Consider the following 72,089-nt stretch of genomic DNA (forward strand, 5'->3'; position numbering starts at 1 on the left):
ATCAACAAAACTATGCCATAGAGTCCCACTTGGAATGAAGAGAATTCGCTTACAGACTGCAGCTCCAATTGTGAAAAACTGCCCAGAGTATATCTTGAAAACCATGCCTCATACAAGTGAGTCCCGCTTCGAACGAAGACAATTTACTTAGAAACTGCATCTCCATTCGCGAAAATTTTCCCTGGCTATATGTAGAGAATTATGCCTGATACAAGGGAGTCCGCCTTTGAACGTAACCCATGAAACGAAGAGATTTCGCTTAGAAAGTATACCTCCATTTCCGACGATTTCACACTCTATATCTTGAAAACTACGCTTCAAGCAAGTGAGTCCTGCTTGGAAAGAAGAGAATTCGCTTTAAAAGTGCGGCTCCAATAGCAAAAATTTCCCCTGACTATATCTTGAAATCTATGCTTCCTGCAAGTGAGTCCCGCTTGGAACGAAGAGAATTCGCTTAGAGACTGCAGCTCCAATTGTGAAAAAATGCCCTTAATATATCTTGAAAACCATACTTTATACAAGTGAGTCCGACTTCGAACGAAGACTATTTGCTTAGAAACTGCATCTCCATTCGCGAAAATTTTCCCTGGGTATATATAGTGAACTATGCCTGATACAAGTGAGTCCGCGTTGGAACGTAGTGTATTCGCTTAGAAACAACAGCTCCATATCCGAAAAGTTTCACACTCTATATCTTAAAAACTATGCCTCTTGCAAGTGAGTCCCACTTGGAAGGAAGAGAATTCGCTTAAAAAGTGCACTTCCAATCGCGAAAATTTCCCCTGCACATATCTTGTAATCTTACATTTCCTACAAGTGAATCCCGCTAGAAAGGAAGAGAATTCGCTTAGAATATGCAGCTCCATTCCTGAAAACCTGCACTGACCTAAATCTTGAAAACTACTCCTGCTCCAATAGAGTCGCGCTTGGAACCAAGAAAATTCACTTAAACAGTGCAGTCTCCATCGCGAAAATTTGCCCTGCGTATTTCTTGACATCTATGCTTCCTACAAGTGACTCCCGCTTGGAACGAAGAGAATGCCCTTAGAAATTGCAGCTCCATAAGGGAAATCTTTCCCTGCCTATATTATGAAATATACGCCTGCTAGAAGGGGTTCCCACTTGGAACGAAGAGAATTCGCTTAGAAATTATACCTCCATCCGGGAAAAATTTCCCTGCCTGTACCAAGAAAACTACGCTTGTTATAAAAGAGTCCCTCTTGGAAAGAAGAGAATTCTCTTAGAAAATGCAGCCATAATTGCGAAAATCTTCCCTGCCTATATAAAGAAAACTATGCCTGCTATAATAGAGTCCCGCTTGGAACAAAGAGAATTCGCTTAGAGACTGCAGCTCCAATTGTGAAAAAATGCCCTGAATATATCTTGAAAACCATACTTTATACAAGTGAGTCCGACTTCGAACGAAGACAATTTGCTTAGAAACTGCATCTCCATTCGCGAAAATTTTCCCTGGGTATATATAGTGAACTATGCCTGATACAAGTGAGTCCGCCTTGGAACGTAGTGTATTCGCTTAGAAACAACAGCTCCATATCCGAAAAGTTTCACACTCTATATCTTAAAAACTACGCTTCATGCAAGTGAGTCCCCCTTGGAAGGAAGAGAATTCCCTTAAAAAGTGCAGTTCCAATCGCGAAAATTTCCGCTGCCTGTATTTTGAAATCTACGCTTCGTACAAGTGAGTCCCGCTTGGAACGAAGAGAATTCGCTTAGAAATCGCAGCTCCGTAAAGGAAAACTTTCCCTGGCTATATCATGAAAAATACGCCACTACAAGTGTTTCCCACTCAGAACGAAGAGAATTCGCTTAGAAACTATAGCTCCGTTCGTGAAAAATTTCGATGCCTGTATCAAAACTCCTACACCTGTTACAGTCGAGTCCGTCTTGGAAGGAAGAGAATTCTCTTAGAAACTGCAGCTACAATTGCGGAAAATCTTACCTACCCATATCAACAAAACTATGCCATAGAGTCCCACTTGGAATGAAGAGAATTCGCTTACAGACTGCAGCTCCAATTGTGAAAAACTGCCCAGAGTATATCTTGAAAACCATGCCTCATACAAGTGAGTCCCGCTTCGAACGAAGACAATTTACTTAGAAACTGCATCTCCATTCGCGAAAATTTTCCCTGGCTATACATAGAGAACTATGCCTGATACAAGGGAGTCCGCCTTTGAACGTAACCCATGAAACGAAGAGATTTCGCTTAGAAAGTATACCTCCATTTCCGACGATTTGACACTCTATATCTTGAAAACTACGCTTCAAGCAAGTGAGTCCTGCTTGGAAAGAAGAGAATTCGCTTTAAAAGTGCGGCTCCAACAGCAAAAATTTCCCCTGACTATATCTTGAAATCTATGCTTCCTGCAAGTGAGTCCCGCTTGGAACGAGGAGAATTCGCTTAGAGACTGCAGCTCCAACTGTGAAAAACTGCCCAGAGTGTATCTTGAAAAACCATGCCTCATACAAGTGAGGCCCGCTTCCAACGAAGACAATTTGCATAGAAACTGCATGTCCATTCGCGAAACTTTTCCCTGGGTATATATAGTGAACTATGCCTGATACAAGTGAGTCCGCCTTGGAACGTAGTGAATTCGCTTAGAAACAACAGCTCCATATCCAAAAAGTTTCCCCTTCTATATCTTAAAAACTATGCCTCTTGCAAGTGAGTCCCACTTGGAAGGAAGAGAATTCGCTTAAAAAGTGCACTTCCAATCGCGAAAATTTCCCCTGCCCATATCTTGTAATCTTACATTTCCTACAAGTGAATCCCGCTAGAAAGGAAGAGAATTCGCTTAGAATATGCAGCTCCATTCCTGAAAACCTGCACTGACCTAAATCTTGAAAACTACTCCTGCTACAATAGAGTCGCGCTTGGAACCAAGAAAACTCACTTAAACAGTGCAGTCTCCATCGCGAAAATTTGCCCTGCGTATTTCTTGACATCTATGCTTCCTACAAGTGACTCCCGCTTGGAACGAAGAGAATTCCCTTAGAAATTGCAGCTCCATAAGGGAAATCTTTCCCTGCCTATATTATGAAATATACGCCTGCTAGAAGGGGTTCCCACTTGGAACGAAGAGAATTCGCTCAGAAATTATACCTCCATCCGTGAAAAATTTCCCTGCCTGTACCAAGAAAACTACGCCTGTTACAAAAGAGTCCCTCTTGGAAAGAAGAGAATTCTCTTAGAAAATGCAGCCATAATTGCGAAAATCTTCCCTGCCTATATAAAGAAAACTATGCCTGCTATAATAGAGTCCCGCTTGGAACAAAGAGAATTCGCTTAGAGACTGCAGCTCCAATTGTGAAAAAATGCCCTGAATATATCTTGAAAACCATACTTAATACAAGTGAGTCCGACTTCGAACGAAGACAATTTGCTTAGAAACTGCATCTCCATTCGCGAAAATTTTCCCTGGGTATATATAGTGAACTATGCCTGATACAAGTGAGTCCGCCTTGGAACGTAGTGTACTCGCTTAGAAACAACAGCTCCATATCCGAAAAGTTTCACACTCTATATCTTAAAAACTACGCTTCATGCAAGTGCGTCCCCCTTGGAAGGAAGAGAATTCCCTTAAAAAGTGCAGTTCCAATCGCGAAAATTTCCGCTGCCTGTATTTTGAAATCTACGCTTCGTACAAGTGAGTCCCGCTTGGAACGAAGAGAATTCGCTTAGAAATCGCAGCTCCGTAAAGGAAAACTTTCCCTGGCTATAGCATGAAAAATACGCCACTACAAGTGTTTCCCATCAGAACGAAGAGAATTCGCTTAGAAACTATAGCTCCGTTCATCAAAAATTTCGATGCCTGTATCAAAACTCCTACACCTGTTACAGTCGAGTCCGTCTTGGAAGGAAGAGAATTCTCTTAGAAACTGCAGCTACAATTGCGGAAAATCTTCCCTACCCATATCAACAAAACTATGCCATAGAGTCCCACTTGGAATGAAGAGAATTCGCTTACAGACTGCAGCTCCAATTGTGAAAAACTGCCCAGAGTATATCTTGAAAACCATGCCTCATACAAGTGAGTCCCGCTTCGAACGAAGACAATTTACTTAGAAACTGCATCTCCATTCGCGAAAATTTTCCCTGGCTATATATAGAGAACTATGCCTGATACAAGTGAGTCCGCCTTTGAACGTAACCCATGAAACGAAGAGATTTCGCTTAGAAAGTATACCTCCATTTACGACGATTTCACACTCTATATCTTGAAAACTACGCTTCAAGCAAGTGAGTCCTGCTTGGAAAGAAGAGAATTCGCTTTAAAAGTGCGGCTCCAACAGCAAAAATTTCCCCTGACTATATCTTGAAATCTATGCTTCCTGCAAGTGTGTCCCGCTTGGAACGAAGAGAATTCGCTCAGAGACTGCAGCTCCAACTGTGAAAAACTGCCCAGAGTGTATCTTGAAAAACCATGCCTCATACAAGTGAGGCCCGCTTCCAACGAAGACAATTTGCTTAGAAACTGCATCTCCATTCGCGAAACTTTTCCCTGGGTATATATAGTGAACTATGCCTGATACAAGTGAGTCCGCCTTGGAACGTAGTGTATTCGCTTAGAAACAACAGCTCCATATCCAAAAAGTTTCCCCTTCTATATCTTAAAAACTATGCCTCTTGCAAGTGAGTCCCACTTGGAAGGAAGAGAATTCGCTTAAAAAGTGCACTTCCAATCGCGAAAATTTCCCCTGCCCATATCTTGTAATCTTACATTTCCTACAAGTGAATCCCGCTAGAAAGGAAGAGAATTCGCTTAGAATATGCAGCTCCATTCCTGAAAACCTGCACTGACCTAAATCTTGAAAACTACTCCTGCTCCAATAGAGTCGCGCTTGGAACCAAGAAAACTCATCTTAAACAGTGCAGTCTCCATCGCGAAAATTTGCCCTGCGTATTTCTTGACATCTATGCTTCCTACAAGTGACTCCCGCTTGGAACGAAGAGAATTCCCTTAGAAATTGCAGCTCCATAAGGGAAATCTTTCCCTGCCTATATTATGAAATATACGCCTGCTAGAAGGGGTTCCCACTTGGAACGAAGAGAATTCGCTCAGAAATTATACCTCCATCCGTGAAAAATTTCCCTGCCCATATCTTGTAATCTTACATTTCCTACAAGTGAATCCCGCTAGAAAGGAAGAGAATTCGCTTAGAATATGCAGCTCCATTCCTGAAAACCTGCACTGACCTAAATCTTGAAAACTACTCCTGCTACAATAGAGTACCAAGAAAACTACGCCTGTTACAAAAGAGTCCCTCTTGGAAAGAAGAGAATTCTCTTAGAAAATGCAGCCATAATTGCGAAAATCTTCCCTGCCTATATAAAGAAAACTATGCCTGCTATAATAGAGTCCCGCTTGGAACAAAGAGAATTCGCTTAGAGACTGCAGCTCCAATTGTGAAAAAATGCCCTGAATATATCTTGAAAACCATACTTTATACAAGTGAGTCCGACTTCGAACGAAGACAATTTGCTTAGAAACTGCATCTCCATTCGCGAAAATTTTCCCTGGGTACATATAGTGAACTATGCCTGATACAAGTGAGTCCGCCTTGGAACGTAGTGAATTCGCTTAGAAACAACAGCTCCATATCCGAAAAGTTTCACACTCTATATCTTAAAAACTACGCTTCATGCAAGTGAGTCCCCCTTGGAAGGAAGAGAATTCCCTTAAAAAGTGCAGTTCCAATCGCGAAAATTTCCGCTGCCTGTATTTTGAAATCTACGCTTCGTACAAGTGAGTCCCGCTTGGAACGAAGAGAATTCGCTTAGAAATCGCAGCTCCGTAAAGGAAAACTTTCCCTGGCTATAGCATGAAAAATACGCCACTACAAGTGTTTCCCACTCAGAACGAAGAGAATTCGCTTAGAAACTATAGCTCCGTTCGTGAAAAATTTCGATGCCTGTATCAAAACTCCTACACCTGTTACAGTCGAGTCCGTCTTGGAAGGAAGAGAATTCTCTTAGAAACTGCAGCTACAATTGCGGAAAATCTTACCTACCCATATCAACAAAACTATGCCATAGAGTCCCACTTGGAATGAAGAGAATTCGCTTACAGACTGCAGCTCCAATTGTGAAAAACTGCCCAGAGTATATCTTGAAAACCATGCCTCATACAAGTGAGTCCCGCTTCGAACGAAGACAATTTACTTAGAAACTGCATCTCCATTCGCGAAAATTTTCCCTGGCTATATATAGAGAACTATGCCTGATACAAGTGAGTCCGCTTTGGAACGTAGTGAATTCGCTTAGAAACAACAGCTCCATATCCGAAAAGTTTCCCACTCTATATCTTAAAAACTACGCCTCTTGCAAGTGAGTCCCACTTGGAAGGAAGAGAATTCGCTTAAAAAGTGCACTTCCAATCGCGAAAATTTCCCCTGCCCATATCTTGTAATCTTACATTTCCTACAAGTGAATCCCGCTAGAAAGGAAGAGAATTCGCTTAGAATATGCAGCTCCATTCCTGAAAACCTGCACTGACCTAAATCTTGAAAACTACTCCTGCTCCAATAGAGTCGCGCTTGGAACCAAGAAAACTCACTTAAACAGTGCAGTCTCCATCGCGAAAATTTGCCCTGCGTATTTCTTGACATCTATGCTTCCTACAAGTGACTCCCGCTTGGAACGAAGAGAATTCCCTTAGAAATTGCAGCTCCATAAGGGAAATCTTTCCCTGCCTATATTATGAAATATACGCCTGCTAGAAGGGGTTCCCACTTGGAACGAAGAGAATTCGCTTAGAAATTATACCTCCATCCGGGAAAAATTTCCCTGCCTGTACCGAGAAAACTACGCCTGTTACAAAAGAGTCCCTCTTGGAAAGAAGAGAATTCTCTTAGAAAATGCAGCCATAATTGCGAAAATCTTCCCTGCCTATATAAAGAAAACTATGCCTGCTATATAGAGTCCCGCTTGGAACAAAAAGAATTCGCTTAGAGACTGCAGCTCCAATTGTGAAAAAATGCCCTGAATATATCTTGAAAACCATACTTTATACAAGTGAGTGCGACTTCGAACGAAGACAATTTGCTTAGAAACTGCATCTCCATTCGCGAAAATTTTCCCTGGGTATATATAGTGAACTATGCCTGATACAAGTGAGTCCGCCTTGGAACGTAGTGTATTCGCTTAGAAACAACAGCTCCATATCCGAAAAGTTTCACACTCTATATCTTAAAAACTACGCTTCATGCAAGTGAGTCCCCCTTGGAAGGAAGAGAATTCCCTTAAAAAGTGCAGTTCCAATCGCGAAAATTTCCGCTGCCTGTATTTTGAAATCTACACTTCGTACAAGTGAGTCCCGCTTGGAACGAAGAGAATTCGCTTAGAAATCGCAGCTCCGTAAAGGAAAACTTTCCCTGGCTATAGCATGAAAAATACGCCACTACAAGTGTTTCCCACTCAGAACGAAGAGAATTCGCTTAGAAACTATAGCTCCGTTCGTGAAAAATTTCGATGCCTGTATCAAAACTCCTTCACCTGTTACAGTCGAGTCCGTCTTGGAAGGAAGAGAATTCTCTTAGAAACTGCAGCTACAATTGCGGAAAATCTTACGTACCCATATCAACAAAACTATGCCATAGAGTCCCACTTGGAATGAAGAGAATTCGCTTACAGACTGCAGCTCCAATTGTGAAAAACTGCCCAGAGTATATCTTGAAAACCATGCCTCATACAAGTGAGTCCCGCTTCGAACGAAGACAATTTACTTAGAAACTGCATCTCCATTCGCGAAAATTTTCCCTGGCTATATATAGAGAACTATGCCTGATACAAGGGAGTCCGCCTTTGAACGTAACCCCTGAAACGAAGAGATTTCGCTTAGAAAGTATACCTCCATTTCCGACGATTTCACACTCTATATCTTGAAAACTACGCTTCAAGCAAGTGAGTCCTGCTTGGAAGGAAGAGAATTCGCTTTAAAAGTGTGGCTCCAACAGCAAAAATTTCCCCTGACTATATCTTGAAATCTATGCTTCCTGCAAGTGGGTCCCGCTTGGAACGAAGAGAATTCGCTTAGAGACTGCAGCTCCAACTGTGAAAAACTGCCCAGAGTGTATCTTGAAAAACCATGCCTCATACAAGTGAGGCCCGCTTCCAACAAAGACAATTTGCTTAGAAACTGCATCTCCATTCGCGAAACTTTTCCCTGGGTATATATAGTGAACTATGCCTGATACAAGTGAGTCCGCCTTGGAACGTAGTGAATTCGCTTAGAAACAACAGCTCCATATCCAAAAAGTTTCCCCTTCTATATCTTAAAAACTATGCCTCTTGCAAGTGAGTCCCACTTGGAAGGAAGAGAATTCGCTTAAAAAGTGCACTTCCAATCGCGAAAATTTCCCTTTCCCATATCTTGTAATCTTACATTTCCTACAAGTGAATCCCGCTAGAAAGGAAGAGAATTCGCTTAGAATATGCAGCTCCATTCCTGAAAACCTGCACTGACCTAAATCTTGAAAACTACTCCTGCTCCAATAGAGTCGCGCTTGGAACCAAGAAAACTCACTTAAACAGTGCAGTCTCCATCGCGAAAATTTGCCCTGCGTATTTCTTGACATCTATGCTTCCTACAAGTGACTCCCGCTTGGAACGAAGAGAATGCCCTTAGAAATTGCAGCTCCATAAGGGAAATCTTTCCCTGCCTATATTATGAAATATACGCCTGCTAGAAGGGGTTCCCACTTGGAACGAAGAGAATTCGCTTAGAAATTATACCTCCATCCGTGAAAAATTTCCCTGCCTGTACCAAGAAAACTACACCTGTTACAAAAGAGTCCCTCTTGGAAAGAAGAGAATTCTCTTAGAAAATGCAGCCATAATTGCGAAAATCTTCCCTGCCTATATAAAGAAAACTATGCCTGCTATAATAGAGTCCCGCTTGGAACAAAAAGAATTCGCTTAGAGACTGCAGCTCCAATTGTGAAAAAATGGCCTGAATATATCTTGAAAACCATACTTTATACAAGTGAGTCCGACTTCGAACGAAGACAATTTGCTTAGAAACTGCATCTCCATTCGCGAAAATTTTCCCTGGGTATATATAGTGAACTATGCCTGATACAAGTGAGTCCGCCTTGGAACGTAGTGTATTCGCTTAGAAACAACAGCTCCATATCCGAAAAGTTTCACACTCTATATCTTAAAAACTACGCTTCATGCAAGTGAGTCCCCCTTGGAAGGAAGAGAATTCCCTTAAAAAGTGCAGTTCCAATCGCGAAAATTTCCGCTGCCTGTATTTTGAAATCTACACTTCGTACAATTGAGTCCCGCTTGGAATGAAGAGAATTCGCTTAGAAATCGCAGCTCCGTATGGAAAACTTTCCCTGGCTATATCATGAAAAATACGCCACTACAAGTGTTTCCCACTCAGAACGAAGAGAATTCGCTTAGAAACTATAGCTCCGTTCGTGAAAAATTTCGATGCCTGTATCAAAACTCCTTCACCTGTTACAGTCGAGTCCGTCTTGGAAGGAAGAGAATTCTCTTAGAAACTGCAGCTACAATTGCGGAAAATCTTACGTACCCATATCAACAAAACTATGCCATAGAGTCCCACTTGGAATGAAGAGAATTCGCTTACAGACTGCAGCTCCAATTGTGAAAAACTGCCCAGAGTATATCTTGAAAACCATGCCTCATACAAGTGAGTCCCGCTTCGAACGAAGACAATTTACTTAGAAACTGCATCTCCATTCGCGAAAATTTTCCCTGGCTATATGTAGAGAATTATGCCTGATACAAGGGAGTCCGCCTTTGAACGTAACCCATGAAACGAAGAGATTTCGCTTAGAAAGTATACCTCCATTTCCGACGATTTCACACTCTATATCTTGAAAACTACGCTTCAAGCAAGTGAGTCCTGCTTGGAAAGAAGAGAATTCGCTTTAAAAGTGCGGCTCCAATAGCAAAAATTTCCCCTGACTATATCTTGAAATCTATGCTTCCTGCAAGTGAGTCCCGCTTGGAACGAAGAGAATTCGCTTAGAGACTGCAGCTCCAATTGTGAAAAAATGCCCTTAATATATCTTGAAAACCATACTTTATACAAGTGAGTCCGACTTCGAACGAAGACTATTTGCTTAGAAACTGCATCTCCATTCGCGAAAATTTTCCCTGGGTATATATAGTGAACTATGCCTGATACAAGTGAGTCCGCGTTGGAACGTAGTGTATTCGCTTAGAAACAACAGCTCCATATCCGAAAAGTTTCACACTCTATATCTTAAAAACTATGCCTCTTGCAAGTGAGTCCCACTTGGAAGGAAGAGAATTCGCTTAAAAAGTGCACTTCCAATCGCGAAAATTTCCCCTGCCCATATCTTGTAATCTTACATTTCCTACAAGTGAATCCCGCTAGAAAGGAAGAGAATTCGCTTAGAATATGCAGCTCCATTCCTGAAAACCTGCACTGACCTAAATCTTGAAAACTACTCCTGCTCCAATAGAGTCGCGCTTGGAACCAAGAAAATTCACTTAAACAGTGCAGTCTCCATCGCGAAAATTTGCCCTGCGTATTTCTTGACATCTATGCTTCCTACAAGTGACTCCCGCTTGGAACGAAGAGAATGCCCTTAGAAATTGCAGCTCCATAGGGGAAATCTTTCCCTGCCTATATTATGAAATATACGCCTGCTAGAAGGGGTTCCCACTTGGAACGAAGAGAATTCGCTTAGAAATTATACCTCCATCCGGGAAAAATTTCCCTGCCTGTACCAAGAAAACTACGCCTGTTATAAAAGAGTCCCTCTTGGAAAGAAGAGAATTCTCTTAGAAAATGCAGCCATAATTGCGAAAATCTTCCCTGCCTATATAAAGAAAACTATGCCTGCTATAATAGAGTCCCGCTTGGAACAAAGAGAATTCGCTTAGAGACTGCAGCTCCAATTGTGAAAAAATGCCCTGAATATATCTTGAAAACCATACTTTATACAAGTGAGTCCGACTTCGAACGAAGACAATTTGCTTAGAAACTGCATCTCCATTCGCGAAAATTTTCCCTGGGTATATATAGTGAACTATGCCTGATACAAGTGAGTCCGCCTTGGAACGTAGTGTATTCGCTTAGAAACAACAGCTCCATATCCGAAAAGTTTCACACTCTATATCTTAAAAACTACGCTTCATGCAAGTGAGTCCCCCTTGGAAGGAAGAGAATTCCCTTAAAAAGTGCAGTTCCAATCGCGAAAATTTCCGCTGCCTGTATTTTGAAATCTACGCTTCGTACAAGTGAGTCCCGCTTGGAACGAAGAGAATTCGCTTAGAAATCGCAGCTCCGTAAAGGAAAACTTTCCCTGGCTATATCATGAAAAATACGCCACTACAAGTGTTTCCCACTCAGAACGAAGAGAATTCGCTTAGAAACTATAGCTCCGTTCGTGAAAAATTTCGATGCCTGTATCAAAACTCCTACACCTGTTACAGTCGAGTCCGTCTTGGAAGGAAGAGAATTCTCTTAGAAACTGCAGCTACAATTGCGGAAAATCTTACCTACCCATATCAACAAAACTATGCCATAGAGTCCCACTTGGAATGAAGAGAATTCGCTTACAGACTGCAGCTCCAATTGTGAAAAACTGCCCAGAGTATATCTTGAAAACCATGCCTCATACAAGTGAGTCCCGCTTCGAACGAAGACAATTTACTTAGAAACTGCATCTCCATTCGCGAAAATTTTCCCTGGCTATACATAGAGAACTATGCCTGATACAAGGGAGTCCGCCTTTGAACGTAACCCATGAAACGAAGAGATTTCGCTTAGAAAGTATACCTCCATTTCCGACGATTTGACACTCTATATCTTGAAAACTACGCTTCAAGCAAGTGAGTCCTGCTTGGAAAGAAGAGAATTCGCTTTAAAAGTGCGGCTCCAACAGCAAAAATTTCCCCTGACTATATCTTGAAATCTATGCTTCCTGCAAGTGAGTCCCGCTTGGAACGAGGAGAATTCGCTTAGAGACTGCAGCTCCAACTGTGAAAAACTGCCCAGAGTGTATCTTGAAAAACCATGCCTCATACAAGTGAGGCCCGCTTCCAACGAAGACAATTTGCATAGAAACTGCATGTCCATTCGCGAAACTTTTCCCTGGGTATATATAGTGAACTATGCCTGATACAAGTGAGTCCGCCTTGGAACGTAGTGAATTCGCTTAGAAACAACAGCTCCATATCCAAAAAGTTTCCCCTTCTATATCTTAAAAACTATGCCTCTTGCAAGTGAGTCCCACTTGGAAGGAAGAGAATTCGCTTAAAAAGTGCACTTCCAATCGCGAAAATTTCCCCTGCCCATATCTTGTAATCTTACATTTCCTACAAGTGAATCCCGCTAGAAAGGAAGAGAATTCGCTTAGAATATGCAGCTCCATTCCTGAAAACCTGCACTGACCTAAATCTTGAAAACTACTCCTGCTACAATAGAGTCGCGCTTGGAACCAAGAAAACTCACTTAAACAGTGCAGTCTCCATCGCGAAAATTTGCCCTGCGTATTTCTTGACATCTATGCTTCCTACAAGTGACTCCCGCTTGGAACGAAGAGAATTCCCTTAGAAATTGCAGCTCCATAAGGGAAATCTTTCCCTGCCTATATTATGAAATATACGCCTGCTAGAAGGGGTTCCCACTTGGAACGAAGAGAATTCGCTCAGAAATTATACCTCCATCCGTGAAAAATTTCCCTGCCTGTACCAAGAAAACTACGCCTGTTACAAAAGAGTCCCTCTTGGAAAGAAGAGAATTCTCTTAGAAAATGCAGCCATAATTGCGAAAATCTTCCCTGCCTATATAAAGAAAATTATGCCTGCTATAATAGAGTCCCGCTTGGAACAAAGAGAATTCGCTTAGAGACTGCAGCTCCAATTGTGAAAAAATGCCCTGAATATATCTTGAAAACCATACTTAATACAAGTGAGTCCGACTTCGAACGAAGACAATTTGCTTAGAAACTGCATCTCCATTCGCGAAAATTTTCCCTGGGTATATATAGTGAACTATGCCTGATACAAGTGAGTCCGCCTTGGAACGTAGTGAATTCGCTTAGAAACAACAGCTCCATATCCGAAAAGTTTCACACTCTATATCTTAAAAACTACGCTTCATGCAAGTGCGTCCCCCTTGGAAGGAAGAGAATTCCCTTAAAAAGTGCAGTTCCAATCGCGAAAATTTCCGCTGCCTGTATTTTGAAATCTACGCTTCGTACAAGTGAGTCCCGCTTGGAACGAAGAGAATTCGCTTAGAAATCGCAGCTCCGTAAAGGAAAACTTTCCCTGGCTATAGCATGAAAAATACGCCAAACAAGTGTTTCCCATCAGAATGAAGAGAATTCGCTTAGAAACTATAGCTCCGTTCGTGAAAAATTTCGATGCCTGTATCAAAACTCCTACACCTGTTACAGTCGAGTCCGTCTTGGAAGGAAGAGAATTCTCTTAGAAACTGCAGCTACAATTGCGGAAAATTTACCTACCCATATCAACAAAACTATGCCATAGAGTCCCACTTGGAATGAAGAGAATTCGCTTACAGACTGCAGCTCCAATTGTGAAAAACTGCCCAGAGTATATCTTGAAAACCATGCCTCATACAAGTGAGTCCCGCTTTGAACCAAGACAATTTACTTAGAAACTGCATCTCCATTCGCGAAAATTTTCCCTGGCTATATATAGAGAACTATGCCTGATACAAGTGAGTCCGCCTTTGAACGAAACCCATGAAACGAAGAGATTTCGCTTAGAAAGTATACCTCCATTTCCGACGATTTCACACTCTATATCTTGAAAACTACGCTTCAAGCAAGTGAGTCCTGCTTGGAAAGAAGAGAATTCGTTTTAAAAGTGCGGCTCCAACAGCAAAAATTTCCCCTGACTATATCTTGAAATCTATGCTTCCTGCAAGTGAGTCCCGCTTGGAACGAAGAGAATTCGCTTAGAGACTGCAGCTCCAACTGTGAAAAACTGCCCAGAGTGTATCTTGAAAAACCATGCCTCATACAAGTGAGGCCCGCTTCCAACGAAGACAATTTGCTTAGAAACTGCATCTCCATTCGCGAAACTTTTCCCTGGGTATATATAGTGAACTATGCCTGATACAAGTGAGTCCGCCTTGGAACGTAGTGTATTCGCTTAGAAACAACAGCTCCATATCCGAAAAGTTTCACACTCTATATCTTAAAAACTACGCTTCATGCAAGTGAGTCCCCCTTGGAAGGAAGAGAATTCCCTTAAAAAGTGCAGTTCCAATCGCGAAAATTTCCGCTGCCTGTATTTTGAAATCTACGCTTCGTACAAGTGAATCCCGCTTGGAACGAAGAGAATTCACTTAGAAATCGCAGCTCCGTAAAGGAAAACTTTCCCTGGCTATATCATGAAAAATACGCCACTACAAGTGTTTCCCACTCAGAACGAAGAGAATTCGCTTAGAAACTATAGCTCCGTTCGTGAAAAATTTCGATGCCTGTATCAAAACTCCTACACCTGTTACAGTCGAGTCCGTCTTGGAAGGAAGAGAATTCTCTTAGAAACTGCAGCTACAATTGCGAAAAACTTCCCTGACCATATCAACAAAACTATGCCATAGAGTCCCACTTGGGATGAAGAGAATTCGCTTACAGACTGCAGCTCCAATTGTGAAAAACTGCCCAGAGTATATCTTGAAAACCATGCCTCATACAAGTGAGTCCCGCTTCGAACGAAGACAATTTACTTAGAAACTGCATCTCCATTCGCGAAAATTTTCCCTGGCTATACATAGAGAACTATGCCTGATACAAGGGAGTCCGCCTTTGAACGTAACCCATGAAACGAAGAGATTTCGCTTAGAAAGTATACCTCCATTTCCGACGATTTGACACTCTATATCTTGAAAACTACGGTTCAAGCAAGTGAGTCCTGCTTGGAAAGAAGAGAATTCGCTTTAAAAGTGCGGCTCCAACAGCAAAAATTTCCCCTGACTATATCTTGAAATCTATGCTTCCTGCAAGTGAGTCCCGCTTGGAACGAGGAGAATTCGCTTAGAGACTGCAGCTCCAACTGTGAAAAACTGCCCAGAGTGTATCTTGAAAAACCATGCCTCATACAAGTGAGGCCCGCTTCCAACGAAGACAATTTGCATAGAAACTGCATGTCCATTCGCGAAACTTTTCCCTGGGTATATATAGTGAACTATGCCTGATACAAGTGAGTCCGCCTTGGAACGTAGTGAATTCGCTTAGAAACAACAGCTCCATATCCAAAAAGTTTCCCCTTCTATATCTTAAAAACTATGCCTCTTGCAAGTGAGTCCCACTTGGAAGGAAGAGAATTCGCTTAAAAAGTGCACTTCCAATCGCGAAAATTTCCCCTGCCCATATCTTGTAATCTTACATTTCCTACAAGTGAATCCCGCTAGAAAGGAAGAGAATTCGCTTAGAATATGCAGCTCCATTCCTGAAAACCTGCACTGACCTAAATCTTGAAAACTACTCCTGCTACAATAGAGTCGCGCTTGGAACCAAGAAAACTCACTTAAACAGTGCAGTGTCCATCGCGAAAATTTGCCCTGCGTATTTCTTGACATCTATGCTTCCTACAAGTGACTCCCGCTTGGAACGAAGAGAATTCCCTTAGAAATTGCAGCTCCATAAGGGAAATCTTTCCCTGCCTATATTATGAAATATACGCCTGCTAGAAGGGGTTCCCACTTGGAACGAAGAGAATTCGCTCAGAAATTATACCTCCATCCGTGAAAAATTTCCCTGCCTGTACCAAGAAAACTACGCCTGTTACAAGAGTCCCTCTTGGAAAGAAGAGAATTCTCTTAGAAAATGCAGCCATAATTGCGAAAATCTTCCCTGCCTATATAAAGAAAACTATGCCTGCTATAATAGAGTCCCGCTTGGAACAAAGAGAATTCGCTTAGAGACTGCAGCTCCAATTGTGAAAAAATGCCCTGAATATATCTTGAAAACCATACTTAATACAAGTGAGTCCGACTTCGAACGAAGACAATTTGCTTAGAAACTGCATCTCCATTCGCGAAAATTTTCCCTGGGTATATATAGTGAACTATGCCTGATACAAGTGAGTCCGCCTTGGAACGTAGTGAATTCGCTTAGAAACAACAGCTCCATATCCGAAAAGTTTCACACTCTATATCTTAAAAACTACGCTTCATGCAAGTGCGTCCCCCTTGGAAGGAAGAGAATTCCCTTAAAAAGTGCAGTTCCAATCGCGAAAATTTCCGCTGCCTGTATTTTGAAATCTACGCTTCGTACAAGTGAGTCCCGCTTGGAACGAAGAGAATTCGCTTAGAAATCGCAGCTCCGTAAAGGAAAACTTTCCCTGGCTATAGCATGAAAAATACGCCACTACAAGTGTTTCCCATCAGAACGAAGAGAATTCGCTTAGAAACTATAGCTCCGTTCGTGAAAAATTTCGATGCCTGTATCAAAACTCCTACACCTGTTACAGTCGAGTCCGTCTTGGAAGGAAGAGAATTCTCTTAGAAACTGCAGCTACAATTGCGGAAAATCTTACCTACCCATATCAACAAAACTATGCCATAGAGTCCCACTTGGAATGAAGAGAATTCGCTTACAGACTGCAGCTCCAATTGTGAAAAACTGCCCAGAGTATATCTTGAAAACCATGCCTCATACAAGTGAGTCCCGCTTTGAACGAAGACAATTTACTTAGAAACTGCATCTCCATTCGCGAAAATTTTCCCTGGCTATATATAGAGAACTATGCCTGATACAAGTGAGTCCGCCTTTGAACGAAACCCATGAAACGAAGAGATTTCGCTTAGAAAGTATACCTCCATTTCCGACGATTTCACACTCTATATCTTGAAAACTACGCTTCAAGCAAGTGAGTCCTGCTTGGAAAGAAGAGAATTCGTTTTAAAAGTGCGGCTCCAACAGCAAAAATTTCCCCTGACTATATCTTGAAATCTATGCTTCCTGCAAGTGAGTCCCGCTTGGAACGAAGAGAATTCGCTTAGAGACTGCAGCTCCAACTGTGAAAAACTGCCCAGAGTGTATCTTGAAAAACCATGCCTCATACAAGTGAGGCCCGCTTCCAACGAAGACAATTTGCTTAGAAACTGCATCTCCATTCGCGAAACTTTTCCCTGGGTATATATAGTGAACTATGCCTGATACAAGTGAGTCCGCCTTGGAACGTAGTGTATTCGCTTAGAAACAACAGCTCCATATCCAAAAAGTTTCCCCTTCTATATCTTAAAAACTATGCCTCTTGCAAGTGAGTCCCACTTGGAAGGAAGAGAATTCGCTTAAAAAGTGCACTTCCAATCGCGAAAATTTCCCCTGCCCATATCTTGTAATCTTACATTTCCTACAAGTGAATCCCGCTAGAAAGGAAGAGAATTCGCTTAGAATATGCAGCTCCATTCCTGAAAACCTGCACTGACCTAAATCTTGAAAACTACTCCTGCTCCAATAGAGTCGCGCTTGGAACCAAGAAAACTCACTTAAACAGTGCAGTCTCCATCGCGAAAATTTGCCCTGCGTATTTCTTGACATCTATGCTTCCTACAAGTGACTCCCGCTTGGAACGAAGAGAATTCCCTTAGAAATTGCAGCTCCATAAGGGAAATCTTTCCCTGCCTATATTATGAAATATACGCCTGCTAGAAGGGGTTCCCACTTGGAACGAAGAGAATTCGCTCAGAAATTATACCTCCATCCGTGAAAAATTTCCCTGCCCATATCTTGTAATCTTACATTTCCTACAAGTGAATCCCGCTAGAAAGGAAGAGAATTCGCTTAGAATATGCAGCTCCATTCCTGAAAACCTGCACTGACCTAAATCTTGAAAACTACTCCTGCTACAATAGAGTACCAAGAAAACTACGCCTGTTACAAAAGAGACCCTCTTGGAAAGAAGAGAATTCTCTTAGAAAATGCAGCCATAATTGCGAAAATCTTCCCTGCCTATATAAAGAAAACTATGCCTGCTATAATAGAGTCCCGCTTGGAACAAAGAGAATTCGCTTAGAGACTGCAGCTCCAATTGTGAAAAAATGCCCTGAATATATCTTGAAAACCATACTTTATACAAGTGAGTCCGACTTCGAACGAAGACAATTTGCTTAGAAACTGCATCTCCATTCGCGAAAATTTTCCCTGGGTATATATAGTGAACTATGCCTGATACAAGTGAGTCCGCCTTGGAACGTAGTGAATTCGCTTAGAAACAACAGCTCCATATCAAAAAATGTTTCACACTCTATATCTTAAAAACTACGCTTCATGCAAGTGCGTCCCCCTTGGAAGGAAGAGAATTCCCTTAAAAAGTGCAGTTCCAATCGCGAAAATTTCCGCTGCCTGTACTTTGAAATCTACGCTTCGTACAAGTGAGTCCCGCTTGGAACGAAGAGAATTCGCTTAGAAATCGCAGCTCCGTAAAGGAAAACTTTCCCTGGCTATAGCATGAAAAATACGCCACTACAAGTGTTTCCCACTCAGAACGAAGAGAATTCGCTGAGAAACTATAGCTCCGTTAGTGAAAAATTTCGATGTCTGTATCAAAACTCCTACACCTGTTACAGTCGAGTCCGTCTTGGAAGGAAGAGAATTCTCTTAGAAACTGCAGCTACAATTGCGGAAAATCTTACCTACCCATATCAACAAAACTATGCCATAGAGTCCCACTTGGAATGAAGAGAATTCGCTTACAGACTGCAGCTCCAATTGTGAAAAACTGCCCAGAGTATATCTTGAAAACCATGCCTCATACAAGTGAGTCCCGCTTCGAACGAAGACAATTTACTTAGAAACTGCATCTCCATTCGCGAAAATTTTCCCTGGCTATATATAGAGAACTATGCCTGATACAAGTGAGTCCGCCTTTGAACGTAACCCATGAAACGAAGAGATTTCGCTTAGAAAGTATACCTCCATTTCCGACGATTTCACACTCTATATCTTGAAAACTACGCTTCAAGCAAGTGAGTCCTGCTTGGAAAGAAGAGAATTCGTTTTAAAAGTGCGGCTCCAACAGCAAAAATTTCCCCTGACTATATCTTGAAATCTATGCTTCCTGCAAGTGAGTCCCGCTTGGAACGAAGAGAATTCGCTTAGAGACTGCAGCTCCAACTGTGAAAAACTGCCCAGAGTGTATCTTGAAAAACCATGCCTCATACAAGTGAGGCCCGCTTCCAACGAACACAATTTGCTTAGAAACTGCATCTCCATTCGCGAAACTTTTCCCTGGGTATATATAGTGAACTATGCCTGATACAAGTGAGTCCGCCTTGGAACGTAGTGTATTCGCTTAGAAACAACAGCTCCATATCCAAAAAGTTTCCCCTTCTATATCTTAAAAACTATGCCTCTTGCAAGTGAGTCCCACTTGGAAGGAAGAGAATTCGCTTAAAAAGTGCACTTCCAATCGCGAAAATTTCCCCTGCCCATATCTTGTAATCTTACATTTCCTACAAGTGAATCCCGCTAGAAAGGAAGAGAATTCGCTTAGAATATGCAGCTCCATTCCTGAAAACCTGCACTGACCTAAATCTTGAAAACTACTCCTGCTCCAATAGAGTCGCGCTTGGAACCAAGAAAACTCACTTAAACAGTGCAGTCTCCATCGCGAAAATTTGCCCTGCGTATTTCTTGACATCTATGCTTCCTACAAGTGACTCCCGCTTGGAACGAAGAGAATTCCCTTAGAAATTGCAGCTCCATAAGGGAAATCTTTCCCTGCCTATATTATGAAATATACGCCTGCTAGAAGGGGTTCCCACTTGGAACGAAGAGAATTCGCTCAGAAATTATACCTCCATCCGTGAAAAATTTCCCTGCCCATATCTTGTAATCTTACATTTCCTACAAGTGAATCCCGCTAGAAAGGAAGAGAATTCGCTTAGAATATGCAGCTCCATTCCTGAAAACCTGCACTGACCTAAATCTTGAAAACTACTCCTGCTACAATAGAGTACCAAGAAAACTACGCCTGTTACAAAAGAGTCCCTCTTGGAAAGAAGAGAATTCTCTTAGAAAATGCAGCCATAATTGCGAAAATCTTCCCTGCCTATATAAAGAAAACTATGCCTGCTATAATAGAGTCCCGCTTGGAACAAAGAGAATTCGCTTAGAGACTGCAGCTCCAATTGTGAAAAAATGCCCTGAATATATCTTGAAAACCATACTTTATACAAGTGAGTCCGACTTCGAACGAAGACAATTTGCTTAGAAACTGCATCTCCATTCGCGAAAATTTTCCCTGGGTATATATAGTGAACTATGCCTGATACAAGTGAGTCCGCCTTGGAACGTAGTGAATTCGCTTAGAAACAACAGCTCCATATCCGAAAAGTTTCACACTCTATATCTTAAAAACTACGCTTCATGCAAGTGCGTCCCCCTTGGAAGGAAGAGAATTCCCTTAAAAAGTGCAGTTCCAATCGCGAAAATTTCCGCTGCCTGTACTTTGAAATCTACGCTTCGTACAAGTGAGTCCCGCTTGGAACGAAGAGAATTCGCTTAGAAATCGCAGCTCCGTAAAGGAAAACTTTCCCTGGCTATAGCATGAAAAATACGCCACTACAAGTGTTTCCCACTCAGAACGAAGAGAATTCGCTGAGAAACTATAGCTCCGTTAGTGAAAAATTTCGATGTCTGTATCAAAACTCCTACACCTGTTACAGTCGAGTCCGTCTTGGAAGGAAGAGAATTCTCTTAGAAACTGCAGCTACAATTGCGGAAAATCTTACCTACCCATATCAACAAAACTATGCCATAGAGTCCCACTTGGAATGAAGAGAATTCGCTTACAGACTGCAGCTCCAATTGTGAAAAACTGCCCAGAGTATATCTTGAAAACCATGCCTCATACAAGTGAGTCCCGCTTCGAACGAAGACAATTTACTTAGAAACTGCATCTCCATTCGCGAAAATTTTCCCTGGCTATATATAGAGAACTATGCCTGATACAAGTGAGTCCGCCTTTGAACGTAACCCATGAAACGAAGAGATTTCGCTTAGAAAGTATACCTCCATTTCCGACGATTTCACACTCTATATCTTGAAAACTACGCTTCAAGCAAGTGAGTCCTGCTTGGAAAGAAGAGAATTCGTTTTAAAAGTGCGGCTCCAACAGCAAAAATTTCCCCTGACTATATCTTGAAATCTATGCTTCCTGCAAGTGAGTCCCGCTTGGAACGAAGAGAATTCGCTTAGAGACTGCAGCTCCAACTGTGAAAAACTGCCCAGAGTGTATCTTGAAAAACCATGCCTCATACAAGTGAGGCCCGCTTCCAACGAAGACAATTTGCTTAGAAACTGCATCTCCATTCGCGAAACTTTTCCCTGGGTATATATAGTGAACTATGCCTGATACAAGTGAGTCCGCCTTGGAACGTAGTGTATTCGCTTAGAAACAACAGCTCCATATCCAAAAAGTTTCCCCTTCTATATCTTAAAAACTATGCCTCTTGCAAGTGAGTCCCACTTGGAAGGAAGAGAATTCGCTTAAAAAGTGCACTTCCAATCGCGAAAATTTCCCCTGCCCATATCTTGTAATCTTACATTTCCTACAAGTGAATCCCGCTAGAAAGGAAGAGAATTCGCTTAGAATATGCAGCTCCATTCCTGAAAACCTGCACTGACCTAAATCTTGAAAACTACTCCTGCTCCAATAGAGTCGCGCTTGGAACCAAGAAAACTCACTTAAACAGTGCAGTCTCCATCGCGAAAATTTGCCCTGCGTATTTCTTGACATCTATGCTTCCTACAAGTGACTCCTGCTTGGAACGAAGAGAATTCCCTTAGAAATTGCAGCTCCATAAGGGAAATCTTTCCCTGCCTATATTATGAAATATACGCCTGCTAGAAGGGGTTCCCACTTGGAACGAAGAGAATTCGCTCAGAAATTATACCTCCATCCGTGAAAAATTTCCCTGCCCATATCTTGTAATCTTACATTTCCTACAAGTGAATCCCGCTAGAAAGGAAGAGAATTCGCTTAGAATATGCAGCTCCATTCCTGAAAACCTGCACTGACCTAAATCTTGAAAACTACTCCTGCTACAATAGAGTACCAAGAAAACTACGCCTGTTACAAAAGAGTCCCTCTTGGAAAGAAGAGAATTCTCTTAGAAAATGCAGCCATAATTGCGAAAATCTTCCCTGCCTATATAAAGAAAACTATGCCTGCTATAATAGAGTCCCGCTTGGAACAAAGAGAATTCGCTTAGAGACTGCAGCTCCAATTGTGAAAAAATGCCCTGAATATATCTTGAAAACCATACTTTATACAAGTGAGTCCGACTTCGAACGAAGACAATTTGCTTAGAAACTGCATCTCCATTCGCGAAAATTTTCCCTGGGTATATATAGTGAACTATGCCTGATACAAGTGAGTCCGCCTTGGAACGTAGTGAATTCGCTTAGAAACAACAGCTCCATATCCGAAAAGTTTCACACTCTATATCTTAAAAACTACGCTTCATGCAAGTGCGTCCCCCTTGGAAGGAAGAGAATTCCCTTAAAAAGTGCAGTTCCAATCGCGAAAATTTCCGCTGCCTGTACTTTGAAATCTACGCTTCGTACAAGTGAGTCCCGCTTGGAACGAAGAGAATTCGCTTAGAAATCGCAGCTCCGTAAAGGAAAACTTTCCCTGGCTATAGCATGAAAAATACGCCACTACAAGTGTTTCCCACTCAGAACGAAGAGAATTCGCTGAGAAACTATAGCTCCGTTAGTGAAAAATTTCGATGTCTGTATCAAAACTCCTACACCTGTTACAGTCGAGTCCGTCTTGGAAGGAAGAGAATTCTCTTAGAAACTGCAGCTACAATTGCGGAAAATCTTACCTACCCATATCAACAAAACTATGCCATAGAGTCCCACTTGGAATGAAGAGAATTCGCTTACAGACTGCAGCTCCAATTGTGAAAAACTGCCCAGAGTATATCTTGAAAACCATGCCTCATACAAGTGAGTCCCGCTTCGAACGAAGACAATTTACTTAGAAACTGCATCTCCATTCGCGAAAATTTTCCCTGGCTATATATAGAGAACTATGCCTGATACAAGTGAGTCCGCCTTTGAACGTAACCCATGAAACGAAGAGATTTCGCTTAGAAAGTATACCTCCATTTCCGACGATTTCACACTCTATATCTTGAAAACTACGCTTCAAGCAAGTGAGTCCTGCTTGGAAAGAAGAGAATTCGTTTTAAAAGTGCGGCTCCAACAGCAAAAATTTCCCCTGACTATATCTTGAAATCTATGCTTCCTGCAAGTGAGTCCCGCTTGGAACGAAGAGAATTCGCTTAGAGACTGCAGCTCCAACTGTGAAAAACTGCCCAGAGTGTATCTTGAAAAACCATGCCTCATACAAGTGAGGCCCGCTTCCAACGAAGACAATTTGCTTAGAAACTGCATCTCCATTCGCGAAACTTTTCCCTGGGTATATATAGTGAACTATGCCTGATACAAGTGAGTCCGCCTTGGAACGTAGTGTATTCGCTTAGAAACAACAGCTCCATATCCAAAAAGTTTCCCCTTCTATATCTTAAAAACTATGCCTCTTGCAAGTGAGTCCCACTTGGAAGGAAGAGAATTCGCTTAAAAAGTGCACTTCCAATCGCGAAAATTTCCCCTGCCCATATCTTGTAATCTTACATTTCCTACAAGTGAATCCCGCTAGAAAGGAAGAGAATTCGCTTAGAATATGCAGCTCCATTCCTGAAAACCTGCACTGACCTAAATCTTGAAAACTACTCCTGCTCCAATAGAGTCGCGCTTGGAACCAAGAAAACTCACTTAAACAGTGCAGTCTCCATCGCGAAAATTTGCCCTGCGTATTTCTTGACATCTATGCTTCCTACAAGTGACTCCTGCTTGGAACGAAGAGAATTCCCTTAGAAATTGCAGCTCCATAAGGGAAATCTTTCCCTGCCTATATTATGAAATATACGCCTGCTAGAAGGGGTTCCCACTTGGAACGAAGAGAATTCGCTCAGAAATTATACCTCCATCCGTGAAAAATTTCCCTGCCTGTACCAAGAAAACTACGCCTGTTACAAGAGTCCCTCTTGGAAAGAAGAGAATTCTCTTAGAAAATGCAGCCATAATTGCGAAAATCTTCCCTGCCTATATAAAGAAAACTATGCCTGCTATAATAGAGTCCCTCTTGGAACAAAGAGAATTCGCTTAGAGACTGCAGCTCCAATTGTGAAAAAATGGCCTGAATATATCTTAGAAACCATACTTTATACAAGTGAGTCCGACTTCGAACGAAGACAATTTGCTTAGAAACTGCATCTCCATTCGCGAAAATTTTCCCTGGGTATATATAGCTAACTATGCCTGATACAAGTGAGTCCGCCTTGGAACGTAGTGAATTCGCTTAGAAACAACAGCTCCATATCCGAAAAGTTTCACACTCTATATCTTAAAAACTACGCTTCATGCAAGTGCGTCCCCCTTGGAAGGAAGAGAATTCCCTTAAAAAGTGCAGTTCCAATCGCGAAAATTTCCGCTGCCTGTATTTTGAAATCTACGCTTCGTACAAGTGAGTCCCGCTTGGAACGAAGAGAATTCGCTTAGAAATCGCAGCTCCGTAAAGGAAAACTTTCCCTGGCTATAGCATGAAAAATACGCCACTACAAGTGTTTCCCATCAGAACGAAGAGAATTCGCTTAGAAACTATAGCTCCGTTCGTGAAAAATTTCGATGCCTGTATCAAAACTCCTTCACCTGTTACAGTCGAGTCCGTCTTGGAAGGAAGAGAATTCTCTTAGAAACTGCAGCTACAATTGCGGAAAATCTTACGTACCCATATCAACAAAACTATGCCATAGAGTCCCACTTGGAATGAAGAGAATTCGCTTACAGACTGCAGCTCCAATTGTGAAAAACTGCCCAGAGTATATCTTGAAAACCATGCCTCATACAAGTGAGTCCCGCTTCGAACGAAGACAATTTACTTAGAAACTGCATCTCCATTCGCGAAAATTTTCCCTGGCTATATGTAGAGAATTATGCCTGATACAAGGGAGTCCGCCTTTGAACGTAACCCATGAAACGAAGAGATTTCGCTTAGAAAGTATACCTCCATTTCCGACGATTTCACACTCTATATCTTGAAAACTACGCTTCAAGCAAGTGAGTCCTGCTTGGAAAGAAGAGAATTCGCTTTAAAAGTGCGGCTCCAATAGCAAAAATTTCCCCTGACTATATCTTGAAATCTATGCTTCCTGCAAGTGAGTCCCGCTTGGAACGAAGAGAATTCGCTTAGAGACTGCAGCTCCAATTGTGAAAAAATGCCCTTAATATATCTTGAAAACCATACTTTATACAAGTGAGTCCGACTTCGAACGAAGACTATTTGCTTAGAAACTGCATCTCCATTCGCGAAACTTTTCCCTGGGTATATATAGTGAACTATGCCTGATACAAGTGAGTCCGCGTTGGAACGTAGTGTATTCGCTTAGAAACAACAGCTCCATATCCGAAAAGTTTCACACTCTATATCTTAAAAACTATGCCTCTTGCAAGTGAGTCCCACTTGGAAGGAAGAGAATTCGCTTAAAAAGTGCACTTCCAATCGCGAAAATTTCCCCTGCCCATATCTTGTAATCTTACATTTCCTACAAGTGAATCCCGCTAGAAAGGAAGAGAATTCGCTTAGAATATGCAGCTCCATTCCTGAAAACCTGCACTGACCTAAATCTTGAAAACTACTCCTGCTCCAATAGAGTCGCGCTTGGAACCAAGAAAATTCACTTAAACAGTGCAGTCTCCATCGCGAAAATTTGCCCTGCGTATTTCTTGACATCTATGCTTCCTACAAGTGACTCCCGCTTGGAACGAAGAGAATGCCCTTAGAAATTGCAGCTCCATAAGGGAAATCTTTCCCTGCCTATATTATGAAATATACGCCTGCTAGAAGGGGTTCCCACTTGGAACGAAGAGAATTCGCTTAGAAATTATACCTCCATCCGGGAAAAATTTCCCTGCCTGTACCAAGAAAACTACGCCTGTTATAAAAGAGTCCCTCTTGGAAAGAAGAGAATTCTCTTAGAAAATGCAGCCATAATTGCGAAAATCTTCCCTGCCTATATAAAGAAAACTATGCCTGCTATAATAGAGTCCCGCTTGGAACAAAGAGAATTCGCTTAGAGACTGCAGCTCCAATTGTGAAAAAATGCCCTGAATATATCTTGAAAACCATACTTTATACAAGTGAGTCCGACTTCGAACGAAGACAATTTGCTTAGAAACTGCATCTCCATTCGCGAAAATTTTCCCTGGGTATATATAGTGAACTATGCCTGATACAAGTGAGTCCGCCTTGGAACGTAGTGTATTCGCTTAGAAACAACAGCTCCATATCCGAAAAGTTTCACACTCTATATCTTAAAAACTACGCTTCATGCAAGTGAGTCCCCCTTGGAAGGAAGAGAATTCCCTTAAAAAGTGCAGTTCCAATCGCGAAAATTTCCGCTGCCTGTATTTTGAAATCTACGCTTCGTACAAGTGAGTCCCGCTTGGAACGAAGAGAATTCGCTTAGAAATCGCAGCTCCGTAAAGGAAAACTTTCCCTGGCTATATCATGAAAAATACGCCACTACAAGTGTTTCCCACTCAGAACGAAGAGAATTCGCTTAGAAACTATAGCTCCGTTCGTGAAAAATTTCGATGCCTGTATCAAAACTCCTACACCTGTTACAGTCGAGTCCGTCTTGGAAGGAAGAGAATTCTCTTAGAAACTGCAGCTACAATTGCGGAAAATCTTACCTACCCATATCAACAAAACTATGCCATAGAGTCCCACTTGGAATGAAGAGAATTCGCTTACAGACTGCAGCTCCAATTGTGAAAAACTGCCCAGAGTATATCTTGAAAACCATGCCTCATACAAGTGAGTCCCGCTTCGAACGAAGACAATTTACTTAGAAACTGCATCTCCATTCGCGAAAATTTTCCCTGGCTATATGTAGAGAATTATGCCTGATACAAGGGAGTCCGCCTTTGAACGTAACCCATGAAACGAAGAGATTTCGCTTAGAAAGTATACCTCCATTTCCGACGATTTCACACTCTATATCTTGAAAACTACGCTTCAAGCAAGTGAGTCCTGCTTGGAAAGAAGAGAATTCGCTTTAAAAGTGCGGCTCCAATAGCAAAAATTTCCCCTGACTATATCTTGAAATCTATGCTTCCTGCAAGTGAGTCCCGCTTGGAACGAAGAGAATTCGCTTAGAGACTGCAGCTCCAATTGTGAAAAAATGCCCTTAATATATCTTGAAAACCATACTTTATACAAGTGAGTCCGACTTCGAACGAAGACTATTTGCTTAGAAACTGCATCTCCATTCGCGAAACTTTTCCCTGGGTATATATAGTGAACTATGCCTGATACAAGTGAGTCCGCGTTGGAACGTAGTGTATTCGCTTAGAAACAACAGCTCCATATCCGAAAAGTTTCACACTCTATATCTTAAAAACTATGCCTCTTGCAAGTGAGTCCCACTTGGAAGGAAGAGAATTCGCTTAAAAAGTGCACTTCCAATCGCGAAAATTTCCCCTGCCCATATCTTGTAATCTTACATTTCCTACAAGTGAATCCCGCTAGAAAGGAAGAGAATTCGCTTAGAATATGCAGCTCCATTCCTGAAAACCTGCACTGACCTAAATCTTGAAAACTACTCCTGCTCCAATAGAGTCGCGCTTGGAACCAAGAAAATTCACTTAAACAGTGCAGTCTCCATCGCGAAAATTTGCCCTGCGTATTTCTTGACATCTATGCTTCCTACAAGTGACTCCCGCTTGGAACGAAGAGAATGCCCTTAGAAATTGCAGCTCCATAAGGGAAATCTTTCCCTGCCTATATTATGAAATATACGCCTGCTAGAAGGGGTTCCCACTTGGAACGAAGAGAATTCGCTTAGAAATTATACCTCCATCCGGGAAAAATTTCCCTGCCTGTACCAAGAAAACTACGCCTGTTATAAAAGAGTCCCTCTTGGAAAGAAGAGAATTCTCTTAGAAAATGCAGCCATAATTGCGAAAATCTTCCCTGCCTATATAAAGAAAACTATGCCTGCTATAATAGAGTCCCGCTTGGAACAAAGAGAATTCGCTTAGAGACTGCAGCTCCAATTGTGAAAAAATGCCCTGAATATATCTTGAAAACCATACTTTATACAAGTGAGTCCGACTTCGAACGAAGACAATTTGCTTAGAAACTGCATCTCCATTCGCGAAAATTTTCCCTGGGTATATATAGTGAACTATGCCTGATACAAGTGAGTCCGCCTTGGAACGTAGTGTATTCGCTTAGAAACAACAGCTCCATATCCGAAAAGTTTCACACTCTATATCTTAAAAACTACGCTTCATGCAAGTGAGTCCCCCTTGGAAGGAAGAGAATTCCCTTAAAAAGTGCAGTTCCAATCGCGAAAATTTCCGCTGCCTGTATTTTGAAATCTACGCTTCGTACAAGTGAGTCCCGCTTGGAACGAAGAGAATTCGCTTAGAAATCGCAGCTCCGTAAAGGAAAACTTTCCCTGGCTATATCATGAAAAATACGCCACTACAAGTGTTTCCCACTCAGAACGAAGAGAATTCGCTTAGAAACTATAGCTCCGTTCGTGAAAAATTTCGATGCCTGTATCAAAACTCCTACACCTGTTACAGTCGAGTCCGTCTTGGAAGGAAGAGAATTCTCTTAGAAACTGCAGCTACAATTGCGGAAAATCTTACCTACCCATATCAACAAAACTATGCCATAGAGTCCCACTTGGAATGAAGAGAATTCGCTTACAGACTGCAGCTCCAATTGTGAAAAACTGCCCAGAGTATATCTTGAAAACCATGCCTCATACAAGTGAGTCCCGCTTCGAACGAAGACAATTTACTTAGAAACTGCATCTCCATTCGCGAAAATTTTCCCTGGCTATATGTAGAGAATTATGCCTGATACAAGGGAGTCCGCCTTTGAACGTAACCCATGAAACGAAGAGATTTCGCTTAGAAAGTATACCTCCATTTCCGACGATTTCACACTCTATATCTTGAAAACTACGCTTCAAGCAAGTGAGTCCTGCTTGGAAAGAAGAGAATTCGCTTTAAAAGTGCGGCTCCAATAGCAAAAATTTCCCCTGACTATATCTTGAAATCTATGCTTCCTGCAAGTGAGTCCCGCTTGGAACGAAGAGAATTCGCTTAGAGACTGCAGCTCCAATTGTGAAAAAATGCCCTTAATATATCTTGAAAACCATACTTTATACAAGTGAGTCCGACTTCGAACGAAGACTATTTGCTTAGAAACTGCATCTCCATTCGCGAAACTTTTCCCTGGGTATATATAGTGAACTATGCCTGATACAAGTGAGTCCGCGTTGGAACGTAGTGTATTCGCTTAGAAACAACAGCTCCATATCCGAAAAGTTTCACACTCTATATCTTAAAAACTATGCCTCTTGCAAGTGAGTCCCACTTGGAAGGAAGAGAATTCGCTTAAAAAGTGCACTTCCAATCGCGAAAATTTCCCCTGCCCATATCTTGTAATCTTACATTTCCTACAAGTGAATCCCGCTAGAAAGGAAGAGAATTCGCTTAGAATATGCAGCTCCATTCCTGAAAACCTGCACTGACCTAAATCTTGAAAACTACTCCTGCTCCAATAGAGTCGCGCTTGGAACCAAGAAAATTCACTTAAACAGTGCAGTCTCCATCGCGAAAATTTGCCCTGCGTATTTCTTGACATCTATGCTTCCTACAAGTGACTCCCGCTTGGAACGAAGAGAATGCCCTTAGAAATTGCAGCTCCATAAGGGAAATCTTTCCCTGCCTATATTATGAAATATACGCCTGCTAGAAGGGGTTCCCACTTGGAACGAAGAGAATTCGCTTAGAAATTATACCTCCATCCGGGAAAAATTTCCCTGCCTGTACCAAGAAAACTACGCCTGTTATAAAAGAGTCCCTCTTGGAAAGAAGAGAATTCTCTTAGAAAATGCAGCCATAATTGCGAAAATCTTCCCTGCCTATATAAAGAAAACTATGCCTGCTATAATAGAGTCCCGCTTGGAACAAAGAGAATTCGCTTAGAGACTGCAGCTCCAATTGTGAAAAAATGCCCTGAATATATCTTGAAAACCATACTTTATACAAGTGAGTCCGACTTCGAACGAAGACAATTTGCTTAGAAACTGCATCTCCATTCGCGAAAATTTTCCCTGGGTATATATAGTGAACTATGCCTGATACAAGTGAGTCCGCCTTGGAACGTAGTGTATTCGCTTAGAAACAACAGCTCCATATCCGAAAAGTTTCACACTCTATATCTTAAAAACTACGCTTCATGCAAGTGAGTCCCCCTTGGAAGGAAGAGAATTCCCTTAAAAAGTGCAGTTCCAATCGCGAAAATTTCCGCTGCCTGTATTTTGAAATCTACGCTTCGTACAAGTGAGTCCCGCTTGGAACGAAGAGAATTCGCTTAGAAATCGCAGCTCCGTAAAGGAAAACTTTCCCTGGCTATATCATGAAAAATACGCCACTACAAGTGTTTCCCACTCAGAACGAAGAGAATTCGCTTAGAAACTATAGCTCCGTTCGTGAAAAATTTCGATGCCTGTATCAAAACTCCTACACCTGTTACAGTCGAGTCCGTCTTGGAAGGAAGAGAATTCTCTTAGAAACTGCAGCTACAATTGCGGAAAATCTTACCTACCCATATCAACAAAACTATGCCATAGAGTCCCACTTGGAATGAAGAGAATTCGCTTACAGACTGCAGCTCCAATTGTGAAAAACTGCCCAGAGTATATCTTGAAAACCATGCCTCATACAAGTGAGTCCCGCTTCGAACGAAGACAATTTACTTAGAAACTGCATCTCCATTCGCGAAAATTTTCCCTGGCTATACATAGAGAACTATGCCTGATACAAGGGAGTCCGCCTTTGAACGTAACCCATGAAACGAAGAGATTTCGCTTAGAAAGTATACCTCCATTTCCGACGATTTGACACTCTATATTTTGAAAACTACGCTTCAAGCAAGTGAGTCCTGCTTGGAAAGAAGAGAATTCGCTTTAAAAGTGCGGCTCCAATAGCAAAAATTTCCCCTGACTATATCTTGAAATCTATGCTTCCTGCAAGTGAGTCCCGCTTGGAACGAGGAGAATTCGCTTAGAGACTGCAGCTCCAACTGTGAAAAACTGCCCAGAGTGTATCTTGAAAAACCATGCCTCATACAAGTGAGGCCCGCTTCCAACGAAGACAATTTGCTTAGAAACTGCATCTCCATTCGCGAAACTTTTCCCTGGGTATATATAGTGAACTATGCCTGATACAAGTGAGTCCGCCTTGGAACGTAGTGAATTCGCTTAGAAACAACAGCTCCATATCCAAAAAGTTTCCCCTTCTATATCTTAAAAACTATGCCTCTTGCAAGTGAGTCCCACTTGGAAGGAAGAGAATTCGCTTAAAAAGTGCACTTCCAATCGCGAAAATTTCCCCTGCCCATATCTTGTAATCTTACATTTCCTACAAGTGAATCCCGCTAGAAAGGAAGAGAATTCGCTTAGAATATGCAGCTCCATTCCTGAAAACCTGCACTGACCTAAATCTTGAAAACTACTCCTGCTACAATAGAGTCGCGCTTGGAACCAAGAAAACTCACTTAAACAGTGCAGTCTCCATCGCGAAAATTTGCCCTGCGTATTTCTTGACATCTATGCTTCCTACAAGTGACTCCCGCTTGGAACGAAGAGAATTCCCTTAGAAATTGCAGCTCCATAAGGGAAATCTTTCCCTGCCTATATTATGAAATATACGCCTGCTAGAAGGGGTTCCCACTTGGAACGAAGAGAATTCGCTCAGAAATTATACCTCCATCCGTGAAAAATTTCCCTGCCTGTACCAAGAAAACTACGCCTGTTACAAAAGAGTCCCTCTTGGAAAGAAGAGAATTCTCTTAGAAAATGCAGCCATAATTGCGAAAATCTTCCCTGCCTATATAAAGAAAACTATGCCTGCTATAATAGAGTCCCGCTTGGAACAAAGAGAATTCGCTTAGAGACTGCAGCTCCAATTGTGAAAAAATGCCCTGAATATATCTTGAAAACCATACTTAATACAAGTGAGTCCGACTTCGAACGAAGACAATTTGCTTAGAAACTGCATCTCCATTCGCGAAAATTTTCCCTGGGTATATATAGTGAACTATGCCTGATACAAGTGAGTCCGCCTTGGAACGTAGTGAATTCGCTTAGAAACAACAGCTCCATATCCGAAAAGTTTCACACTCTATATCTTAAAAACTACGCTTCATGCAAGTGCGTCCCCCTTGGAAGGAAGAGAATTCCCTTAAAAAGTGCAGTTCCAATCGCAAAAATTTCCGCTGCCTGTATTTTGAAATCTACGCTTCGTACAAGTGAGTCCCGCTTGGAACGAAGAGAATTCGCTTAGAAATCGCAGCTCCGTAAAGGAAAACTTTCCCTGGCTATAGCATGAAAAATACGCCACTACAAGTGTTTCCCATCAGAACGAAGAGAATTCGCTTAGAAACTATAGCTCCGTTCGTGAAAAATTTCGATGCCTGTATCAAAACTCCTACACCTGTTACAGTCGAGTCCGTCTTGGAAGGAAGAGAATTCTCTTAGAAACTGCAGCTACAATTGCGGAAAATCTTACCTACCCATATCAACAAAACTATGCCATAGAGTCCCACTTGGAATGAAGAGAATTCGCTTACAGACTGCAGCTCCAATTGTGAAAAACTGCCCAGAGTATATCTTGAAAACCATGCCTCATACAAGTGAGTCCCGCTTTGAACGAAGACAATTTACTTAGAAACTGCATCTCCATTCGCGAAAATTTTCCCTGGCTATATATAGAGAACTATGCCTGATACAAGTGAGTCCGCCTTTGAAAGAAACCCATGAAACGAAGAGATTTCGCTTAGAAAGTATACCTCCATTTCCGACGATTTCACACTCTATATCTTGAAAACTACGCTTCAAGCAAGTGAGTCCTGCTTGGAAAGAAGAGAATTCGTTTTAAAAGTGCGGCTCCAACAGCAAAAATTTCCCCTGACTATATCTTGAAATCTATGCTTCCTGCAAGTGAGTCCCGCTTGGAACGAAGAGAATTCGCTTAGAGACTGCAGCTCCAACTGTGAAAAACTGCCCAGAGTGTATCTTGAAAAACCATGCCTCATACAAGTGAGGCCCGCTTCCAACGAAGACAATTTGCTTAGAAACTGCATCTCCATTCGCGAAACTTTTCCCTGGGTATATATAGTGAACTATGCCTGATACAAGTGAGTCCGCCTTGGAACGTAGTGTATTCGCTTAGAAACAACAGCTCCATATCCAAAAAGTTTCCCCTTCTATATCTTAAAAACTATGCCTCTTGCAAGTGAGTCCCACTTGGAAGGAAGAGAATTCGCTTAAAAAGTGCACTTCAAATCGCGAAAATTTCCCCTGCCCATATCTTGTAATCTTACATTTCCTACAAGTGAATCCCGCTAGAAAGGAAGAGAATTCGCTTAGAATATGCAGCTCCATTCCTGAAAACCTGCACTGACCTAAATCTTGAAAACTACTCCTGCTACAATAGAGTCGCGCTTGGAACCAAGAAAACTCACTTAAACAGTGCAGTCTCCATCGCGAAAATTTGCCCTGCGTATTTCTTGACATCTATGCTTCCTACAAGTGACTCCCGCTTGGAACGAAGAGAATTCCCTTAGAAATTGCAGCTCCATAAGGGAAATCTTTCCCTGCCTATATTATGAAATATACGCCTGCTAGAAGGGGTTCCCACTTGGAACGAAGAGAATTCGCTCAGAAATTATACCTCCATCCGTGAAAAATTTCCCTGCCCATATCTTGTAATCTTACATTTCCTACAAGTGAATCCCGCTAGAAAGGAAGAGAATTCGCTTAGAATATGCAGCTCCATTCCTGAAAACCTGCACTGACCTAAATCTTGAAAACTACTCCTGCTACAATAGAGTCGCGCTTGGAACCAAGAAAACTCACTTAAACAGTGCAGTCTCCATCGCGAAAATTTACCCTGCGTATTTCTTGACATCTATGCTTCCTACAAGTGACTCCCGCTTGTAACGAAGAGAATTCCCTTAGAAATTGCAGCTCCATAAGGGAAATCTTTCCCTGCCTATATTATGAAATATACGCCTGCTAGAAGGGGTTCCCACTTGGAACGAAGAGAATTCGCTCAGAAATTATACCTCCATCCGTGAAAAATTTCCCTGCCTGTACCAAGAAAACTACGCCTGTTACAAGAGTCCCTCTTGGAAAGAAGAGAATTCTCTTAGAAAATGCAGCCATAATTGCGAAAATCTTCCCTGCCTATATAAAGAAAACTATGCCTGCTATAATAGAGTCCCGCTTGGAACAAAGAGAATTCGCTTAGAGACTGCAGCTCCAATTGTGAAAAAATGGCCTGAATATATCTTAGAAACCATACTTTATACAAGTGAGTCCGACTTCGAACGAAGACAATTTGCTTAGAAACTGCATCTCCATTCGCGAAAATTTTCCCTGGGTATATATAGTGAACTATGCCTGATACAAGTGAGTCCGCCTTGGAACGTAGTGAATTCGCTTAGAAACAACAGCTCCATATCCGAAAAGTTTCACACTCTATATCTTAAAAACTACGCTTCATGCAAGTGCGTCCCCCTTGGAAGGAAGAGAATTCCCTTAAAAAGTGCAGTTCCAATCGCGAAAATTTCCGCTGCCTGTATTTTGAAATCTACGCTTCGTACAAGTGAGTCCCGCTTGGAACGAAGAGAATTCGCTTAGAAATCGCAGCTCCGTAAAGGAAAACTTTCCCTGGCTATAGCATGAAAAATACGCCACTACAAGTGTTTCCCATCAGAACGATGAGAATTCGCTTAGAAACTATAGCTCCGTTCGTGAAAAATTTCGATGCCTGTATCAAAACTCCTACACCTGTTACAGTCGAGTCCGTCTTGGAAGGAAGAGAATTCTCTTAGAAACTGCAGCTACAATTGCGGAAAATCTTACCTACCCATATCAACAAAACTATGCCATAGAGTCCCACTTGGAATGAAGAGAATTCGCTTACAGACTGCAGCTCCAATTGTGAAAAACTGCCCAGAGTATATCTTGAAAACCATGCCTCATACAAGTGAGTCCCTCTTCGAACGAAGACAATTTACTTAGGAACTGCATCTCCATTCGCGAAAATTTTCCCTGGGTATATATAGAGAACTATGCCTGATACAAGTGAGTCCGCCTTTGAACGTAACCCATGAAACGAAGAGATTTCGCTTAGAAAGTATACCTCCATTTCCGACGATTTCACACTCTATATCTTGAAAACTACGCTTCAAGCAAGTGAGTCCTGCTTGGAAAGAAGAGAATTCGCTTTAAAATTGCGGCTCCAATAGCAAAAATTTCCCCTGACTATATCTTGAAATCTATGCTTCCTGCAAGTGGGTCCCGCTTGGAACGAAGAGAATTCGCTTAGAGACTGCAGCTCCAACTGTGAAAAACTGCCCAGAGTGTATCTTGAAAAACCATGCCTCATACAAGTGAGGCCCGCTTCCAACGAAGACAATTTGCTTAGAAACTGCATCTCCATTCGCGAAACTTTTCCCTGGGTATATATAGTGAACTATGCCCGATACAAGTGAGTCCGCCTTGGAACGTAGTGAATTCGCTTAGAAACAACAGCTCCATATCCAAAAAGTTTCCCCTTCTATATCTTAAAAACTATGCCTCTTGCAAGTGAGTCCCACTTGGAAGGAAGAGAATTCGCTTAAAAAGTGCACTTCCAATCGCGAAAATTTCCCCTGCCCATATCTTGTAATCTTACATTTCCTACAAGTGAATCCCGCTAGAAAGGAAGAGAATTCGCTTAGAATATGCAGCTCCATTCCTGAAAACCTGCACTGACCTAAATCTTGAAAACTACTCCTGCTCCAATAGAGTCGCGCTTGGAACCAAGAAAACTCACTTAAACAGTGCAGTCTCCATCGCGAAAATTTGCCCTGCGTATTTCTTGACATCTATGCTTCCTACAAGTGACTCCCGCTTGGAACGAAGAGAATTCCCTTAGAAATTGCAGCTCCATAAGGGAAATCTTTCCCTGCCTATATTATGACATATACGCCTGCTAGAAGGGGTTCCCACTTGGAACGAAGAGAATTCGCTCAGAAATTATACCTCCATCCGGGAAAAATTTCCCTGCCTGTACCAAGAAAACTACGCCTGTTACAAAAGAGTCCCTCTTGGAAAGAAGAGAATTCTCTTAGAAAATGCAGCCATAATTGCGAAAATCTTCCCTGCCTATATAGAGAAAACTATGCCTGCTATAATAGAGTCCCGCTTGGAACAAAGAGAATTCGCTTAGAGACTGCAGCTCCAATTGTGAAAAAATGGCCTGAATATATCTTAGAAACCATACTTTATACAAGTGAGTCCGACTTCGAACGAAGACAATTTGCTTAGAAACTGCATCTCCATTCGCGAAAATTTTCCCTGGGTATATATAGTGAACTATGCCTGATACAAGTGAGTCCGCCTTGGAACGTAGTGAATTCGCTTAGAAACAACAGCTCCATATCCGAAAAGTTTCACACTCTATATCTTAAAAACTACGCTTCATGCAAGTGAGTCCCCCTTGGAAGGAAGAGAATTCCCTTAAAAAGTGCAGTTCCAATCGCGAAAATTTCCGCTGCCTGTATTTTGAAATCTACGCTTCGTACAAGTGAGTCCCGCTTGGAACGAAGAGAATTCGCTTAGAAATCGCAGCTCCGTAAAGGAAAACTTTCCCTGGCTATAGCATGAAAAATACGCCACTACAAGTGTTTCCCACTCAGAACGAAGAGAATTCGCTGAGAAACTATAGCTCCGTTCGTGAAAAATTTCGATGCCTGTATCAAAACTCCTACACCTGTTACAGTCGAGTCCGTCTTGGAAGGAAGAGAATTCTCTTAGAAACTGCAGCTACAATTGCGGAAAATCTTACCTACCCATATCAACAAAACTATGCCATAGAGTCCCACTTGGAATGAAGAGAATTCGCTTACAGACTGCAGCTCCAATTGTGAAAAACTGCCCAGAGTATATCTTGAAAACCATGCCTCATACAAGTGAGTCCCGCTTCGAACGAAGACAATTTACTTAGAAACTGCATCTCCATTCGCGAAAAATTTCCCTGGCTATATATAGAGAACTATGCCTGATACAAGGGAGTCTGCCTTTGAACGTAACCCATGAAACGAAGAGATTTCGCTTAGAAAGTATACCTCCATTTCCGACGATTTCACACTCTATATCTTGAAAACTACGCTTCAAGCAAGTGAGTCCTGCTTGGAAAGAAGAGAATTCGTTTTAAAAGTGCGGCTCCAACAGCAAAAATTTCCCCTGACTATATCTTGAAATCTATGCTTCCTGCAAGTGAGTCCCGCTTGGAACGAAGAGAATTCGCTTAGAGACTGCAGCTCCAACTGTGAAAAACTGCCCAGAGTGTATCTTGAAAAACCATGCCTCATACAAGTGAGGCCCGCTTCCAACGAAGACAATTTGCTTAGAAACTGCATCTCCATTCGCGAAACTTTTCCCTGGGTATATATAGTGAACTATGCCTGATACAAGTGAGTCCGCCTTGGAACGTAGTGAATTCGCTTAGAAACAACAGCTCCATATCCAAAAAGTTTCCCCTTCTATATCTTAAAAACTATGCCTCTTGCAAGTGAGTCCCACTTGGAAGGAAGAGAATTCGCTTAAAAAGTGCACTTCCAATCGCGAAAATTTCCCCTGCCCATATCTTGTAATCTTACATTTCCTACAAGTGAATCCCGCTAGAAAGGAAGAGAATTCGCTTAGAATATGCAGCTCCATTCCTGAAAACCTGCACTGACCTAAATCTTGAAAACTACTCCTGCTCCAATAGAGTCGCGCTTGGAACCAAGAAAACTCACTTAAACAGTGCAGTCTCCATCGCGAAAATTTGCCCTGCGTATTTCTTGACATCTATGCTTCCTACAAGTGACTCCCGCTTGGAACGAAGAGAATTCCCTTAGAAATTGCAGCTCCATAAGGGAAATCTTTCCCTGCCTATATTATGAAATATACGCCTGCTAGAAGGGGTTCCCACTTGGAACGAAGAGAATTCGCTCAGAAATTATACCTCCATCCGGGAAAAATTTCCCTGCCTGTACCAAGAAAACTACGCCTGTTACAAAAGAGTCCCTCTTGGAAAGAAGAGAATTCTCTTAGAAAATGCAGCCATAATTGCGAAAATCTTCCCTGCCTATATAAAGAAAACTATGCCTGCTATAATAGAGTCCCGCTTGGAACAAAGAGAATTCGCTTAGAGACTGCAGCTCCAATTGTGAAAAAATGCCCTGAATATATCTTAGAAACCATACTTTATACAAGTGAGTCCGACTTCGAACGAAGACAATTTGCTTAGAAACTGCATCTCCATTCGCGAAAATTTTCCCTGGGTATATATAGCTAACTATGCCTGATACAAGTGAGTCCGCCTTGGAACGTTGTGAATTCGCTTAGAAAAAACAGCTCCATATCCGAAAAGTTTCACACTCTATATCTTAAAAACTACGCTTCATGCAAGTGAGTCCCCCTTGGAAGGAAGAGAATTCCCTTAAAAAGTGCAGTTCCAATCGCGAAAATTTCCGCTGCCTGTATTTTGAAATCTACGCTTCGTACAAGTGAGTCCCGCTTCGAACGAAGAGAATTCGCTTAGAAATCGCAGCTCCGTAAAGGAAAACTTTCCCTGGCTATAGCATGAAAAATACGCCACTACAAGTGTTTCCCACTCAGAACGAAGAGAATTCGCTTAGAAACTATAGCTCCGTTCGTGAAAAATTTCGATGCCTGTATCAAAACTCCTACACCTGTTACAGTCGAGTCCGTCTTGGAAGGAAGAGAATTCTCTTAGAAACTGCAGCTACAATTGCGGAAAATCTTACCTACCCATATCAACAAAACTATGCCATAGAGTCCCACTTGGAATGAAGAGAATTCGCTTACAGACTGCAGCTCCAATTGTGAAAAACTGCCCAGAGTATATCTTGAAAACCATGCCTCATACAAGTGAGTCCCGCTTCGAACGAAGACAATTTACTTAGAAACTGCATCTCCATTCGCGAAAATTTTCCCTGGCTATATATAGAGAACTATGCCTGATACAAGTGAGTCCGCCTTTGAACGTAACCCATGAAACGAAGAGATTTCGCTTAGAAAGTATACCTCCATTTCCGACGATTTCACACTCTATATCTTGAAAACTACGCTTCAAGCAAGTGAGTCCTGCTTGGAAAGAAGAGAATTCGCTTTAAAAGTGCGGCTCCAATAGCAAAAATTTCCCCTGACTATATCTTGAAATCTATGCTTCCTGCAAGTGGGTCCCGCTTGGAACGAAGAGAATTCGCTTAGAGACTGCAGCTCCAACTGTGAAAAACTGCCCAGAGTGTATCTTGAAAAACCATGCCTCATACAAGTGAGGCCCGCTTCCAACGAAGACAATTTGCTTAGAAACTGCATCTCCATTCGCGAAACTTTTCCCTGGGTATATATAGTGAACTATGCCCGATACAAGTGAGTCCGCCTTGGAACGTAGTGAATTCGCTTAGAAACAACAGCTCCATATCCAAAAAGTTTCCCCTTCTATATCTTAAAAACTATGCCTCTTGCAAGTGAGTCCCACTTGGAAGGAAGAGAATTCGCTTACAAAGTGCACTTCCAATCGCGAAAATTTCCCCTGCCCATATCTTGTAATCTTACATTTCCTACAAGTGAATCCCGCTAGAAAGGAAGAGAATTCGCTTAGAATATGCAGCTCCATTCCTGAAAACCTGCACTGACCTAAATCTTGAAAACTACTCCTGCTCCAATAGAGTCGCGCTTGGAACCAAGAAAACTCACTTAAACAGTGCAGTCTCCATCGCGAAAATTTGCCCTGCGTATTTCTTGACATCTATGCTTCCTACAAGTGACTCCCGCTTGGAACGAAGAGAATTCCCTTAGAAATTGCAGCTCCATAAGGGAAATCTTTCCCTGCCTATATTATGAAATATACGCCTGCTAGAAGGGGTTCCCACTTGGAACGAAGAGAATTCGCTCAGAAATTATACCTCCATCCGTGAAAAATTTCCCTGCCTGTACCAAGAAAACTACGCCTGTTACAAAAGAGTCCCTCTTGGAAAGAAGAGAATTCTCTTAGAAAATGCAGCCATAATTGCGAAAATCTTCCCTGCCTATATAAAGAAAACTATGCCTGCTATAATAGAGTCCCGCTTGGAACAAAGAGAATTCGCTTAGAGACTGCAGCTCCAATTGTGAAAAAATGCCCTGAATATATCTTAGAAACCATACTTTATACAAGTGAGTCCGACTTCGAACGAAGACAATTTGCTTAGAAACTGCATCTCCATTCGCGAAAATTTTCCCTGGGTATATATAGCTAACTATGCCTGATACAAGTGAGTCCGCCTTGGAACGTAGTGAATTCGCTTAGAAACAACAGCTCCATATCCGAAAAGTTTCACACTCTATATCTTAAAAACTACGCTTCATGCAAGTGAGTCCCCCTTGGAAGGAAGAGAATTCCCTTAAAAAGTGCAGTTCCAATCGCGAAAATTTCCGCTGCCTGTATTTTGAAATCTACGCTTCGTACAAGTGAGTCCCGCTTGGAACGAAGAGAATTCACTTAGAAATCGCAGCTCCGTAAAGGAAAACTTTCCCTGGCTATAGCATGAAAAATACGCCACTACAAGTGTTTCCCACTCAGAACGAAGAGAATTCGCTGAGAAACTATAGCTCCGTTCGTGAAAAATTTCGATGCCTGTATCAAAACTCCTACACCTGTTACAGTCGAGTCCGTCTTGGAAGGAAGAGAATTCTCTTAGAAACTGCAGCTACAATTGCGGAAAATCTTACCTACCCATATCAACAAAACTATGCCATAGAGTCCCACTTGGAATGAAGAGAATTCGCTTACAGACTGCAGCTCCAATTGTGAAAAACTGCCCAGAGTATATCTTGAAAACCATGCCTCATACAAGTGAGTCCCGCTTCGAACGAAGACAATTTACTTAGAAACTGCATCTCCATTCGCGAAAATTTTCCCTGGCTATATATAGAGAACTATGCCTGATACAAGTGAGTCCGCCTTTGAACGTAACCCATGAAACGAAGAGATTTCGCTTAGAAAGTATACCTCCATTTCCGACGATTTCACACTCTATATCTTGAAAACTACGCTTCAAGCAAGTGAGTCCTGCTTGGAAAGAAGAGAATTCGCTTCAAAAGTGCGGCTCCAACAGCAAAAATTTCCCCTGACTATATCTTGAAATCTATGCTTCCTGCAAGTGAGTCCCGCTTGGAACGAAGAGAATTCGCTTAGAGACTGCAGCTCCAACTGTGAAAAACTGCCCAGAGTGTATCTTGAAAAACCATGCCTCATACAAGTGAGGCCCGCTTCCAACGAAGACAATTTGCTTAGAAACTGCATCTCCATTCGCGAAACTTTTCCCTGGGTATATATAGTGAACTATGCCTGATACAAGTGAGTCCGCCTTGGAACGTAGTGAATTCGCATAGAAACAACAGCTCCATATCCAAAACGTTTCCCCTTCTATATCTTAAAAACTATGCCTCTTGCAAGTGAGTCCCACTTGGAAGGAAGAGAATTCGCTTAGAAAGTGCACTTCCAATCGCGAAAATTTCCCCTGCCCATATCTTGTAATCTTACATTTCCTACAAGTGAATCCCGCTAGAAAGGAAGAGAATTCGCTTAGAATATGCAGCTCCATTCCTGAAAACCTGCACTGACCTAAATCTTGAAAACTACTCCTGCTCCAATAGAGTCGCGCTTGGAACCAAGAAAACTCACTTAAACAGTGCAGTCTCCATCGCGAAAATTTGCCCTGCGTATTTCTTGACATCTATGCTTCCTACAAGTGACTCCCGCTTGGAACGAAGAGAATTCCCTTAGAAATTGCAGCTCCATAAGGGAAATCTTTCCCTGCCTATATTATGAAATATACGCCTGCTAGAAGGGGTTCCCACTTGGAACGAAGAGAATTCGCTCAGAAATTATACCTCCATCCGTGAAAAATTTCCCTGCCTGTACCAAGAAAACTACGCCTGTTACAAAAGAGTCCCTCTTGGAAAGAAGAGAATTCTCTTAGAAAATGCAGCCATAATTGCGAAAATCTTCCCTGCCTATATAAAGAAAACTATGCCTGCTATAATAGAGTCCCGCTTGGAACAAAGAGAATTCGCTTAGAGACTGCAGCTCCAATTGTGAAAAAATGCCCTGAATATATCTTGAAAACCATACTTTATACAAGTGAGTCCGACTTCGAACGAAGACAATTTGCTTAGAAACTGCATCTCCATTCGCGAAAATTTTCCCTGGGTATATATAGTGAACTATGCCTGATACAAGTGAGTCCGCCTTGGAACGTAGTGAATTCGCTTAGAAACAACAGCTCCATATCCGAAAAGTTTCACACTCTATATCTTAAAAACTACGCTTCATGCAAGTGAGTCCCCCTTGGAAGGAAGAGAATTCCCTTAAAAAGTGCAGTTCCAATCGCGAAAATTTCCGCTGCCTGTATTTTGAAATCTACGCTTCGTACAAGTGAGTCCCGCTTGGAACGAAGAGAATTCGCTTAGAAATCGCAGCTCCGTAAAGGAAAACTTTCCCTGGCTATATCATGAAAAATACGCCACTACAAGTGTTTCCCACTCAGAACGAAGAGAATTCGCTGAGAAACTATAGCTCCGTTCGTGAAAAATTTCGATGCCTGTATCAAAACTCCTACACCTGTTACAGTCGAGTCCGTCTTGGAAGGAAGAGAATTCTCTTAGAAACTGCAGCTACAATTGCGGAAAATCTTACCTACCCATATCAACAAAACTATGCCATAGAGTCCCACTTGGAATGAAGAGAATTCGCTTACAGACTGCAGCTCCAATTGTGAAAAACTGCCCAGAGTATATCTTGAAAACCATGCCTCATACAAGTGAGTCCCGCTTCGAACGAAGACAATTTACTTAGAAACTGCATCTCCATTCGCGAAAAATTTCCCTGGCTATATATAGAGAACTATGCCTGATACAAGTGAGTCCGCCTTTGAACGTAACCCATGAAACGAAGAGATTTCGCTTAGAAAGTAAACCTCCATTTCCGACGATTTCACACTCTATATCTTGAAAACTACGCTTCAAGCAAGTGAGTCCTGCTTGGAAAGAAGAGAATTCGTTTTAAAAGTGCGGCTCCAACAGCAAAAATTTCCCCTGACTATATCTTGAAATCTATGCTTCCTGCAAGTGGGTCCCGCTTGGAACGAAGAGAATTCGCTTAGAGACTGCAGCTCCAACTGTGAAAAACTGCCCAGAGTGTATCTTGAAAAACCATGCCTCATACAAGTGAGGCCCGCTTCCAACGAAGACAATTTGCTTAGAAACTGCATCTCCATTCGCGAAACTTTTCCCTGGGTATATATAGTGAACTATGCCCGATACAAGTGAGTCCGCCTTGGAACGTAGTGAATTCGCTTAGAAACAACAGCTCCATATCCAAAAAGTTTCCCCTTCTATATCTTAAAAACTATGCCTCTTGCAAGTGAGTCCCACTTGGAAGGAAGAGAATTCGCTTAAAAAGTGCACTTCCAATCGCGAAAATTTCCCCTGCCCATATCTTGTAATCTTACATTTCCTACAAGTGAATCCCGCTAGAAAGGAAGAGAATTCGCTTAGAATATGCAGCTCCATTCCTGAAAACCTGCACTGACCTAAATCTTGAAAACTACTCCTGCTCCAATAGAGTCGCGCTTGGAACCAAGAAAACTCACTTAAACAGTGCAGTCTCCATCGCGAAAATTTGCCCTGCGTATTTCTTGACATCTATGCTTCCTACAAGTGACTCCCGCTTGGAACGAAGAGAATTCCCTTAGAAATTGCAGCTCCATAAGGGAAATCTTTCCCTGCCTATATTATGAAATATACGCCTGCTAGAAGGGGTTCCCACTTGGAACGAAGAGAATTCGCTCAGAAATTATACCTCCATCCGTGAAAAATTTCCCTGCCTGTACCAAGAAAACTACGCCTGTTACAAAAGAGTCCCTCTTGGAAAGAAGAGAATTCTCTTAGAAAATGCAGCCATAATTGCGAAAATCTTCCCTGCCTATATAAAGAAAACTATGCCTGCTATAATAGAGTCCCGCTTGGAACAAAGAGAATTCGCTTAGAGACTGCAGCTCCAATTGTGAAAAAATGCCCTGAATATATCTTAGAAACCATACTTTATACAAGTGAGTCCGACTTCGAACGAAGACAATTTGCTTAGAAACTGCATCTCCATTCGCGAAAATTTTCCCTGGGTATATATAGCTAACTATGCCTGATACAAGTGAGTCCGCCTTGGAACATAGTGAATTCGCTTAGAAACAACAGCTCCATATCCGAAAAGTTTCACACTCTATATCTTAAAAACTACGCTTCATGCAAGTGAGTCCCCCTTGGAAGGAAGAGAATTCCCTTAAAAAGTGCAGTTCCAATCGCGAAAATTTCCGCTGCCTGTATTTTGAAATCTACGCTTCGTACAAGTGAGTCCCGCTTGGAACGAAGAGAATTCACTTAGAAATCGCAGCTCCGTAAAGGAAAACTTTCCCTGGCTATAGCATGAAAAATACGCCACTACAAGTGTTTCCCACTCAGAACGAAGAGAATTCGCTGAGAAACTATAGCTCCGTTCGTGAAAAATTTCGATGCCTGTATCAAAACTCCTACACCTGTTACAGTCGAGTCCGTCTTGGAAGGAAGAGAATTCTCTTAGAAACTGCAGCTACAATTGCGGAAAATCTTACCTACCCATATCAACAAAACTATGCCATAGAGTCCCACTTGGAATGAAGAGAATTCGCTTACAGACTGCAGCTCCAATTGTGAAAAACTGCCCAGAGTATATCTTGAAAACCATGCCTCATACAAGTGAGTCCCGCTTCGAACGAAGACAATTTACTTAGAAACTGCATCTCCATTCGCGAAAATTTTCCCTGGCTATATATAGAGAACTATGCCTGATACAAGTGAGTCCGCCTTTGAACGTAACCCATGAAACGAAGAGATTTCGCTTAGAAAGTATACCTCCATTTCCGACGATTTCACACTCTATATCTTGAAAACTACGCTTCAAGCAAGTGAGTCCTGCTTGGAAAGAAGAGAATTCGCTTCAAAAGTGCGGCTCCAACAGCAAAAATTTCCCCTGACTATATCTTGAAATCTATGCTTCCTGCAAGTGAGTCCCGCTTGGAACGAAGAGAATTCGCTTAGAGACTGCAGCTCCAACTGTGAAAAACTGCCCAGAGTGTATCTTGAAAAACCATGCCTCATACAAGTGAGGCCCGCTTCCAACGAAGACAATTTGCTTAGAAACTTCATCTCCATTCGCGAAACTTTTCCCTGGGTATATATAGTGAACTATGCCTGATACAAGTGAGTCCGCCTTGGAACGTAGTGAATTCGCTTAGAAACAACAGCTCCATATCCAAAACGTTTCCCCTTCTATATCTTAAAAACTATGCCTCTTGCAAGTGAGTCCCACTTGGAAGGAAGAGAATTCGCTTAGAAAGTGCACTTCCAATCGCGAAAATTTCCCCTGCCCATATCTTGTAATCTTACATTTCCTACAAGTGAATCCCGCTAGAAAGGAAGAGAATTCGCTTAGAATATGCAGCTCCATTCCTGAAAACCTGCACTGACCTAAATCTTGAAAACTACTCCTGCTCCAATAGAGTCGCGCTTGGAACCAAGAAAACTCACTTAAACAGTGCAGTCTCCATCGCGAAAATTTGCCCTGCGTATTTCTTAAAATCTATGCTTCCTACAAGTGACTCCCGCTTGGAACGAAGAGAATTCCCTTAGAAATTGCAGCTCCATAAGGGAAATCTTTCCCTGCCTATATTATGAAATATACGCCTGCTAGAAGGGGTTCCCACTTGGAACGAAGAGAATTCGCTCAGAAATTATACCTCCATCCGTGAAAAATTTCCCTGCCTGTACCAAGAAAACTACGCCTGTTACAAAAGAGTCCCTCTTGGAAAGAAGAGAATTCTCTTAGAAAATGCAGCCATAATTGCGAAAATCTTCCCTGCCTATATAAAGAAAACTATGCCTGCTATAATAGAGTCCCGCTTGGAACAAAGAGAATTCGCTTAGAGACTGCAGCTCCAATTGTGAAAAAATGCCCTGAATATATCTTGAAAACCATACTTTATACAAGTGAGTCCGACTTCGAACGAAGACAATTTGCTTAGAAACTGCATCTCCATTCGCGAAAATTTTCCCTGGGTATATATAGTGAACTATGCCTGATACAAGTGAGTCCGCCTTGGAACGTAGTGAATTCGCTTAGAAACAACAGCTCCATATCCGAAAAGTTTCACACTCTATATCTTAAAAACTACGCTTCATGCAAGTGAGTCCCCCTTGGAAGGAAGAGAATTCCCTTAAAAAGTGCAGTTCCAATCGCGAAAATTTCCGCTGCCTGTATTTTGAAATCTACGCTTCGTACAAGTGAGTCCCGCTTGGAACGAAGAGAATTCGCTTAGAAATCGCAGCTCCGTAAAGGAAAACTTTCCCTGGCTATATCATGAAAAATACGCCACTACAAGTGTTTCCCACTCAGAACGAAGAGAATTCGCTGAGAAACTATAGCTCCGTTCGTGAAAAATTTCGATGCCTGTATCAAAACTCCTACACCTGTTACAGTCGAGTCCGTCTTGGAAGGAAGAGAATTCTCTTAGAAACTGCAGCTACAATTGCGGAAAATCTTACCTACCCATATCAACAAAACTATGCCATAGAGTCCCACTTGGAATGAAGAGAATTCGCTTACAGACTGCAGCTCCAATTGTGAAAAACTGCCCAGAGTATATCTTGAAAACCATGCCTCATACAAGTGAGTCCCGCTTCGAACGAAGACAATTTACTTAGAAACTGCATCTCCATTCGCGAAAATTTTCCCTGGCTATATATAGAGAACTATGCCTGATACAAGTGAGTCCGCCTTTGAACGTAACCCATGAAACGAAGAGATTTCGCTTAGAAAGTAAACCTCCATTTCCGACGATTTCACACTCTATATCTTGAAAACTACGCTTCAAGCAAGTGAGTCCTGCTTGGAAAGAAGAGAATTCGTTTTAAAAGTGCGGCTCCAACAGCAAAAATTTCCCCTGACTATATCTTGAAATCTATGCTTCCTGCAAGTGAGTCCCGCTTGGAACGAAGAGAATTCGCTTAGAGACTGCAGCTCCAACTGTGAAAAACTGCCCAGAGTGTATCTTGAAAAACCATGCCTCATACAAGTGAGGCCCGCTTCCAACGAAGACAATTTGCTTAGAAACTGCATCTCCATTCGCGAAACTTTTCCCTGGGTATATATAGTGAACTATGCCTGATACAAGTGAGTCCGCCTTGGAACGTAGTGAATTCGCTTAGAAACAACAGCTCCATATCCAAAAAGTTTCCCCTTCTATATCTTAAAAACTATGCCTCTTGCAAGTGAGTCCCACTTGGAAGGAAGAGAATTCGCTTAAAAAGCGCACTTCCAATCGCGAAAATTTCCCCTGCCCATATCTTGTAATCTTACATTTCCTACAAGTGAATCCCGCTAGAAAGGAAGAGAATTCGCTTAGAATATGCAGCTCCATTCCTGAAAACCTGCACTGACCTAAATCTTGAAAACTACTCCTGCTCCAATAGAGTCGCGCTTGGAACCAAGAAAACTCACTTAAACAGTGCAGTCTCCATCGCGAAAATTTGCCCTGCGTATTTCTTGACATCTATGCTTCCTACAAGTGACTCCCGCTTGGAACGAAGAGAATTCCCTTAGAAATTGCAGCTCCATAAGGGAAATCTTTCCCTGCCTATATTATGAAATATACGCCTGCTAGAAGGGGTTCCCACTTGGAACGAAGAGAATTCGCTCAGAAATTATACCTCCATCCGTGAAAAATTTCCCTGCCTGTACCAAGAAAACTACGCCTGTTACAAAAGAGTCCCTCTTGGAAAGAAGAGAATTCTCTTAGAAAATGCAGCCATAATTGCGAAAATCTTCCCTGCCTATATAAAGAAAACTATGCCTGCTATAATAGAGTCCCGCTTGGAACAAAGAGAATTCGCTTAGAGACTGCAGCTCCAATTGTGAAAAAATGCCCTGAATATATCTTAGAAACCATACTTTATACAAGTGAGTCCGACTTCGAACGAAGACAATTTGCTTAGAAACTGCATCTCCATTCGCGAAAATTTTCCCTGGGTATATATAGCTAACTATGCCTGATACAAGTGAGTCCGCCTTGGAACGTAGTGAATTCGCTTAGAAACAACAGCTCCATATCCGAAAAGTTTCACACTCTATATCTTAAAAACTACGCTTCATGCAAGTGAGTCCCCCTTGGAAGGAAGAGAATTCCCTTAAAAAGTGCAGTTCCAATCGCGAAAATTTCCGCTGCCTGTATTTTGAAATCTACGCTTCGTACAAGTGAGTCCCGCTTGGAACGAAGAGAATTCGCTTAGAAATCGCAGCTCCGTAAAGGAAAACTTTCCCTGGCTATAGCATGAAAAATACGCCACTACAAGTGTTTCCCACTCAGAACGAAGAGAATTCGCTTAGAAACTATAGCTCCGTTCGTGAAAAATTTCGATGCCTGTATCAAAACTCCTACACCTGTTACAGTCGAGTCCGTCTTGGAAGGAAGAGAATTCTCTTAGAAACTGCAGCTACAATTGCGGAAAATCTTACCTACCCATATCAACAAAACTATGCCATAGAGTCCCACTTGGAATGAAGAGAATTCGCTTACAGACTGCAGCTCCAATTGTGAAAAACTGCCCAGAGTATATCTTGAAAACCATGCCTCATACAAGTGAGTCCCGCTTCGAACGAAGACAATTTACTTAGAAACTGCATCTCCATTCGCGAAAAATTTCCCTGGCTATATATAGAGAACTATGCCTGATACAAGTGAGTCCGCCTTTGAACGTAACCCATGAAACGAAGAGATTTCGCTTAGAAAGTATACCTCCATTTACGACGATTTCACACTCTATATCTTGAAAACTACGCTTCAAGCAAGTGAGTCCTGCTTGGAAAGAAGAGAATTCGTTTTAAAAGTGCGGCTCCAACAGCAAAAATTTCCCCTGACTATATCTTGAAATCTATGCTTCCTGCAAGTGAGTCCCGCTTGGAACGAAGAGAATTCGCTTAGAGACTGCAGCTCCAACTGTGAAAAACTGCCCAGAGTGTATCTTGAAAAACCATGCCTCATACAAGTGAGGCCCGCTTCCAACGAAGACAATTTGCTTAGAAACTGCATCTCCATTCGCGAAACTTTTCCCTGGGTATATATAGTGAACTATGCCTGATACAAGTGAGTCCGCCTTGGAACGTAGTGAATTCGCTTAGAAACAACAGCTCCATATCCAAAAAGTTTCCCCTTCTATATCTTAAAAACTATGCCTCTTGCAAGTGAGTCCCACTTGGAAGGAAGAGAATTCGCTTAAAAAGCGCACTTCCAATCGCGAAAATTTCCCCTGCCCATATCTTGTAATCTTACATTTCCTACAAGTGAATCCCGCTAGAAAGGAAGAGAATTCGCTTAGAATATGCAGCTCCATTCCTGAAAACCTGCACTGACCTAAATCTTGAAAACTACTCCTGCTCCAATAGAGTCGCGCTTGGAACCAAGAAAACTCACTTAAACAGTGCAGTCTCCATCGCGAAAATTTGCCCTGCGTATTTCTTGACATCTATGCTTCCTACAAGTGACTCCCGCTTGGAACGAAGAGAATTCCCTTAGAAATTGCAGCTCCATAAGGGAAATCTTTCCCTGCCTATATTATGAAATATACGCCTGCTAGAAGGGGTTCCCACTTGGAACGAAGAGAATTCGCTCAGAAATTATACCTCCATCCGTGAAAAATTTCCCTGCCTGTACCAAGAAAACTACGCCTGTTACAAAAGAGTCCCTCTTGGAAAGAAGAGAATTCTCTTAGAAAATGCAGCCATAATTGCGAAAATCTTCCCTGCCTATATAAAGAAAACTATGCCTGCTATAATAGAGTCCCGCTTGGAACAAAGAGAATTCGCTTAGAGACTGCAGCTCCAATTGTGAAAAAATGCCCTGAATATATCTTAGAAACCATACTTTATACAAGTGAGTCCGACTTCGAACGAAGACAATTTGCTTAGAAACTGCATCTCCATTCGCGAAAATTTTCCCTGGGTATATATAGCTAACTATGCCTGATACAAGTGAGTCCGCCTTGGAACGTAGTGAATTCGCTTAGAAACAACAGCTCCATATACGAAAAGTTTCACACTCTATATCTTAAAAACTACGCTTCATGCAAGTGAGTCCCCCTTGGAAGGAAGAGAATTCCCTTAAAAAGTGCAGTTCCAATCGCGAAAATTTCCGCTGCCTGTATTTTGAAATCTACGCTTCGTACAAGTGAGTCCCGATTGGAACGAAGAGAATTCGCTTAGAAATCGCAGCTCCGTAAAGGAAAACTTTCCCTGGCTATAGCATGAAAAATACGCCACTACAAGTGTTTCCCACTCAGAACGAAGAGAATTCGCTTAGAAACTATAGCTCCGTTCGTGAAAAATTTCGATGCCTGTATCAAAACTCCTACACCTGTTACAGTCGAGTCCGTCTTGGAAGGAAGAGAATTCTCTTAGAAACTGCAGCTACAATTGCGGAAAATCTTACCTACCCATATCAACAAAACTATGCCATAGAGTCCCACTTGGAATGAAGAGAATTCGCTTACAGACTGCAGCTCCAATTGTGAAAAACTGCCCAGAGTATATCTTGAAAACCATGCCTCATACAAGTGAGTCCCGCTTCGAACGAAGACAATTTACTTAGAAACTGCATCTCCATTCGCGAAAATTTTCCCTGGCTATATATAGAGAACTATGCCTGATACAAGTGAGTCCGCCTTTGAACGTAACCCATGAAACGAAGAGATTTCGCTTAGAAAGTAAACCTCCATTTCCGACGATTTCACACTCTATATCTTGAAAACTACGCTTCAAGCAAGTGAGTCTGCTTGGAAAGAAGAGAATTCGTTTTAAAAGTGCGGCTCCAACAGCAAAAATTTCCCCTGACTATATCTTGAAATCTATGCTTCCTGCAAGTGAGTCCCGCTTGGAACGAAGAGAATTCGCTTAGAGACTGCAGCTCCAACTGTGAAAAACTGCCCAGAGTGTATCTTGAAAAACCATGCCTCATACAAGTGAGGCCCGCTTCCAACGAAGACAATTTGCTTAGAAACTGCATCTCCATTCGCGAAACTTTTCCCTGGGTATATATAGTGAACTATGCCTGATACAAGTGAGTCCGCCTTGGAACGTAGTGAATTCGCTTAGAAACAACAGCTCCATATCCAAAAAGTTTCCCCTTCTATATCTTAAAAACTATGCCTCTTGCAAGTGAGTCCCACTTGGAAGGAAGAGAATTCGCTTAAAAAGGGCACTTCCAATCGCGAAAATTTCCCCTGCCCATATCTTGTAATCTTACATTTCCTACAAGTGAATCCCGCTAGAAAGGAAGAGAATTCGCTTAGAATATGCAGCTCCATTCCTGAAAACCTGCACTGACCTAAATCTTGAAAACTACTCCTGCTCCAATAGAGTCGCGCTTGGAACCAAGAAAACTCACTTAAACAGTGCAGTCTCCATCGCGAAAATTTGCCCTGCGTATTTCTTGACATCTATGCTTCCTACAAGTGACTCCCGCTTGGAACGAAGAGAATTCCCTTAGAAATTGCAGCTCCATAAGGGAAATCTTTCCCTGCCTATATTATGAAATATACGCCTGCTAGAAGGGGTTCCCACTTGGAACGAAGAGAATTCGCTCAGAAATTATACCTCCATCCGTGAAAAATTTCCCTGCCTGTACCAAGAAAACTACGCCTGTTACAAAAGAGTCCCTCTTGGAAAGAAGAGAATTCTCTTAGAAAATGCAGCCATAATTGCGAAAATCTTCCCTGCCTATATAAAGAAAACTATGCCTGCTATAATAGAGTCCCGCTTGGAACAAAGAGAATTCGCTTAGAGACTGCAGCTCCAATTGTGAAAAAATGCCCTGAATATATCTTAGAAACCATACTTTATACAAGTGAGTCCGACTTCGAACGAAGACAATTTGCTTAGAAACTGCATCTCCATTCGCGAAAATTTTCCCTGGGTATATATAGCTAACTATGCCTGATACAAGTGAGTCCGCCTTGGAACGTAGTGAATTCGCTTAGAAACAACAGCTCCATATCCGAAAAGTTTCACACTCTATATCTTAAAAACTACGCTTCATGCAAGTGAGTCCCCCTTGGAAGGAAGAGAATTCCCTTAAAAAGTGCAGTTCCAATCGCGAAAATTTCCGCTGCCTGTATTTTGAAATCTACGCTTCGTACAAGTGAGTCCCGCTTGGAACGAAGAGAATTCGCTTAGAAATCGCAGCTCCGTAAAGGAAAACTTTCCCTGGCTATAGCATGAAAAATACGCCACTACAAGTGTTTCCCACTCAGAACGAAGAGAATTCGCTTAGAAACTATAGCTCCGTTCGTGAAAAATTTCGATGCCTGTATCAAAACTCCTACACCTGTTACAGTCGAGTCCGTCTTGGAAGGAAGAGAATTCTCTTAGAAACTGCAGCTACAATTGCGGAAAATCTTACCTACCCATATCAACAAAACTATGCCATAGAGTCCCACTTGGAATGAAGAGAATTCGCTTACAGACTGCAGCTCCAATTGTGAAAAACTGCCCAGAGTATATCTTGAAAACCATGCCTCATACAAGTGAGTCCCGCTTCGAACGAAGACAATTTACTTAGAAACTGCATCTCCATTCGCGAAAATTTTCCCTGGCTATATATAGAGAACTATGCCTGATACAAGTGAGTCCGCCTTTGAACGTAACCCATGAAACGAAGAGATTTCGCTTAGAAAGTATACCTCCATTTCCGACGATTTCACACTCTATATCTTGAAAACTACGCTTCAAGCAAGTGAGTCCTGCTTGGAAAGAAGAGAATTCGCTTCAAAAGTGCGGCTCCAACAGCATAAATTTCCCCTGACTATATCTTGAAATCTATGCTTCCTGCAATTGAGTCCCGCTTGGAACGAAGAGAATTCGCTTAGAGACTGCAGCTCCAACTGTGAAAAACTGCCCAGAGTGTATCTTGAAAAACCATGCCTCATACAAGTGAGGCCCGCTTCCAACGAAGACAATTTGCTTAGAAACTGCATCTCCATTCGCGAAACTTTTCCCTGGGTATATATAGTGAACTATGCCTGATACAAGTGAGTCCGCCTTGGAACGTAGTGAATTCGCTTAGAAACAACAGCTCCATATCCAAAACGTTTCCCCTTCTATATCTTAAAAACTATGCCTCTTGCAAGTGAGTCCCACTTGGAAGGAAGAGAATTCGCTTAGAAAGCGCACTTCCAATCGCGAAAATTTCCCCTGCCCATATCTTGTAATCTTACATTTCCTACAAGTGAATCCCGCTAGAAAGGAAGAGAATTCGCTGAGAATATGCAGCTCCATTCCTGAAAACCTGCACTGACCTAAATCTTGAAAACTACTCCTGCTCCAATAGAGTCGCGCTTGGAACCAAGAAAACTCACTTAAACAGTGCAGTCTCCATCGCGAAAATTTGCCCTGCGTATTTCTTGACATCTATGCTTCCTACAAGTGACTCCCGCTTGGAACGAAGAGAATTCCCTTAGAAATTGCAGCTCCATAAGGGAAATCTTTCCCTGCCTATATTATGAAATATACGCCTGCTAGAAGGGGTTCCCACTTGGAACGAAGAGAATTCGCTCAGAAATTATACCTCCATCCGTGAAAAATTTCCCTGCCTGTACCAAGAAAACTACGCCTGTTACAAAAGAGTCCCTCTTGGAAAGAAGAGAATTCTCTTAGAAAATGCAGCCATAATTGCGAAAATCTTCCCTGCCTATATAAAGAAAACTATGCCTGCTATAATAGAGTCCCGCTTGGAACAAAGAGAATTCGCTTAGAGACTGCAGCTCCAATTGTGAAAAAATGCCCTGAATATATCTTAGAAACCATACTTTATACAAGTGAGTCCGACTTCGAACGAAGACAATTTGCTTAGAAACTGCATCTCCATTCGCGAAAATTTTCCCTGGGTATATATAGCTAACTATGCCTGATACAAGTGAGTCCGCCTTGGAACGTAGTGAATTCGCTTAGAAACAACAGCTCCATATCCGAAAAGTTTCACACTCTATATCTTAAAAACTACGCTTCATGCAAGTGCGTCCCCCTTGGAAGGAAGAGAATTCCCTTAAAAAGTGCAGTTCCAATCGCGAAAATTTCCGCTGCCTGTATTTTGAAATCTACGCTTCGTACAAGTGAGTCCCGCTTGGAACGAAGAGAATTCGCTTAGAAATCGCAGCTCCGTAAAGGAAAACTTTCCCTGGCTATATCATGAAAAATACGCCACTACAAGTGTTTCCCACTCAGAACGAAGAGAATTCGCTTAGAAACTATAGCTCCGTTCGTGAAAAATTTCGATGCCTGTATCAAAACTCCTACACCTGTTACAGTCGAGTCCGTCTTGGAAGGAAGAGAATTCTCTTAGAAACTGCAGCTACAATTGCGGAAAATCTTACCTACCCATATCAACAAAACTATGCCATAGAGTCCCACTTGGAATGAAGAGAATTCGCTTACAGACTGCAGCTCCAATTGTGAAAAACTGCCCAGAGTATATCTTGAAAACCATGCCTCATACAAGTGAGTCCCGCTTCGAACGAAGACAATTTACTTAGAAACTGCATCTCCATTCGCGAAAATTTTCCCTGGCTATATATAGAGAACTATGCCTGATACAAGTGAGTCCGCCTTTGAACGTAACCCATGAAACGAAGAGATTTCGCTTAGAAAGTATACCTCCATTTCCGACGATTTCACACTCTATATCTTGAAAACTACGCTTCAAGCAAGTGAGTCCTGCTTGGAAAGAAGAGAATTCGCTTCAAAAGTGCGGCTCCAACAGCATAAATTTCCCCTGACTATATCTTGAAATCTATGCTTCCTGCAAGTGAGTCCGGCTTGGAACGAAGAGAATTCGCTTAGAGACTGCAGCTCCAACTGTGAAAAACTGCCCAGAGTGTATCTTGAAAAACCATGCCTCATACAAGTGAGGCCCGCTTCCAACGAAGACAATTTGCTTAGAAACTGCATCTCCATTCGCGAAACTTTTCCCTGGGTATATATAGTGAACTATGCCTGATACAAGTGAGTCCGCCTTGGAACGTAGTGAATTCGCTTAGAAACAACAGCTCCATATCCAAAACGTTTCCCCTTCTATATCTTAAAAACTATGCCTCTTGCAAGTGAGTCCCACTTGGAAGGAAGAGAATTCGCTTAGAAAGCGCACTTCCAATCGCGAAAATTTCCCCTGCCCATATCTTGTAATCTTACATTTCCTACAAGTGAATCCCGCTAGAAAGGAAGAGAATTCGCTGAGAATATGCAGCTCCATTCCTGAAAACCTGCACTGACCTAAATCTTGAAAACTACTCCTGCTCCAATAGAGTCGCGCTTGGAACCAAGAAAACTCACTTAAACAGTGCAGTCTCCATCGCGAAAATTTGCCCTGCGTATTTCTTGACATCTATGCTTCCTACAAGTGACTCCCGCTTGGAACGAAGAGAATTCCCTTAGAAATTGCAGCTCCATAAGGGAAATCTTTCCCTGCCTATATTATGAAATATACGCCTGCTAGAAGGGGTTCCCACTTGGAACGAAGAGAATTCGCTCAGAAATTATACCTCCATCCGTGAAAAATTTCCCTGCCTGTACCAAGAAAACTACGCCTGTTACAAAAGAGTCCCTCTTGGAAAGAAGAGAATTCTCTTAGAAAATGCAGCCATAATTGCGAAAATCTTCCCTGCCTATATAAAGAAAACTATGCCTGCTATAATAGAGTCCCGCTTGGAACAAAGAGAATTCGCTTAGAGACTGCAGCTCCAATTGTGAAAAAATGCCCTGAATATATCTTAGAAACCATACTTTATACAAGTGAGTCCGACTTCGAACGAAGACAATTTGCTTAGAAACTGCATCTCCATTCGCGAAAATTTTCCCTGGGTATATATAGCTAACTATGCCTGATACAAGTGAGTCCGCCTTGGAACGTAGTGAATTCGCTTAGAAACAACAGCTCCATATCCGAAAAGTTTCACACTCTATATCTTAAAAACTACGCTTCATGCAAGTGAGTCCCCCTTGGAAGGAAGAGAATTCCCTTAAAAAGTGCAGTTCCAATCGCGAAAATTTCCGCTGCCTGTATTTTGAAATCTACGCTTCGTACAAGTGAGTCCCGCTTGGAACGAAGAGAATTCGCTTAGAAATCGCAGCTCCGTAAAGGAAAACTTTCCCTGGCTATAGCATGAAAAATACGCCACTACAAGTGTTTCCCACTCAGAACGAAGAGAATTCGCTTAGAAACTATAGTTCCGTTCGTGAAAAATTTCGATGCCTGTATCAAAACTCCTACACCTGTTACAGTCGAGTCCGTCTTGGAAGGAAGAGAATTCTCTTAGAAACTGCAGCTACAATTGCGGAAAATCTTACCTACCCATATCAACAAAACTATGCCATAGAGTCCCACTTGGAATGAAGAGAATTCGCTTACAGACTGCAGCTCCAAATGTGAAAAACTGCCCAGAGTATATCTTGAAAACCATGCCTCATACAAGTGAGTCCCGCTTCGAACTAAGACAATTTACTTAGAAACTGCATCTCCATTCGCGAAAATTTTCCCTGGCTATATATAGAGAACTATGCCTGATACAAGTGAGTCCGCCTTTGAACGTAACCCATGAAACGAAGAGATTTCGCTTAGAAAGTATACCTCCATTTCCGACGATTTCACACTCTATATCTTGAAAACTACGCTTCAAGCTAGTGAGTCCTGCTTGGAAAGAAGAGAATTCGTTTTAAAAGTGCGGCTCCAACAGCAAAAATTTCCCCTGACTATATCTTGAAATCTATGCTTCCTGCAAGTGAGTCCCGCTTGGAACGAAGAGAATTCGCTTAGAGACTGCAGCTCCAACTGTGAAAAACTGCCCAGAGTGTATCTTGAAAAACCATGCCTCATACAATGAGGCCCGCTTCCAACGAAGACAATTTGCTTAGAAACTGCATCTCCATTCGCGAAACTTTTCCCTGGGTATATATAGTGAACTATGCCTGATACAAGTGAGTCCGCCTTGGAACGTAGTGAATTCGCTTAGAAACAACAGCTCCATATCCAAAAAGTTTCCCCTTCTATATCTTAAAAACTATGCCTCTTGCAAGTGAGTCCCACTTGGAAGGAAGAGAATTCGCTTAAAAAGTGCACTTCCAATCGCGAAAATTTCCCCTGCCCATATCTTGTAATCTTACATTTCCTACAAGTGAATCCCGCTAGAAAGGAAGAGAATTCGCTTAGAATATGCAGCTCCATTCCTGAAAACCTGCACTGACCTAAATCTTGAAAACTACTCCTGCTCCAATAGAGTCGCGCTTGGAACCAAGAAAACTCACTTAAACAGTGCAGTCTCCATCGCGAAAATTTGCCCTGCGTATTTCTTGACATCTATGCTTCCTACAAGTGACTCCCGCTTGGAACGAAGAGAATTCCCTTAGAAATTGCAGCTCCATAAGGGAAATCTTTCCCTGCCTATATTATGAAATATACGCCTGCTAGAAGGGGTTCCCACTTGGAACGAAGAGAATTCGCTCAGAAATTATACCTCCATCCGTGAAAAATTTCCCTGCCTGTACCAAGAAAACTACGCCTGTTACAAAAGAGTCCCTCTTGGAAAGAAGAGAATTCTCTTAGAAAATGCAGCCATAATTGCGAAAATCTTCCCTGCCTATATAAAGAAAACTATGCCTGCTATAATAGAGTCCCGCTTGGAACAAAGAGAATTCGCTTAGAGACTGCAGCTCCAATTGTGAAAAAATGCCCTGAATATATCTTAGAAACCATACTTTATACAAGTGAGTCCGACTTCGAACGAAGACAATTTGCTTAGAAACTGCATCTCCATTCGCGAAAATTTTCCCTGGGTATATATAGTGAACTATGCCTGATACAAGTGAGTCCGCCTTTGAACGTAACCCATGAAACGAAGAGATTTCGCTTAGAAAGTATACCTCCATTTCCGACGATTTCACACTCTATATCTTGAAAACTACGCTTCAAGCAAGTGAGTCCTGCTTGGAAAGAAGAGAATTCGCTTTAAAATTGCGGCTCCAACAGCAAAAATTTCCCCTGACTATATCTTGAAATCTATGCTTCCTGCAAGTGAGTCCCGCTTGGAACGAAGAGAATTCGCTTAGAGACTGCAGCTCCAACTGTGAAAAACTGCCCAGAGTGTATCTTGAAAAACCATGCCTCATACAAGTGAGGCCCGCTTCCAACGAAGACAATTTGCTTAGAAACTGCATCTCCATTCGCGAAACTTTTCCCTGGGTATATATAGTGAACTATGCCTGATACAAGTGAGTCCGCCTTGGAACGTAGTGAATTCGCTTAGAAACAACAGCTCCATATCCAAAACGTTTCCCCTTCTATATCTTAAAAACTATGCCTCTTGCAAGTGAGTCCCACTTGGAAGGAAGAGAATTCGCTTAGAAAGTGCACTTCCAATCGCGAAAATTTCCCCTGCCCATATCTTGTAATCTTACATTTCCTACAAGTGAATCCCGCTAGAAAGGAAGAGAATTCGCTTAGAATATGCAGCTCCATTCCTGAAAACCTGCACTGACCTAAATCTTGAAAACTACTCCTGCTCCAATAGAGTCGCGCTTGGAACCAAGAAAACTCACTTAAACAGTGCAGTCTCCATCGCGAAAATTTGCCCTGCGTATTTCTTGACATCTATGCTTCCTACAAGTGACTCCCGCTTGGAACGAAGAGAATTCCCTTAGAAATTGCAGCTCCATAAGGGAAATCTTTCCCTGCCTATATTATGAAATATACGCCTGCTAGAAGGGGTTCCCACTTGGAACGAAGAGAATTCGCTCAGAAATTATACCTCCATCCGTGAAAAATTTCCCTGCCTGTACCAAGAAAACTACGCCTGTTACAAAAGAGTCCCTCTTGGAAAGAAGAGAATTCTCTTAGAAAATGCAGCCATAATTGCGAAAATCTTCCCTGCCTATATAAAGAAAACTATGCCTGCTATAATAGAGTCCCGCTTGGAACAAAGAGAATTCGCTTAGAGACTGCAGCTCCAATTGTGAAAAAATGCCCTGAATATATCTTGAAAACCATACTTTATACAAGTGAGTCCCACTTCGAACGAAGACAATTTGCTTAGAAACTGCATCTCCATTCGCGAAAATTTTCCCTGGGTATATATAGTGAACTATGCCTGATACAAGTGAGTCCGCCTTGGAACGTAGTGAATTCGCTTAGAAACAACAGCTCCATATCCGAAAAGTTTCACACTCTATATCTTAAAAACTACGCTTCATGCAAGGGAGTCCCCCTTGGAAGGAAGAGAATTCCCTTAAAAAGTGCAGTTCCAATCGCGAAAATTTCCGCTGCCTGTATTTTGAAATCTACGCTTCGTACAAGTGAGTCCCGCTTGGAACGAAGAGAATTCGCTTAGAAATCGCAGCTCCGTAAAGGAAAACTTTCCCTGGCTATAGCATGAAAAATACGCCACTACAAGTGTTTCCCACTCAGAACGAAGAGAATTCGCTTAGAAACTATAGTTCCGTTCGTGAAAAATTTCGATGCCTGTATCAAAACTCCTACACCTGTTACAGTCGAGTCCGTCTTGGAAGGAAGAGAATTCTCTTAGAAACTGCAGCTACAATTGCGGAAAATCTTACCTACCCATATCAACAAAACTATGCCATAGAGTCCCACTTGGAATGAAGAGAATTCGCTTACAGACTGCAGCTCCAATTGTGAAAAACTGCCCAGAGTATATCTTGAAAACCATGCCTCATACAAGTGAGTCCCGCTTCGAACGAAGACAATTTACTTAGAAACTGCATCTCCATTCGCGAAAATTTTCCCTGGCTATATATAGAGAACTATGCCTGATACAAGTGAGTCCGCCTTTGAACGTAACCCATGAAACGAAGAGATTTCGCTTAGAAAGTATATCTCCATTTCCGACGATTTCACACTCTATATCTTGAAAACTACGCTTCAAGCAAGTGAGTCCTGCTTGGAAAGAAGAGAATTCGCTTCAAAAGTGCGGCTCCAACAGCAAAAATTTCCCCTGACTATATCTTGAAATCTATGCTTCCTGCAAGTGAGTCCCGCTTGGAACGAAGAGAATTCGCTTAGAGACTGCAGCTCCAACTGTGAAAAACTGCCCAGAGTGTATCTTGAAAAACCATGCCTCATACAAGTGAGGCCCGCTTCCAACGAAGACAATTTGCTTAGAAACTGCATCTCCATTCGCGAAACTTTTCCCTGGGTATATATAGTGAACTATGCCTGATACAAGTGAGTCCGCCTTGGAACGTAGTGAATTCGCTTAGAAACAACAGCTCCATATCCAAAACGTTTCCCCTTCTATATCTTAAAAACTATGCCTCTTGCAAGTGAGTCCCACTTGGAAGGAAGAGAATTCGCTTAAAAAGTGCACTTCCAATCGCGAAAATTTCCCCTGCCCATATCTTGTAATCTTACATTTCCTACAAGTGAATCCCGCTAGAAAGGAAGAGAATTCGCTTAGAATATGCAGCTCCATTCCTGAAAACCTGCACTGACCTAAATCTTGAAAACTACTCCTGCTCCAATAGAGTCGCGCTTGGAACCAAGAAAACTCACTTAAACAGTGCAGTCTCCATCGCGAAAATTTGCCCTGCGTATTTCTTGACATCTATGCTTCCTACAAGTGACTCCCGCTTGGAACGAAGAGAATTCCCTTAGAAATTGCAGCTCCATAAGGGAAATCTTTCCCTGCCTATATTATGAAATATACGCCTGCTAGAAGGGGTTCCCACTTGGAACGAAGAGAATTCGCTCAGAAATTATACCTCCATCCGTGAAAAATTTCCCTGCCTGTACCAAGAAAACTACGCCTGTTACAAAAGAGTCCCTCTTGGAAAGAAGAGAATTCTCTTAGAAAATGCAGCCATAATTGCGAAAATCTTCCCTGCCTATATAAAGAAAACTATGCCTGCTATAATAGAGTCCCGCTTGGAACAAAAAGAATTCGCTTAGAGACTGCAGCTCCAATTGTGAAAAAATGCCCTGAATATATCTTGAAAACCATACTTTATACAAGTGAGTCCGACTTCGAACGAAGACAATTTGCTTAGAAACTGCATCTCCATTTGCGAAAATTTTCCCTGGGTATATATAGTGAACTATGCCTGATACAAGTGAGTCCGCCTTGGAACGTAGTGAATTCGCTTAGAAACAACAGCTCCATATCCGAAAAGTTTCACACTCTATATCTTAAAAACTACGCTTCATGCAAGTGAGTCCCCCTTGGAAGGAAGAGAATTCCCTTAAAAAGTGCAGTTCCAATCGCGAAATTTCCGCTGCCTGTATTTTGAAATCTAAGCTTCGTACAAGTGAGTCCCGCTTGGAACGAAGAGAATTCGCTTAGAAATCGCAGCTCCGTAAAGGAAAACTTTCCCTGGCTATAGCATGAAAAATACGCCACTACAAGTGTTTCCCACTCAGAACGAAGAGAATTCGCTTAGAAACTATAGCTCCGTTCGTGAAAAATTTCGATGCCTGTATCAAAACTCCTACACCTGTTACAGTCGAGTCCGTCTTGGAAGGAAGAGAATTCTCTTAGAAACTGCAGCTACAATTGCGGAAAATCTTACCTACCCATATCAACAAAACTATGCCATAGAGTCCCACTTGGAATGAAGAGAATTCGCTTACAGACTGCAGCTCCAATTGTGAAAAACTGCCCAGAGTATATCTTGAAAACCATGCCTCATACAAGTGAGTCCCGCTTCGAACGAAGACAATTTACTTAGAAACTGCATCTCCATTCGCGAAAATTTTCCCTGGCTATATATAGAGAACTATGCCTGATACAAGTGAGTCCGCCTTTGAACGTAACCCATGAAACGAAGAGATTTCGCTTAGAAAGTATACCTCCATTTCCGACGATTTCACACTCTATATCTTGAAAACTACGCTTCAAGCAAGTGAGTCCTGCTTGGAAAGAAGAGAATTCGTTTTAAAAGTGCGGCTCCAATAGCAAAAATTTCCCCTGACTATATCTTGAAATCTATGCTTCCTGCAAGTGAGTCCCGCTTGGAACGAAGAGAATTCGCTTAGAGACTGCAGCTCCAACTGTGAAAAACTGCCCAGAGTGTATCTTGAAAAACCATGCCTCATACAAGTGAGGCCCGCTTCCAACGAAGACAATTTGCTTAGAAACTGCATCTCCATTCGCGAAACTTTTCCCTGGGTATATATAGTGAACTATGCCTGATACAAGTGAGTCCGCCTTGGAACGTAGTGAATTCGCTTAGAAACAACAGCTCCATATCCAAAAAGTTTCCCCTTCTATATCTTAAAAACTATGCCTCTTGCAAGTGAGTCCCACTTGGAAGGAAGAGAATTCGCTTAAAAAGTGTACTTCCAATCGCGAAAATTTCCCCTGCCCATATCTTGTAATCTTACATTTCCTACAAGTGAATCCCTCTAGAAAGGAAGAGAATTCGCTTAGAATATGCAGCTCCATCCTGAAAACCTGCACTGAACTAAATCTTGAAAACTACTCCTGCTACAATAGAGTCGCGCTTGGAACCAAGAAAACTCACTTAAACAGTGCAGTCTCCATCGCGAAAATTTGCCCTGCGTATTTCTTGACATCTATGCTTCCTACAAGTGACTCCCGCTTGGAACGAAGTGAATTCCCTTAGAAATTGCAGCTCCATAAGGGAAATTTTTCCCTGCCTATATTATGAAATATACGCCTGCTAGAAGTGGTTCCCATTGGGTCGAAGAGAATTCGCTTAGAAATTATACCTCAATCCGTGAAAAATTTCCCTGCCTGTACCAAGAAAACTACGCCTGTTACAAAAGAGTCCCTCTTGGAAAGAAGAGAATTCTCTTAGAAAATGCAGCCATAATTGCGAAAATCTTCCCTGCCTATATAAAGAAAACTATGCCTGCTATAATAGAGTCCCGCTTGGAACAAAGAGAATTCGCTTAGAGACTGCAGCTCCAATTGTGAAAAAATGCCCTGAATATATCTTGAAAACCATACTTAATACAAGTGAGTCCGACTTCGAACGAAGACAATTTGCTTAGAAACTGCATCTCCATTCGCGAAAATTTTCCCTGGGTATATATAGTGAACTATGCCTGATACAAGTGAGTCCGCCTTGGAACGTAGTGAATTCGCTTAGAATCAACAGCTCCATATCCGAAAAGTTTCACACTCTATATCTTAAAAACTACGCTTCATGCAAGTGAGTCCCCCTTGGAAGGAAGAGAATTCCCTTAAAAAGTGCAGTTCCAATCGCGAAAATTTCCGCTGCCTGTATTTTGAAATCTACGCTTCGTACAAGTGAGTCCCGCTTGGAACGAAGAGAATTCGCTTAGAAATCGCAGCTCCGTAAAGGAAAACTTTCCCTGGCTATATCATGAACAATACGCCACTACAAGTGTTTCCCACTCAGAATGAAGAGAATTCGCTTAGAAACTATAGCTCCGTTCGTGAAAAATTTCGAAGCCTGTATCAAAACTCCTACACCTATTACAGTCGAGTCTGTCTTGGAAGGAAGAGAATTCTCTTAGAAACTGCAGCTACAATTGCGGAAAATCTTACCTACCCATATCAACAAAACTATGCCATAGAGTCCCACTTGGAATGAAGAGAATTCGCTTACAGACTGCAGCTCCAATTGTGAAAAACTGCCCAGAGTATATCTTGAAAGCCATGCCTCATACAAGTGAGTCCCGCTTCGAACGAAGACAATTTACTTAGAAACTGCATCTCCATTCGCGAAAATTTTCCCTGGCTATATATAGAGAACTATGCCTGATGCAAGTGAGTCCGCCTTTGAACGTAACCCATGAAACGAAGAGATTTCGCTTAGAAAGTATACCTCCATTTCCGACGATTTCACACTCTATATCTTGAAAACTACGCTTCAAGCAAGTGAGTCCTGCTTGGAAAGAAGAGAATTCGCTTTAAAAGTGCGGCTCCAATAGCAAAAATTTCCCCTGACTATATCTTGAAATCTATGCTTCCTGCAAGTGAGTCCGGCTTGGAACGAAGAGAATTCGCTTAGAGACTGCAGCTCCAACTGTGAAAAACTGCCCAGAGTGTATCTTGAAAAACCATGCCTCATACAAGTGAGGCCCGCTTCCAACGAAGACAATTTGCTTAGAAACTGCATCTCCATTCGCGAAACTTTTCCCTGGGTATATATAGTGAACTATGCCTGATACAAGTGAGTCCGCCTTGGAACGTAGTGAATTCGCTTAGAAACAACAGCACCATATCCAAAAAGTTTCCCCTTCTATATCTTAAAAACTATGCCTCTTGCAAGTGAGTCCCACTTGGAAGGAAGAGAATTCGTTTCAAAAGTGCACTTCCAATCGCGAAAATTTCCCCTGCCCATATCTTGTAATCTTACATTTCCTACAAGTGAATCCCGCTAGAAAGGAAGAGAATTCGCTTAGAATATGCATCTCCATTCCTGAAAACCTGCACTGACCTAAATCTTGAAAACTACTCCTGCTCCAATAGAGTCGCGCTTGGAACCAAGAAAATTCACTTAAACAGTGCAGTCTCCATCGGAAAAATTTCCCCTGCCCATATCTTGTAATCTTACATTTCCTACAAGTGAATCCCGCTAGAAAGGAAGAGAATTCGCTTAGAATATGCAGCTCCATTCCTGAAAACCTGCACTGACCTAAATCTTGAAAACTACTCCTGCTACAATAGAGTCGCGCTTGGAACCAAGAAAACTCACTTAAACAGTGCAGTCTCCATCGGGAAAATTTGCCCTGCGTATTTCTTGACATCTATGCTTCCTACAAGTGACTCCCGCTTGGAACGAAGTGAATTCCCTTAGAAATTGCAGCTCCATAAGGGAAATCTTTCCCTGCCTATATTATGAAATATACGCCTGCTAGAAGGGGTTCCCACTTGGGTCGAAGAGAATTCGCTTAGAAATTATACCTCCGTCCGTGAAAAATTTCCCTGCCTGTACCAAGAAAACTACGCCTGTTACAAAAGAGTCCCTCTTGGAAAGAAGAGAATTCTCTTAGAAAATGCAGCCATAACTGCGTAAATCTTCACTGCCTATATAAAGAAAACTATGCCTGCTATAATAGAGTCCCGTTTGGAACAAAGAGAATTCGCTTAGAGACTGCAGCTCCAATTGTGAAAAAATGCCCTGAATATATCTTGAAAACCATACTTTATACAAGTGAGTCCGACTTCGAACGAAGACAATTTGCTTAGAAACTGCATCTCCATTCGCGAAAATTTTCCCTGGGTATATATAGTGAACTATGCCTGATACAAGTGAGTCCGCCATGGAACGTAGTGAATTCGCTTAGAAACAACAGCTCCATATCCGAAAAGTTTCACACTCTATATCTTAAAAACTATGCTTCATGCAAGTGAGTCCTTCTTGGAAGGAAGAGAATTCCCTTAAAAAGTGCAGTTCCAATCGTGAAAATTTCCGCTGCCTGTATTTTGAAATCTACGCTTCGTACAAGTGAGTCCCGCTTGGAACGAAGAGAATTCGCTTAGAAATCGCAGCTCCGTAAAGGAAAACTTTCCCTGGCTATATCATGAAAAATACGCCACTACAAGTGTTTCCCACTCAGAACGAAGAGAATTCGCTTAGAAACTATAGCTCCGTTCGTGAAAAATTTCGATGCCTGTATCAAAACTCCTACACCTGTTACAGTCGAGTCCGTCTTGGAAGGAAGAGAATTCTCTTAGAAACTGCAGCTACAATTGCGGAAAATCTTACCTACCCATATCAACAAAACTATGCCATAGAGTCCCACTTGGAATGAAGAGAATTCGCTTAGAGACTGCAGCTCCAATTGTGAAAAACTGCCCAGAGTATATCTTGAAAGCCATGCCTCATACAAGTGAGTCCCGCTTCGAACGAAGACAATTTGCTTAGAAACTGCATCTCCATTCGCGAAACTTTTCCCTGGGTATATATAGTGAACTATGCCTGATACAAGTGAGTCCGCCTTGGAACGTAGTGAATTCGCTTAGAAACAACAGCACCATATCCAAAAAGTTTCCCCTTCTATATCTTAAAAACTATGCCTCTTGCAAGTGAGTCCCACTTGGAAGGAAGAGAATTCGTTTCAAAAGTGCACTTCCAATCGCGAAAATTTCCCCTGCCCATATCTTGTAATCTTACATTTCCTACAAGTGAATCCCGCTAGAAAGGAAGAGAATTCGCTTAGAATATGCATCTCCATTCCTGAAAACCTGCACTGACCTAAATCTTGAAAACTACTCCTGCTCCAATAGAGTCGCGCTTGGAACCAAGAAAATTCACTTAAACAGTGCAGTCTCCATCGCAAAAATTTCCCCTGCCCATATCTTGTAATCTTACATTTCCTACAAGTGAATCCCGCTAGAAAGGAAGAGAATTCGCTTAGAATATGCAGCTCCATTCCTGAAAACCTGCACTGACCTAAATCTTGAAAACTACTCCTGCTACAATAGAGTCGCGCTTGGAACCAAGAAAACTCACTTAAACAGTGCAGTCTCCATCGGGAAAATTTGCCCTGCGTATTTCTTGACATCTATGCTTCCTACAAGTGACTCCCGCTTGGAACGAAGTGAATTCCCTTAGAAATTGCAGCTCCATAAGGGAAATCTTTCCCTGCCTATATTATGAAATATACGCCTGCTAGAAGGGGTTCCCACTTGGGTCGAAGAGAATTCGCTTAGAAATTATACCTCCGTCCGTGAAAAATTTCCCTGCCTGTACCAAGAAAACTACGCCTGTTACAAAAGAGTCCCTCTTGGAAAGAAGAGAATTCTCTTAAAAAATGCAGCCATAACTGCTTAAATCTTCACTGCCTATATAAAGAAAACTATGCCTGCTATAATAGAGTCCCGTTTGGAACAAAGAGAATTCGCTTAGAGACTGCAGCTCCAATTGTGAAAAAATGCCCTGAATATATCTTGAAAACCATACTTTATACAAGTGAGTCCGACTTCGAACTAAGACAATTTGCTTAGAAACTGCATCTCCATTCGCGAAAATTTTCCCTGGGTATATATAGTGAACTATGCCTGATACAAGTGAGTCCGCCATGGAACGTAGTGAATTCGCTTAGAAACAACAGCTCCATATCCGAAAAGTTTCACACTCTATATCTTAAAAACTATGCTTCATGCAAGTGAGTCCTTCTTGGAAGGAAGAGAATTCCCTTAAAAAGTGCAGTTCCAATCGCGAAAATTTCCGCTGCTGTATTTTGAAATCTACGCTTCGTACAAGTGAGTCCCGCTTGGAACGAAGAGAATTCGCTTAGAAATCGCAGCTCCGTAAAGGAAAACTTTCCCTGGCTATATCATGAAAAATACGCCACTACAAGTGTTTCCCACTCAGAACGAAGAGAATTCGCTTAGAAACTATAGCTCCGTTCGTGAAAAATTTCGATGCCTGTATCAAAACTCCTACACCTGTTACAGTCGAGTCCGTCTTGGAAGGAAGAGAATTCTCTTAGAAACTGCAGCTACAATTGCGGAAAATCTTACCTACCCATATCAACAAAACTATGCCATAGAGTCCCACTTGGAATGAAGAGAATTCGCTTAGAGACTGCAGCTCCAATTGTGAAAAACTGCCCAGAGTATATCTTGAAAGCCATGCCTCATACAAGTGAGTCCCGCTTCGAACGAAGACAATTTACTTAGAAACTGCATCTCCATTCGCGAAAAATTTCCCTGGCTATATATAGAGAACTATGCCTGATACAAGTGAGTCCGCCTTTGAACGTAACCCATGAAACGAAGAGATTTCGCTTAGAAAGTATACCTCCATTTCCGACGATTTCACACTCTATATCTTGAAAACTACGCTTCAAGCAAGTGAGTCCTGCTTGGAAAGAAGAGAATTCGCTTTAAAAGTGCGGCTCCAACAGCAAAAATTTCCCCTGACTATATCTTGAAATCTATGCTTCCTGCAAGTGAGTCCCGCTTGGAACGAAGAGAATTCGCTTAGAGACTGCAGCTCCAACTGTGAAAAACTGCCCAGAGTGTATCTTGAAAAACCATGCCTCATACAAGTGAGGCCCGCTTCCAACGAAGACAATTTGCTTAGAAACTGCATCTCAATTCGCGAAACTTTTCCCTGGGTATATATAGTGAACTATGCCTGATACAAGTGAGTCCGCCTTGGAACGTAGTGAATTCGCTTAGAAACAACAGCACCATATCCAAAAAGTTTCCCCTTCTATATCTTAAAAACTATGCCTCTTGCAAGTGAGTCCCACTTGGAAGGAAGAGAATTCGCTTAAAAAGTGCACTTCCAATCGCGAAAATTTCCCCTGCCCATATCTTGTACTCTTACATTTCCTACAAGTGAATCCCACTAGAAAGGAAGAGAATTCGCTTAGAATATGCATCTCCATTCCTGAACACCTGCACTGACCTAAATCTTGAAAACTACTCCTGCTACAATAGAGTCGCGCTTGGAACCAAGAAAATTCACTTAAACAGTGCAGTCTCCATCGCGAAAATTTCCCCTGCCCATATCTTGTAATCTTACATTTCCTACAAGTGAATCCCGCTAGAAAGGAAGAGAATTCGCTTAGAATATGCAGCTCCATCCTGAAAACCTGCACTGACCTAAATCTTGAAAACTACTCCTGCTACAATAGAGTCGCGCTTGGAACCAAGAAAACTCACTTAAACAGTGCAGTCTCCATCGCGAAAATTTGCCCTGCGTATTTCTTGACATCTATGCTTCCTACAAGTGACTCCCGCTTGGAACGAATGAATTCCCTTAGAAATTGCAGCTCCATAAGGGAAAACTTTCCCTGCCTATATTATGAAATATACGCCTGCTAGAAGGGGTTCCCATTGGGTCGAAGAGAATTCGCTTAGAAATTATACCTCCATCCGTGAAAAATTTCCCTGCCTGTACCAAGAAAACTACGCCTGTTACAAAAGAGTCCCTCTTGGAAAGAAGAGAATTCTCTTAGAAAATGCAGCCATAATTGCGAAAATCTTCCCTGCCTATATAAAGAAAACTATGCCTGCTATAATAGAGTCCCGCTTGGAACAAAGAGAATTCGCTTAGAGACTGCAGCTCCAATTGTGAAAAAATGCCCTGAATATATCTTGAAAACCATACTTTATACAAGTGAGTCCGACTTCGAACGAAGACAATTTGCTTAGAAACTGCATCTCCATTCGCGAAAATTTTCCCTGGGTATATATAGTGAACTATGCCTGATACAAGTGAGTCCGCCTTGGAACGTAGTGAATTCGCTTAGAAACAACAGCTCCATATCCGAAAAGTTTCACACTCTATATCTTAAAAACTACGCTTCATTCAAGTGAGTCCCCCTTGGAAGGAAGAGAATTCCCTTAAAAATTGCAGTTCCAATCGCGAAAATTTCCGCTGCCTGTATTTTGAAATCTACGATTCGTACAAGTGAGTCCCGCTTGGAACGAAGAGAATTCGCTTAGAAATCGCAGCTCCGTAAAGGAAAACTTTCCCTGGCTATATCATGAATAATACGCCACTACAAGTGTTTCCCACTCAGAATGAAGAGAATTCGCTTAGAAACTATAGCTCCGTTCGTGAAAAATTTCGATGCCTGTATCAAAACTCCTACACCTGTTACAGTCGAGTCTGTCTTGGAAGGAAGAGAATTCTCTTAGAAACTGCAGCTACAATTGCGGAAAATCTTACCTACCCATATCAACAAAACTATGCCATAGAGTCCCACTTGGAATGAAGAGAATTCGCTTACAGACTGCAGCTCCAATTGTGAAAAACTGCCCAGAGTATATCTTGAAAGCCATGCCTCATACAAGTGAGTCCCGCTTCGAACGAAGACAATTTACTTAGAAACTGCATCTCCATTCGCGAAAATTTTCCCTGGCTATATATAGAGAACTATGCCTGATGCAAGTGAGTCCGCCTTTGAACGTAACCCATGAAACGAAGAGATTTCGCTTAGAAAGTATACCTCCCTTTCCGACGATTTCACACTCTATATCTTGAAAACTACGCTTCAAGCAAGTGAGTCCTGCTTGGAAAGAAGAGAATTCGCTTTAAAAGTGCGGCTCCAATAGCAAAAATTTCCCCTGACTATATCTTGAAAACTATGCTTCCTGCAAGTGAGTCCGGCTTGGAATGAAGAGAATTCGCTTAGAGACTGCAGCTCCAACTGTGAAAAACTGCCCAGAGTGTATCTTGAAAAACCATGCCTCATACAAGTGAGGCCCGCTTCCAACGAACACAATTTGCTTAGAAACTGCATCTCCATTCGCGAAACTTTTCCCTGGGTATATATAGTGAACTATGCCTGATACAAGTGAGTCCGCCTTGGAACGTAGTGAATTCGCTTAGAAACAACAGCACCATATCCAAAAAGTTTCCCATTGTATATCTTAAAAACTATGCCTCTTGCAAGTGAGTCCCACTTGGAAGGAAGAGAATTCGTTTAAAAAGTGCACTTCCAATCGCGAAAATTTCCCCTGCCCATATCTTGTAATCTTACATTTCCTACAAGTGAATCCCGCTAGAAAGGAAGAGAATTCGCTTAGAATATGCATCTCCATTCCTGAAAACCTGCACTGACCTAAATCTTGAAAACTACTCCTGCTACAATAGAGTCGCGCTTGGAACCAAGAAAACTCACTTAAACAGTGCAGTCTCCATCGCGAAAATTTGCCCTGCGTATTTCTTGACATCTATGCTTCCTACAAGTGACTCCCGCTTGGAACGAAGTGAATTCCCTTAGAAATTGCAGCTCCATAAGGGAAATCTTTCCCTGCCTATATTATGAAATATACGCCTGCTACAAGGGGTTCCCACTTGGGTCGAAGAGAATTCGCTTAGAAATTATACCTCCATCCGTGAAAAATTTCCCTGCCTGTACCAAGAAAACTACGCCTGTTACAAAAGAGTCCCTCTTGGAAAGAAGAGAATTCTCTTAGAAAACGCAGCCATAATTGCGAAAATCTTCCCTGCCTATATAAAGAATACTATGCCTGCTATAATAGAGTCCCGCTTGGAACAAAGAGAATTCGCTTAGAGACTGCAGCTCCAATTGTGAAAAAATGCCCTGAATATATCTTGAAAACCATACTTTATACAAGTGAGTCCGACTTCGAACGAAGACAATTTGCTTAGAAACTGCATCTCCATTCGCGAAAATTTTCCCTGGGTATATATAGAGAACTATGCCTGATACAAGTGAGTCCGCTTTGGAACGTAGTGAATTCGCTTAGAAACAACAGCTCCATATCCGAAAAGTTTCCCACTCTATATCTTAAAAACTTCACCTCTTGCAAGTGAGTCCCACTTGGAAGGAAGAGAATTCGCTTAAAAAGTGCAGTTCCAATCGCGAAAATTTCCCCTGCCTATATCTTGAAATCTACACTTCGTACAATTGAATCCCGCTCGGAAGTAAGAGAATTCGCTGAGAAAATGCAGGTCCATTCGCGAAAATTTTCCCTGGTAATATACAGAGAACTATGCCTGATACAAGTGAGTTCCCGTTGGAAGGAATAGAATACGCTAAGAAACAACAGCTCCATTTCTGAAAACTTTCCCACTCTATGTCTTGAATACTACACCTGATGCAAGGGAATCCCGCTTGGAACGAAGAGAATCCGATTAAAAAGTGCAGTTCCAATCACGGAAATTTCCCCTGCCTATATCTTGAAATCTACAGTTCCTACAAGTGAATCCCGTAGGAACGAAGAGAATTTGCTTAGAAAGTGCAGCTCCGTTTGCGAAAACCTTCCCTGCCTGTATAAAAAAACTACGTCTGCTACAATAGATTC

The sequence above is a fragment of the Rattus norvegicus genome, chromosome 20, assembly GCF_036323735.1.
Source record: "Rattus norvegicus strain BN/NHsdMcwi chromosome 20, GRCr8, whole genome shotgun sequence".
Taxonomy (NCBI): Eukaryota; Metazoa; Chordata; class Mammalia; order Rodentia; family Muridae; genus Rattus; species Rattus norvegicus.